General features: G+C 51.9%; 2 protein-coding genes and 1 long non-coding RNA gene across 8 annotated transcripts; 1 reads left to right on the forward strand and 2 right to left on the reverse strand.

Annotated features, from left to right (window-relative positions):
* Positions 1-17,532: 17,532 nt before the first annotated feature.
* Positions 17,533-18,997, reverse strand: ASCL2 (achaete-scute family bHLH transcription factor 2). 3 transcript variants are annotated; one of them, XM_056354175.1, is made up of 2 exons: positions 18,329-18,997; positions 17,533-18,191 (listed from the first exon to the last, which is right to left on the reverse strand). In XM_056354175.1, the coding sequence occupies exon 1, from the start codon at positions 18,850-18,852 to the stop codon at positions 18,340-18,342; it is 513 nt and encodes a 170-aa protein (XP_056210150.1). In that variant the 5' UTR covers positions 18,853-18,997; the 3' UTR covers positions 17,533-18,191; positions 18,329-18,339. The 3 variants fall into 3 exon arrangements, with proteins under 3 accessions (XP_056210150.1, XP_056210148.1, XP_056210147.1); XM_056354173.1 differs by having other exon boundaries at positions 17,533-18,219; XM_056354172.1 differs by having other exon boundaries at positions 17,533-18,209; positions 18,329-18,995.
* A 4,894-nt stretch (positions 18,998-23,891) lies between these two features.
* Positions 23,892-60,673, forward strand: TSPAN32 (tetraspanin 32). 4 transcript variants are annotated; one of them, XR_008824340.1, is made up of 11 exons: positions 23,892-24,173; positions 26,655-26,943; positions 28,993-29,107; positions 30,436-30,533; positions 37,443-37,517; positions 49,596-49,697; positions 51,930-52,022; positions 53,617-53,700; positions 55,957-56,080; positions 59,758-59,839; positions 60,579-60,673. XR_008824340.1 is itself a non-coding variant. In XM_056354433.1 (10 exons), the coding sequence occupies exons 2-9, from the start codon at positions 26,878-26,880 to the stop codon at positions 56,050-56,052; spliced, it is 729 nt and encodes a 242-aa protein (XP_056210408.1). In that variant the 5' UTR covers positions 23,898-24,173; positions 26,655-26,877; the 3' UTR covers positions 56,053-56,080; positions 56,826-57,869. The 4 variants fall into 4 exon arrangements, 3 of the variants coding, with proteins under 3 accessions (XP_056210408.1, XP_056210407.1, XP_056210406.1); XM_056354433.1 differs by lacking the exons at positions 59,758-59,839; positions 60,579-60,673 and adding an exon at positions 56,826-57,869 and having other exon boundaries at positions 23,898-24,173; XM_056354432.1 differs by lacking the exons at positions 59,758-59,839; positions 60,579-60,673 and having other exon boundaries at positions 23,903-24,173; positions 24,457-26,943; positions 55,957-57,869.
* LOC130156158 (uncharacterized) lies at positions 40,465-48,922 on the reverse strand. Its single transcript, XR_008824341.1, has 3 exons — positions 47,875-48,922; positions 44,542-44,780; positions 40,465-41,668 (listed from the first exon to the last, which is right to left on the reverse strand). It is a non-coding gene; the product is annotated as an uncharacterized LOC130156158 (long non-coding RNA).
* Positions 60,674-60,948: the final 275 nt, after the last annotated feature.

Here is a 60,948-nt window from a genome sequence, read left to right on the forward strand (position 1 = left end):
TGCCGAAACAAAAACATTCTCCTCATTTAATTAACGTCATTCTTCAGCAGCTTTATCTTGGGATGAGTGGCTACTTTGTTGGTGCTCTGCCTTTGCGCCCTGCCTTGCCCTCTGTGGCTGGGGCGGGCAAGGCTTCACCGTGCAAACGGGAACGGGTCCTTTGCGCTCCAGCTCCTACCGAATGACTTTGAACCAGCATTTTGCAGGCTGCCTCCCACCTGGGAGAAAGGCTGCAGCAAGGGAAATAGCACCCTGGTAGCTATCTTGCCCTTGCTGGGAATAGAGGCTGAGTACATCCAGGGACAAACATTAGAGCCAAAGAAAAACAAGAAGTGGAAAGCTTTTGGGTGAGCAGGCTTCAAAAGAGGGTCATAGACTAACGCATGGTTTAAAGTCAGAAGCTGGCAGTCCCCTGGAGCAAGGGACATGTTTCTATGCCAAATGTAATTCCCCTAAGGAGCACGGCGCTGTGGGGGGCTGCTGCAGGGGGGCACTGCAGGTTCAGGAACTGGGGTGGTTACCTGTGGGCTGCATAATGTCCCCAGCATAAACCAGGGAGTCCAAAAAAACTTCAGGTGTAGGTGGGGAGCCACAGGCAATAGGTGTTGAGTCCTCACCCCTCACCCTGAGGCGGCAGCCCGTTTTCTGAGGGGTGCTGAGCAGCACTTAGCTAAAGTCTCTGGAGCAAGACCTGCCACCCTGTCACCCTGTGCAAATGTGTTCCCAGCCAGGGACATGGCACTGGCCACACTGAGCGCCAAGCTAAGGCAGCTGGAAGCAGGCAGCGAGCTCCAGCCTTGCTCGTGGCTCCCTCCCACCCCACTTATCGGGGGGCTGAAGGCTCAGCCCTTGACCCCTCACAGGCAGATGGGGTGGGAAGGCATTCCCGTGGGCTTGCATGGCCCCGGCATGAGCAAGCCAGGCGTTCGCCTGCCCCGCACTCCAATCTCTGCCGCTTTGAAGAAGGGCATCTGTAATCTTTACGAGGCCTTGGAGATAGGAGCAGCCTGGGTACATGCAAAACCTCGCCAGCCATCTGCTCCCCTCTCCCTCTGCTTTCCCCCCAAATCCCTCCCCGCTGACCCAATCCAAGCTGCAGCCATCACCGTCACAGTGAAGATTTATAGGGCTGTACCTGCCGACAGAGAGCCAGGTAAATTCAAGGTCCCAGGCTCCTTCCAAAGGCGATTAGGAAGGAAGCAACAAAGGGGAGGAGAGCAGAGGGACAGCCGTGCTGGGAGCCCAGGCAGCATCCATGGCTGAAAGGGTGGCGGGAGAAATGGGTGAGGGAGGCCACCGCTCGGGTGTCTCCTGCTTGGCCTCAGTCTGCCGTCACCCTGGTGCTCTGCACCTCCAAGAAATGCCCTGCTCTGCCGTGGGGCTGTTGGGGAAGCAGGGACCGGAGGGACCATCAGAGCTGGCACCAGGCTCTGGGCCAGGGTGCAGCTCCCAGGGTCGTGCTGCTGCCTGTTCAAAAAGGGCTGTAAAACATGGGCAGTTGTTTGCGTTGTAGAGGGCAACATGGGGAATGTAAGGGAAAACAGAGGGGTCTTGACAGCTGAGCTGCCTGGCTGCGATGGGCTCTCAGTCCAAGCTGGACACTGTGTTGGCTCCAGAGCTCACCCTGGGCAACATGAAGGGTTTGGGCTTGCCAAAATGGGTCCGGGCTGGGGGTGCTGCGGACCAGTGTGGTGTGGGCAGGCTCCACCGGTCCGCCAGCCGTGCCGTCTCACTCCACTGAGATGCAGCCGATAGGGCTGTGGCTTGCCCGGCTGCCTGGGTACACCAGGGATGCAGATGTACATGCAGGCTCTTGCAGGCTCAGGCTTCCTGATGGGGATCTGCTGTCCTCCTGGGTTTTTTAATGAGAACTTCTTGTAATCTCCCCTGTAAAACTCAGGGTGGGGAGCTGTTACTTATTAACGTCTCTTGTCTCCAGGGAAAGTGGAACAGGGGATCTGCTAGCAAAATCAGTGTCATATGGGCTGCAGCACGCCATAGTATGGCAGAGAAGTACACCCACCCACACGTGTGTGTACCCACGCACACGTTTGTCCTCTGGCTGTCTGGGGTGAGATGCCATCACCAGCCCACCTCTGCCACCACATCCCTAGGTCTCTGCGAGTCCTCAAAGTTCCTTGCAGCAGCCTGCAAAGCGGGAATGATCGCAGAGGTGCAAAAGTCCTTTCTGGTGATTAATACATCATGTGTACAAAGAAGGTCTGTGGCGAACGGAGGCTGGAGCCGGGATTAATTGCATACCTTGAAGTGGAGAGATTTATGTAAGGAAACAGACTTGGCGAGCTGCCCTGCTCCAGGCTGTGTTTACCTGCCTGCGCCTCCACACCTGTCGTGCTGCAGCAGCAAAATATTATTTAATAACATTTGAAGAGAGATCTTAATAGCCGTGCACCCTCCCCGCCTCGCCCCACCTCCCCGGGTGCCTTGGCAAAGCTCGGCCTCGTTTTTGCAGCCTCTTTGGCAGGCTCCTTGGGCAGCAAGTCAGCCCACTGCCCCCCAGCACTCACCTGTAAGGGGGTGCCCCGTGCACCCTTCAAGCACCCACCCACCATCCAGGGCGAGGAGGGATGGGGTAGCCAGAGAAGATGATGGAACAGGCTAACGCTGGAGGCCGACCCCCGAACTGATGCTAAGCCAAGGGGCTACCCCAAAATCGATGAGCAAAGCGAGCTTTCCTCCTCCTGAGCTTGAAAACACCGACTGGACACACAAACATTTGCATGCACGCAGGACTGCATGTGTCTGCGTGTGTATATACACGTATGAACAACACAGTTCAAAATGTTCATAATGCCCATTCAAATAAGAGACAAATATTGGGTAAAACCCCGTTCAGAAATGCTCGAGTGTAAGGCTGTTTCTTGAAAGGGATTTGGCTATTAATTGCAGTTCGTTTGTTAATTTGCATACTTATCAGCAAAGGACAAGACCAAAAAGGGCTCCATGGGCCTCTAATGGGAGCATGTGCAGCTTTATTTCTTACCAACAAAGCCTCTTAGTGATTATAAGCAAATGAGGCAGCGCTTAAGGACTGTTGGAGGAGGGAAAGGACAAGCGCATCCCACCTGCTGGAGCATGATCTGTCCCACCAGAGCTTCCCTTCTGGGGTGACAAGCCCTGGGCTGGTGCCTACCAAGGGTGCTGGCTGTCTCACACGCTCCCCTGGTGCCACAGCCGGTGTGTGACCCATCGGATGCTCGCCCAGACCAACAGCCTTGCCTGCCTGAGAAACGCCAACCCAGCAATGAGCCACCGCCACGCAGGCAGGCAGGCGAGCAAGCCCTCTCACCCAGGGGTATAAACTTTGGCCTTGAACACCTTCAGGTAGAAAATACCCTGCATTAACACAGAGCGTGGCAGCAAAATGCCGGGTGTGAAGTGCCGGTGTAGTTCAAACGGTCTCGTCGGCTTTTCCTCCTCAGCCTGCCTCAGCGTGCCAAACCGCAGCGCCTGGGAGCCCCACGCACCCTGCCGAGGCTGGGCCGGGCGCAGGGCAGCGGCTCCATGTTAACCAGAAACCCGAAAAACATCACAGGAGACTTGGTTTCATGTAGGTACAGCACTTCTTTCCCAGTGGCACGCACAGTGCACCGTGCCCCACCGGGGCAAGCTGCGCTGATGCCGGCAAGGACATCGGTCTGGGTTCAGCTGAGAAACCCTGAATATAAGCACTTGGCATAGGCAGAAACAGGAGCACCTTCCCTTTCCATACCGCTCCAGTGGCAGGGCTGAACAGCTCCGGCTGAAGCCATGAAATGATGTTGTAACACACTATGAACTCAAGGCTATCACTTCTTGAAAGCGAGGGCTGTATTTCATGCAGTGTTGGTACCACACTAGCAGAGCCGGGGCTGCCTGGTGCTACCCAGACAGGAGGGAGAGGCCAAGTGACACTCCGTGCCTGAGACAATCACCCCATGGTTTTACACTTTCTCTTCTTGCACAAGGCAGGCAAGCCAACTCCTGTCAGCACCGCTGATGCTGCTAACCCCAGCTGTCCCGATCCTGGTTCCCTCCTGCATTATTGAAGGAAAACACTGGGGTTTGGGGGTTTTGTCACCCCTGCAGAAAAAAATTCAAAGGAGCGACTGAGACCTTGCCATTTCAATACGAAAAGACGAGGAGACCTGTTCTCCAGCACACACACACAGAGCTGCCCCTACATACACATCCCGCCTCATTTCACCCGATAACCTCAGCGGGGGGCTCCAGAGGGGGATGGCCAGGGGGAGCAGGGGACAAGGTTCCCCAAGGTTAATCGCAAACTGCCTGCCGCATTCATTGCAGCGGTGCCTGATTGATGGGCACCATTAATCACTGCCCGGAGAGGCTGGAGGTAAGGCAGGAGCACCGGGGGGGCTGCGAGGACAGGGGAAGGGTGCCAGGCCGGGAGCAGTGACACCCAGCTCCTGTAGGTTAGGGGACATACAGCTGCCACATCTGCTCGCCTACAGAAAATATATACGACAGGGCTTCCTTAAAGGCAGAGAAGTGTATCTGTCCCTTCGCTTGCTGCGTTGCACACGTGTGCCCTCCTGCAATGCAAAGCGCAGAAGTGGAGGCAGAGCAGAGAAGGTCTCTCCAGCCCTTTGAAATTGCCTGTGGCTTCCAGTGGGGCATAAGGATTTGAGATTCTGGCAAGGAGGAGGGCTCAGGGCAAGGCAGGGGTGGGCTTGTCTCGCAGCCGTAAGACAATTAATAGAGTTTCCATCTTCTTTATGGACTGAAATCCATGTGAAGTTTTCATAGGAAAAATGAAGGCACTAAAAGCCACCCAAGTGAGGTTGGATGAGGAGCTCATGTGGGCAAATGACTCCATTTAGAAACAGGGTAGCTGCATGTGCATATTCTACCACTCCTGACAATTTAATATACTTTTTCTTTCATACTGGTCCTAGCTGATGCTCATGTTTCTAGTCACGCCGAGGCTCTGCCTCTAACGAAATCTGCATCAGTGTTCACTACTCGCTGCAGATGATACTTGCAGCAGGGCTCACCACGCTGCAGCGGAACCTGCTGCCCTACGGAAGCGAGCCGTGCTTTCCACTGCAGAGGTATAAGCCACGCTCAGGCAGCTGTGCCGGGGGACTTGGGGTGATCTGCTTGCCCTCCTGCAATTGCTTCTGACAGAGGCTGCAGAGCAACTCATGTCGCTAAATGATCTGACATTTCGCAGTTGTCTTCTTCATCCCACCCCTTGATGTCCCTTGTGCTGGCCACAGGAGTTGGTGCCTCAGGAACATGTGCGCACACCCGGCCTTCTTCTAAGCCTCTTGTCCAAAGCAACAAGAAGGAAAATGTGGTTTCTAATCGAAACATCTTGCACGTTCACTTTTTTAAATTGTTTCGCATTAAACAGCTGTGTGACATTTTCAGATTTTGTTCTTGCAATGTCAAAGGCAGTAGCATTTGAATCCCAGGTGCCTGCTAGGACATGAAAAACATATTACCCAGCTTCTGCTGGATGCATTTAGTGTCATTTAAAGATGAAGGCTTGATGGCCAGCGGATGAGGCTGGGGGCTTTTTCAATCGGACCCGTGTTGTAGATTGTGTATGGAGACCACCAGCAATAAAGCAGGGTCCGTTTCTGATACTGCCTCAGATAGTACAGACGTGATGGAAAGGCCACTGGAAGCTGCGGGACTGAAACGCCAGAACCTGGACTTCAGTGAACTTTGCGGTAAAGACGTGTTATTTTAAAGATGACTATTTGGATGGGGGAAGTTCTTCAGCCTCCATGAGCACTCAGGCACATAGGGCAGGAGGCAACTCATCTACCCATGACCACGCGACTGATGCATCCACTCACCAGCTGTAGAACCCACCTACAGGCATCAGGAGGGACAGGCATCCCCCAGGGGCGGTTGGTCCCATGTCAAATAGTCATCCTACAGCGAGCAGAATTAATTGCTCTCAGAAAATGCCTCTGTCTTCGTCAGCTATTAAAGTAGATGACTAGTCAAATGACTAACTTAGACACCACGCTCTGAGATGGCCGAAGGGAGATATTTAGGCTGGATTTTTATCCTCTCCCATTGCAGCACCCAAGAGCACCTCTTGCACTAGAGGCCGTTGACTTTCAAATGGAGTTTCTGCAACATCCATTGACAGAGAAGAAATCGTCAGAATATGTGGTTTTCTTTGATTTTACGATACTCTTTCCACAACTAAGGCTGTCAGGCTTGTGGACATAGTCCTTTTTAAGTATAGCCATCTCTGATCCCCAGGTAAGGCTCTGTAATTCAGGAATTATGCTGAATTAACTTACTTTACATCAGTTATCTCCTCCCAGCAGTACTTCTTCCTTTCTGTTGGCTCCTGGCCATAACTGCATTTAGTTCTTCCACAAAGAGCATCTTTTAGCGTAACACTTTTCCCCCAGAGAGTTAATCATCAATAGCTACCTTACTTTAACCCCCTGTTTTAAACTGAATTACATTCCCTGTGTAGACCAGCATTAAAAAGGGGCAAGAGCTACAAGTCCTTGTTAAAGTGAGTGCCATCATTGCCCAGTTGGGTAATGGGGGGCCTGGGCACTTCCAGCGTGCTCCACGGCTCTTGGGGGTCTACGGGAAAATTCAGCTTCATTGGGAACCTGCGCTTAGGCTTGCTCACTGGCTTGGGCAGCCTGGGTGAATTGATATACCATCACCCCCTCACTTTTGCTTCTGGATCTTACTCCTGCCTTACGAAATCTGCCTGTTGAACTGCATCAACAGGGATGAAGGTGGGCTGGGCATCTTGGGGCGGGCGGCTTCTTTGTGTGAAGGGAGGCATGGTCCTTGGGCCTGGAAACATCTCTAAGTCAGGGTTGTTTTGCCATCCTGGGTGCATGTTTCAACGGCAACATTATTGTAAAACAGCTTTGTGTTTACTTTGTGTACAGAAAAGATAAAATCAGCATTTATATGCAAACATGAACCAACAAGGAATTTCAAAATCCTGCCATTTCACTCCTCTGAGAAGGAGAGCCAGGGTTATTGTGTAACCAGAAACATCTGAAAGCTGGGGATTTTCTGGGTCTAAATTCAATTTAGATTATAAGAGGCTAATTTAGGATCTGACTGTATCACCTTGGGCAGCCAAAATAGGATCTGAAACACACAGAGACAAGGACTTTGGGGTGGAGAGTTCTCTGTTTCGGACAACCTGGAGCACCGTGAGGGTCTGAGCTCTGCCTTTTACAAATAAAGACAGTGAAGGAACACAGGCCAGATGTGTAGCTGGAGTGAGCTGCCCCGAGCCCACTCTGGTGTCCTCATCTACGGGGGGTGTCCTTGCGCCCACCCCAGCCCTGCCTCTCCAAGGCAGCCCGTGTGCAGAGCTGGAGCAGAGCTCAGCAGAGGTGCAGCTACTCGAATGTCAAGGCCTGAAAGCATCAAATATGCAGAATAAGGGCTGTGACTGGGATCTCATAGCTGGAGCACTGTGTCATGCCTCCACCTGTTTGTGATTGCTCAGGGACACATGCCAGGCATGGGGCAGGGGGGGCTGGGAAATACAGGATTCACAGCAGAAAGCTGCTCATGGTTTTCTAAGAGAAAATACTCAGTGTAAAAATTTCAGGGTACAGGTGTTTAGCCATCTCTTAGAGGACCTGGTGTCTGCTAAGTACCCTGGAGAAGAAGGCTGACTGCATTTAAGGCAGAGCTTTGGCATGGCCCTGCCTCTGGCTGATCAGAGCCATGTGCCTCGCTCCTCCAGCACAGCTACACCAGGCACAGGGCATCATTCCTAAATACCTTCACTAGCTTTAAAAATGACATGCAAGGAGAGCGCAGCATGAGAGATGCTTGCTTTCAGGGAGAAAAATAAGCAAACATGGCAAACACTCGTGAACAAGACCACCTTCCTCACCACGTCCAATGCCATGCCACCGGTCCCACCGGTGGGTTCAGCCTCCCGTGGGCAGATGCATCCCAGCCTGGTAAGTGGGAGGGCAAGGTGCCCCGCAGTGCCTCACTGCCTGCCTGCCCGTGGGGAAGCAAGGGGCTGGAAGGACATGGAGGTTCTTCTCAGGTGACCTGAGGAAGAAAAAGAGGAGTGGTGGGGCTGTTTGTGGTGCTTGCTGAAGGGACCCCCATTGCACCAGCAGTAGCGAAGACCCCACACAGGGCCACAGCCCTGGGACGTGTCTGAGCTCTCCCAAAGCAAGCAGAGACTAATAAAGATTGATAAACCACCAGGAACCAAAGGGAAACAAATGCCAGGGGGAGAAAAGCCAGGAGGGAAACGTGCAGCCCACAGGCACAACAGGCTGAGCTGTGGGCAGGCTTTTGCTATGCCCAGTCCAGCAAATGGGCTGGACAAATTTTTTCCTCCCCCAGCCAACACCCCTGGTGCAGGCTGTAGCTGGATATTCGCTCCTCAAATGCCAAAATGCCCACGAGTGAGTCCCCTCAGCCACCCCCACCAGACGCGGCTCTGCCCCCTCCCATGGGCATTTGTGTAAGGTGGAAAAGGGGACGTCTTGTGGGGGTAAATCTGCAAAAGCTCTCTGCAGCACTTACCTCACTGCGGGGTGCTGGGCAGGTCGATCCACCCCTGGGCACATGCCACCCCCCAGTACCCAGCCCATGCTCCTGGCCCTGCCTCTGGGGGTTAGTGGGGGTGCAAAAGGGAGGATCTGCCCCAGGGCCAGCACTCTCCTTCCCAGCTTCCACCCTCCCCTTGCTCCAGGGTTTATTTACTGGGGGTGCAGGAATAAATGGGAGTAAGGAGGTAGAAAAGGTCACCTGGGTGGTGGCCACAAAAGGGGACATTGTGCCTCCAGGGAGGGGACGGAAAGGCCCGTGGAGACAGGGGGACTTTGATGCAGTCTGGATGAAAGCACGGTGAGGGGGAGTAAACAGTGGGAGGGGATGACACCAAAACGTGAAAGGCAACAAAACCTCTCCCAGCTGGGACACAAGTCAGGATGGTCCCTTTATTTAGATGGATAGAGCTGGGCACAATGCAGGGCGGCCAGGCCAGCCTGACACTGTCCCCCACCAGCCCTTTCAAGCCCTTCCTTCCCCCTCCTCCCCTCCATCCTCAGCCTCTCACTTTCTTCCATTTTTCCCATTTTCTTTTTTTCTTTCACTCTCCCTACTCCACCTCCCGCTTCCAGCTTTCTCCTGCAGTGAAGGTGCTGAGAAAGAGGGGTGATATATGACGCAACGTTAATTTTAAGTAGAGGTGGAGAAAAACGGGCTCGGGGACATCCCCTCCATACACACAAGCCATGACGTCTGCGTTTCAGCATGGGGTGGGGTTTTTTGTCCCCAGTGCAAGCTGTGCGCTGCAAATCCTATGGAGGGCTGACTCCTGGGCAGAGAGCGCTGGGGGCTGTTACGCCATGCAGACCCCTGCCCTCTGAGGTGCTTTAGGAGCATAAAGCTGGAGCATCAAGTCTTCCCCCGTGGCTGGAGGAGTCTGGGGACAAGCTGTCCCACACATCCACACCTCTACAAATGCCCCCAGCTGCTCTTACAGGGTTTGCTGGGGATAATTTCTTGCCACTGGGGTGGCTGCAGCCTGGGCATTGCCCCCCACCTGCCTGGGCTCACGCCTCGCTTGAATCTCCTCTGTGTTTCCAGCCCCTCAGCAAGGAAGGAGATCCAAAATCCTACTGCCTGAAGTCAAGACACAAGGGGAGCAAACAAAATCAAAACCCCATCATGTGCTATTTTTCAGCTGGCCGCCTGACTTTTTCTAACACTTTTGCTGGCACTTTAAGACCGAGACACAGCCCAGGATTTTTCAGATAGCTCAAGTGTCATTGCTGTACTTTGATGCTGTAACACAGAGGTGCTTCACAGTCTCCAGAAAACTGAAATTTTGACATTTTGACATGACCCAAAGCAAAGTCCTTGCTTCAGTAAATGATCTGTTGCACATTTTGACCATGCAGAACTTTGGGGATTTCAATCAAGCATTTAACATCTTGAAATTTAAAGTCATCCCGTTAAACAGCTCCTGAAATGAACCATTTTGTAACCCAACTGCTGCACTTCTAAAATCCTTCTTACTCACTGCATCTGCTTTTTTACTGAAGAAAAAAAGCTATATGGAAAAAGTCTCCACTCAGACAATACATTATCAGGGGAAAGAAAGCAGCAACAAATTCTCCACTTAGTTTATTTTCAATAAATATCTTCGCTGTGGCAAAATAACAGCTTCCATAATGCTCAGCTCAGAACTTAGCTGGAAGTTCATTACTTGCTTTGTTGCACGCTAACAAGCAATGCTTGAAGTGAATTATTTTAACTCTCTAACGGAAGTCTCAACTCACTTATTAAAATCGAACAAAACAAATCCAAACGGGTGCAAATAAATTAGCACAAGAAATTTACTTTGCCCTTATCTCAACTCTTCTGGCTTAGGACAATTTGCTAGAAAGGAGCTACACAGCTGTTCAGATTGCTTGCGTTCAAGCAGGCGTGCATTGTGACCCCTGCTCAGCTGCAGGGAAGCTCGCTCTGGGGCCAGGGCTAATCCAGCCGTGCCATGTGGCTTTCTAGCAGGATGAAGTAGGCTACGTGGAGCTCCCTCCGTGACACCTGAGCTGCTCCTCGCTGCCTCCGTACCGAGTGCCCTCCGCGGTGGCTGGAGAGAGCAGCCGCCAGGCCTGGTTACAGTAGCCTGTACAGGGATGCAGTGGTGCATGGCGCACCGATGCGATGGTGATGCCAAGGCTGACGCTGGTGAGAAGCTGGGATGGGGAGGTGGCAGCACAATGTAGGTGGCTGTTCGGTTCACCCACAAGGAGTGGTGTCCAGTCCTGTCCCTCCAAACGCAGCAGAAGCAAACAGCTTGCAGACACCTCCCGCCCCAGTCTGTGTCCCCAGCAGCCCGACAAGCCCCCTTCTGCAGCTCCCCGTCCAGCGCTCTGCTCCTTCCCTGGGGGATTTCTGCCACGCACACACCAAGCACAGCCCCCGTCCTAAACAACAGCTCCCACCAAGGGTCCTGTCCATGTAGCTCAGGCCCAGCCTGCCATGGCATGTGCAAGACACAGACACTGCCTTTGCTTTCTCCAGCAGGTTTCACGGCAGGGAGGGCCTTGTTTAAGATTTCTGCTGGGCCTGACAGAGTGCTCAGAGGTCCCTTGAACAACTTGTGTGCTTCTCTTTAATGGCAAGACTTGCCTGCTGGCAACTATTAGCTCTCTTCAGCGTCATAAACAGAGTTAAATTCAGCTCACACCACATTTGAACTTGGCTTAGGCACTAGTGCTTCTGCCAGTACATCGCTGTTTTCAACTCTAGTCATCACTGGTTTGAAGTTATTACTGTCTGGTGGTTGGGGTTTTTTGGTGGTGTGTGCATCCTAAATGAGCTCTGTGGTCTCCCCACTTCAAAAGCCTCTCTGCTCTCACCCCTCTTTACTGACCAAAGACCGAAGGGTATAAACTATCTCAGCAGCATCCCAGGTCTGTGCAGCCCACGGGACACAGCCTGTGGGACAGTCACACGTGCTGCTGGAGGGGGACTGGGGGGAGTCAGTCAAGGAGACGGTGCCGAGCTGTGCCGGGGTGCACCCAGCCCTGCTCCCCATCCTCACTGCCGTTAAACCAGACCCAATACAGTGCGCACCGCAGACTTCAAGCTGCTTAAAGCACGTTTCACCCTCTTTGTTGCCCAGTTTGCTCTGGTGCCAGGTGCCTCCTGGGTTAGGAGAAGCAGTGGTGGGGGCCGGCTGGCACAGAGCCCCCTCGGCAGGGAATTGCGTGCAGGTGCTTCACCAAGGCGAGCAGCTGCTTCCACTGACACCAACTGGCTCCCCCTCGCTATAAGTAAACCCGTGCTGAGGGCTGGCTGGCAGTCTGTGAGGGTTTTGGGTTTTTTTGCAGGTACTGCTCTGGTAAGAGGGTGATGGTATTTACTAATATTCTAAACTAGAATTTAGTTTACCCAGTGGGTTTCACCTGCTTCTCTCTCTGTATGGTTCTGCTTGAGGGACTGTGGCTCTTCTGTGGAGCCTTGAAGGAATTGTGTGTGTGAAAGTGGGAAACACAGAGAAAGGGAAAATGTGTTACAGTATTGCAACACTTCCTCCTAGTATTTAATATCCTGTCAAAATCCATCTTTTCTTTATATATCTTGAAGTGCTTCACTCAAGGGAAAGATATTTGCTATGTTATAGAAGTGTCAACATTTCACTTACAAATTGGTCATTCTTTTGGCAGTGACTTTAACAGAAAAATCCCCTTGGGGCTACCATGCCACTCTCTGTTGGCTTTTCTTCCCCTTTTAAAAAAAACAAAAACAAACAACTTAAAAAGCAAGCACAATTTACTGGGTCTGGTGACTCGATTGTGAGTGTACTGCAGGCTTTAAATGGTGGGGCTGAGGCCAGGAGATGAAAGAAGATCAAGAGGCAAGAGAACTGAGTCTTCTCCAGGAGCAAGGTGGATGCTTGTAGGTCAAAGCTTGAAGAGCTGCCCTAGTTCCTGCAGCCAAACAGTCTCCCTTACCAGAAGTTTCTCCCCTTCTGCTGTTTATACCTCTGATCTCACTAACATCTACCAATAAACGGAACCATGTATACAGTTGAGGTGAGGGAGGGTGTCACAGCCCAATAATTGAAGTCATTTGTCTGTGCTGCTTGCTCTGAGTTAATGCACTATGCCTTCCACTGCTGACCACTTTCTTGCACTTTTCATTTCCGTGTTGCCCTACATGACTGTTTATTTCTCCTCTATCGTAAAACAACACCGATAGCTTGGGCAGATACTAAACGTCTGTCTTGTCTTGGGTTTTTCCTGCTCATCGTGTGTGGCTGCTGGTGTTGAAGTCTGCTGGCTGGCTGGGGTTTCTCAGAGCATCTCTCTGGCCTCACCTGTATGTAGCACAGCCACGTTAGGACTTCTGTGGGTCACTTCACTTATTCTTTTGCCACCTTGTTGTGCCCTGGGACAAAAAAAAAAAAGGTGTCAGCAGGAGTGAGGGGGCAGGCAGCACTCTGCAGAAAATGAGAACTTAATCAATCTGAACAGTGATGTCTGTCCAATTGTAGGCTCTCAAGAACAGGGGAGAATCTCCATTTAAAATACAGCAGAAATCCCAGTCTCTGATGGTTTTGCCATGCTTTCCCTAAGCTGAAGGTGCTGATATTCCCCTCTTGATGATGGTGATGGCAGAGGTGCAAAACAGCCACTCTCCCTGGCAAGTGCCTTGGCTACGCTACTTCTCCCATTCCTGTGCTAGCTTTAGCCTCTTTCTTGGTTGATTTTATTACGGGAAAAAAACAGATGAAAGAAATTACTTGGATATAGTAAAAAGACTGAGTACTAGTAAGTGTAAAACCTCTCTGTGTCCTCACTCAGCTACAGGAGCATCTGCTCCTTTCTCCAAAGAGCAAGCCCCAGGGACCGGCTTGAGAAGACCTGTGGTGAGGCTCCAAGGGATGCTCTGAAAGCACCTGGCAGAGCTCTCTCTGCTCGTGTCTGCCAGGGCATGCACAGAGCTCAGAAGGAGCCAGGGCTTCATGGTGTCCCCAGGTTTTTAAGTCATTCACTAGGCTGCCTGATAACCTCTTAAGGGTGCAACACTAACTCGTCATTATGGCTGGTGCTGCTTTAATACAGCTAGCCCCACTACTCCCAGGTATATATCACGGGTAACGCCCTGTTGATGGTAGTTTCTGGGACGAAAGCCGAACCCTGGCTGGCCGATGCCCAAGCTGGGCAAAGCCAGGCCAGCTCTGCTGCTGCTGACAGCGCAAGGGCTGCCTCTCTCTGAACTACGCACGCTCCTGGGCTCCTGGCCCGCATCCAATCCAGATAAGAAATGACTGAAAATTGTTACTGTTAGCCGGCTCTTCTGCGCCCGGCATGAGAAGAGCGAAATGACCTCAGGACTAGTCTTAGCACACAGCCGTCTGCCCACAACCCGTGGCAGTGCAGAGCCTTGCTACGCCCAGCAAAGCCTGGCAGGACAAGCATCTTCCTGGCGGCTGCTCCCCAGGGATGGAAGGGGAGGCAGCAGGAAGCTGATACGCAGACGCTCACCTTGCCGCCTGCTGCGCCCAGTCTGTAACAAGATCTTTACGAGGTGTTAACGTAAAAGTGAGTTGTTATAAATTAAAACCAACCGCTGGCTGTTCTCTGCAGGAGGATCTGTGGTAAAGCTGATGTTTGCTGGTGATACCGTGTGGCGGTAGGAACGGAAGAAAGCCCTCTTCCCTCGGACTCTTGCTGTGCTCCGAGGCGGTGCTCTCCTGAGGATCCCTGCAGTGCTGGGGCTCTGCTGCAGCCGCTGACCCTGCAAGAAGGACCAGCGATGCTGTCCTGCCCTGGAGATGCTGCAGGGCACCCGTGTGCCCGCTTCCTAGCGCTTCTCACGGTGTGCAAGCCTTCAGGCAGGCTGCGTAGCCCCTTTCTACAAAATTACTCTGTTTTAATAATAACGTGAAGAAATTTGGAATGAGTGTAGCCATGGAGCTGAACCTGAGGTTGCCCATGAGGGGTGACAGCATCACTCCAGTGCAATAACGCGTGGTTCATTGCAAGGAACTATTTTTACCATGTGCTGGGCTTTGTGTGCTTTGGGTAACAAGAAAAGTTTCAGCCTGAGCCATTCAACACGCCAAAGAAAGGGACCACAGTTGAAAACTCTCGGGTTCTTTCAGCCCACGGAGGGGGTCAGCTAATCCTGACGCCACCCTGCAACTTGTTTCTGCTTCATTAGAGATGTCTGTGACCTCTAAAATGCTGCTCAGGAAAACGGGAACCTGTCGGTGGATGCAGATATGAGAGGTTTACAGAAGTGTGTTTCATAGCAGCATGTTGACAGGCCTGTGCCTCCTGGTACCCTCAGCTTGCTACTGCCTCTTTTTTTCTTCTTTTCTTTTTCTTTTTTGTCCTTAATTCTCAGAATTCCTTGGCATATTTCTTCTGCCTGAATCTGACTGCCCTGCAGCCCTGTACCTTGGGGCTGGGTTTGTGTCCTCCTGGAGAGCTGGGGTTTCCATTTTAGGCACTGCATTTCCACTTACACATCTAAAGAGAAACGATGGGCTCGTCAGACTTTCCCCAGCCCTGCCACAAGTATTTTGGGCATTTGTCTGTGCTGCAGGTCCTGTCCAGGCAGGTACCTGGGCTTCCTGGAAGCCCCTGTGGTAGCCCTTGGCTGGTGATAGCTAACCCAGACATTCACAGTCTCACCATCACGTGGAGGTACCCCCTCCAGGCAGGGTAAGCATGTGGGTGAGAAGGCAGAGCTGTTGTTACTCCTGCTGCTTACAAGTGACACTCACGGTCTCAGGGCTTTCATCTCCAAGTCTTTGCCCTGGCACTATTTTGCACAAATGGAGCAAAGAGGTCTAGGTGTGAGCACTGAGAGTTGGGAGTCTTCTCAACACAGTCCAAGCAGTCTCCAAAGTGGCTGCCTGAAGGTACCTGCTGCCTCTACAACTGCCAAAGAACCTACCTTGCGTCCTTCTTAACGCTTGCTTAAAAGGGCAGAACAATTCAATACCCTTCTCTCTGGTGTAGCCTCTTTAGCATCTTGATCTGAGAATCTGCTAATGACTTGTGGTCATCATGGTTGGGGAAAGAAGTCCCTCTGTCCATCTTGTGTTTCTAAACCAAGCATATTTCCTTCTCCCTGCACCTTCTTTCCCCTCAAGTGTTTGCAAGGGTCATGACCACCTTGGGGGGGGGGGGGTTTAAGTAAATTGTACATTCCTGATTTCCCCCTTTTTAGTTTCTCCTGAAACACTGGCTGACAGCACTAATATAACTTGTGATGCTAAGCTCTTTTTTTTTTTTCTTCCTAATATTAATATTGCTTAAGTGAAAACTGTTCACAGCTCACTTCTTGCCAATACAGTTACAGTTGATGCTGCTTTGATGTTGCTGCAACAGTATCTTGGGTGATCTGATGAACCTAGTAACAATACTGGGAGTTACTTGACTGAGAGCCAGATACTGTTTTTGGAAATACAAAAATGATCAGCACTCCTAAGGAAGGAAAACAAACACCCTGCCAAGCAGTAGTAAAACTCTCTAAACAAATGCATTCTGCCATAATGGGACACTTGCACAGATAAACGTGGCAGTCCTGATTTCTAAATTGCTTGGAAAAGGTGGCACGCTGTTTCAGGCTGAGGATAAGTATGTGGGAGTCAGCATGGGTTTATGCCCGACTAAATTTTTGGAGGTCATCTGTGAGGATGAAGACCCTAAACCCCCACTGGGGAAAAGTACCGTGTCATACATGCACACACACCCCCCAGCCCTGTCTGCTGCTGCCAAGCAGGTCACTTGACAGCCAGGTCAGCCCACAACTCGCACTCATACCTGTGGGGCTGCTGAAGAGCCATACAGGACAAAACCTTTGCAAACAATTTATTAAGCACTTGAATTCCCAGGGCCTCTCAAAGGGACTGTTTATTAGAGCAACTTTGATTAGGGAATGAACTTGAAGCACAGTAACTATTGTTCTTTCTTGCAGGCTCCTCATTGCTGCTTGCTGTTAGAGCTTGCATTTTCCCATGGGTCAATTTTTTTGCTCTTCACACGGAGCCACCTATGTGGAATACTCCTATAGATCTGGATGACAAAGCACCAACTGCAATTACTGAATTTGGGACTGCTGAGTGATCATACTCCTGAAGACTTCTACATCTCCTGTACTAACGCAGCAGAGAGATTATACACACAGCCCTTGTAAAGTAGGTCAATTTTAATAACCCTTTCTGCTTTGTGTTCACTCAGCATATTCTATAGGCCAGCCCATTTTGCTCTGTTAACTGCTAACAGTAACTAGCGCTGTGTAAGGGAAGTTAACAGCCTCTGCTGTACTCTCCCCAGGCCATCATCACTGTGTTTTGTTTCACAGTGATCTGCTTACCTCTGGCTCACCTCCACTGAAGCAGGTCTTTCAGCGTGAGCCCAAAGGTAACGGACGGAGCTTAGGAGTCTGTAGCAGTGGCAACAGTTTCTAAGGTGCAATTCACCTTTGCTTATTGCCTTTAGGTAAAGTGTATGTATGTGCAGCTGAAGTTAGAGTAGGTCAGAGTGGGATGCTGCTGGTCACGTGTGGTTTTTGAATGACAACACTGTTCTCAGAGATGCTGCTCCGCTGAATAAAGGCACCCCAACCTAACTCCTGAGAGTAGCTGCCAGGACAAACAAACTTCAGATACCCACTCCCTCCTTACCTTTCCATGGCTCTCCCATCGCTGCAGGCAGGGGTGGCACAGCCTGCAGCACCTTCTGCATGGCCAGGAAAGGAGTTATCGGCACTGAACCTGCCTCCTCTCCTATACACATCTGCATCTCTCCATACATCATCTCTGCAGTCTTTGCACCAAGTGCTTGAGTTCACAGAACTTGAATGGGGAGAAGAAAAAGCAAGCCTGGAGGTTACGCCGTGCTGTTCCTTATTCCCCTCCACATATAAAACCTGCTGCAGGAGAGCTGCCTCTCGGCTCATTTCACTCCTTGCTCCCCTTTCCCACTCCCTCAGGCAGAAGTTACCTTGGGCGCTTCTGGCAAACACATGTGTCTTACAGCTCTGAAGCCATTTATAAATAGATTTTTATTTATAAAGTCAATTTACATAAAATATGATACTCTTTTAAAAACTGCATATGTACAACTTAAGAAATCCTAGCAAGTGCATACAAAAATGCCTTCAATACATTTTTTTTTAAAAAAGAAAACTTCAGTTTTCAGAGAAGTGGACCTTCACACCAGACAAACTCAGACACCACGTTAAGACACAACAGAACTTTACAGTCTTTTACTAAAGTGTTTGGAGAGGATAAAACCCCACCTGTTTATCTAAACAGAGTATGTTCCCCAAACGTGCTGGCAGCGTCGGGGAGCGGGGGAACCGGGCTTACTAAAAATAGAACCGTCTCCTCACCCCTTTCTCTAAGGTTTCTTGTACAAAAATAAGTCTTCATACACCAGTGTTCCTGTAGTCAGTTCAAGTTACATATAAAATAGAATCCGGCACGATAAAAAAGCCCCTCCCCCTCCAGAAACAAGGAAGCATCAGGTGGTTGGACTTTCTCTTCTTCCCCCAGGCGCCCGGGCCGGGTCCCCTCCGCTCGGGCACCCATCGCCCACCGGGCACCCATCGCCTCCCCGCCGGCGGGCGAGCCCGGCGAGCCAAGTGGCCAGCGGGGGGGCAGGAGGGTGTTCGGGTTTCTTTTTGCGGGGGGATGGTGACGGCTGCGGAGGGACTGCGGGCTGAGCGCGGCTGCGGAGAGATGCGGAGAGCGCCGGTGGGTCCGTGCCCGCTCCCCCAGCGCAGGGGCACGGGGGGGAACGGTGCCCACCCCCCGCCCCCACCCCCGCAGCCCCCTCACCTCCCGCCGGGTCAGATGCTCCCGAGCCAGCTGGTGAAGTCCAGCAGCTCCCGCTCCTCGGGGCTGAGCGCCGCGTCGTAGCCGCTCTCCTCGGAGGAGCACGGCGAGCCGGGCACGGAGGAGGCGAAGGAGGGCGACGCCGAGGAGTAGCCGCCGCCGCCGCCGCCTTCCCCGCCGGCAGCCCGCCCGCGGCCGTCGGGGAAGGCGGCGTCGTGCTCGTCGAGGAGCCGTTGCAGGGCGCGGATGTACTCGACGGCGGAGCGGAGGGTCTCCACCTTGCTCAGCTTCTTGCTGGCGGCGCCGTGCGGGACGTGCTGCCGCAGCGCCGCGAAGCCCAGGTTCACCAGCCGCACGCGGTTGCGCTCCCGCTCGTTCCGCCGGGCCACGGCCGCCGCCGCCGCGCCGGTGCCGGGCAGGGCGGCCAGGGCCAGGCGGCGCTTGCAGCGCAGCAGCTCGGGGGAGGCGGGCCGCCGGCGGCCGCGGGGGGCGGCGGGGGGCAGCGGCGGCAGGGCCCCGCCGTTCATCGCCGGGCGGCCACGGCGGCGGGTGGAGAGCGCGCGCGAAAAACAGTAAGGCTTTTCTAAACCCAAAAAGAATTTAAAACAATTTTAGGAAAACTGAACTTAACGCGGGGAGAGTAAAAAAAAAGGGGGGGGGGGGGAGGGGGGCGAGCAGCGCGGGGGCGCTCGGTCAGCCGGTCGCTCGCCCTCCCGCCCGCCGCCGCTCTGCGCCCGCCGCCGCCGCCCGGCCCTTATCAACGCGCCGCGCGCGAGCCCCCGCCGGCAGCACGCGCCGCGCACGCCGCGCCACGCGCGCAAACCCCCCCGCCCCCGCGCGCGCCCCCGCCCCCGCGCGCGCCCGGCGCGTGGCGCAGCCAAACAACCCCCCCCTCGCGCCCCCCTTTTCCAGCCCCCCCCCCCTCCCCCCCCTCCCCGGGAGCGGCCCCGCTGCCCGGCCGCCCCTCGCAACTTTTGTCCGGAAACCCCCGCTTCTCCTTCTCTGGGCTTAATTTTTAATTTTAATTTAATTTTCATTATTAGCGGGGGGAGGGGCCGCCCTCCGGCCCCGCCCCCGCCCAGCGGCGCTGTGCCAGCCCCCGGCCCGGCCCGGGCACCCCGTGGGGGCGGCCGGCAGGAGCGGCGCGGGCCCGCGGGCTCTGCCGGCGGGGGGGCAGCCCCGGCCCGTGGCGGGGCGGTGCGGGGCGGTGCGGGCCGGAGTGGTGCGAGGCGCGGTGCGGGGCGCGGTGCGGGGTGCGGGGCGCCGTGCGGACCTGAGCGAAGCGGTGCGGTGCGGGGTGCGCAAACCCCCTGGTACCCAAAGTGCACGGCGGCGGGGTCCACGCTGTCAGGGCGGCTGCGCGTATAAAGGCGACTGCCGAGGGTAACGGCGCCGAGAGAAGAATGCAAAATGTGTGTGGCTGCGGGCTGCACCCGGGGTCGCCTGCGCCGTCGCCAGCCGTGCCTCTCGGGGGTCCCAGCCGTGCCTCTCGGGGGTCCCAGCCGCGCCTCTCGGGGTCCCCTCGGCAGGCCTGGCATCCCGTTGGGCGGGGGGCAGCGGCGCGGGAAGGTGCTTTCAGGAGCTGCTGCTCGGTACCTCGGGCGCTTGGGATGAGAAACAGCTCCCGCCGTGTTTTGCTAATTAAACAGGGGGGATGCGGGGGGGTGCGACATGCACCCACCGCCCAGGGCTGTGGTGCCCTCTTGGCTTCAGCACGGCTTGCAAGGTGTGCTGTCCCTGGGGCTTTGCTCCTGCCCAGCCAATAAAAACCCCAGCAAAACAACAACCCCTCCAAACCCCCAGTGTGATACTAAAACGTCTCTGCCAGGCCCTTTCACTGCCTCGGTCGGCTCAGGTCCTTGCCGCCTTCCCCCCGGTGCCACCTTCCCAGCTGGTGCCCGTGTGGCCCCTCGGTGTCACTGTCAGAAGGTGGTGGAGGCCGCTCGCCCACCTGAAGGTTTGCAGCAGCTGTTAATTACAGAAGTGCTAATTGCCTTCTGCGGGCTCTGCCCTCACCCAGAGGTGCGCGGGCAGAGGGGTTTGAGGCAGCTCAGTTACGGAGCCCCATTTGTGGGCAGGGAACACAACCCCTTCTTAGGAGGATGCTCAAAGCTGGTGCCTCTGGCAGCAACTCAATGGCGGGGACGTGTTCGGCAGAGCCGGCACCGCACGGATGCCAGCAAGGCTCTGTGGCACGGTTTGGGTCTCTCAGTAAGGATCTGCATCCCCTTGGCTCCCCTGAGCTGCTCTGGTGCTGCTCCCAGGGTGTTACCTAAGCCAAAAGTAATGACACAAAGAGCCATCCGCCAGTTCTAGATGTGACATGGCAGAGGCTTTTTTCTACTCGCACAGGGTCTTTAGGGAGCAGCAAGGCTTCAGAAGAGAAATGTTTTTCCCAGCAATGGGTTGCAACAGCAGCAGGTTGAAGGAGCAAGCCCACCGCAACATCACAGGCAGCCAGGCTGGAATTCCTGGAAGTGATGGGAAGGAGCCTGCGAGCACTCTGCAGGTCTGGCAATCCCACTCAGGCATGCATCAGGCTCAGTGCCCAAATTCAGCAGTTTGGAGACTCTCTTGACTGTGGCGTAGGCCTGGGGTGTAAACAGTGAGTAGCCCCTGAAGGGTTGGGCCCAAGAGGAGCGGCTCGAGGCACGTGGCATTCCCGGTGGGTTCCTGGGAAGTGCAGGGAGCTGCTGGCACGTACCACACACTGGCGTGTGCCGGCCGGCACAGGCGGCTCGCTCGGCACAAGCCATGCAATGCTGGCACCTGTCCAGCACCGGCGAGGCTGGCACGGGGGGCTTCCCTCACCATCACCCTCACAGTGGCTTAGGCAGAAAGGGCATGACTGCAACAGAGTAATACCGATGTTCTTTTATTACCCCATCTTTAATTTCTGGTGCAAGCCTTTCTCACAGGAAAGAGGAAGCTGCCGTCTTTGAAGCTTTTCAAGAGAAAACCTCCCATATCGAAGAGCCATGCTCAAGAGTAATAACTGGATTCTTATTGTACAAAAATAACGACAGGGATTTTTTTGTCATTAGTAACCCACAGTTCAAACACCAGTAAATCCAGTCTCGAGGGAGAGCGTGCAGCCTCCAGACCCAGTGGTTGCACACTCAGCTCGGGGACCAGCTTGACTTGCCCAGGTTGGCTGCCGGGCTGCTGGTCGCGACGCGTGTTTCCAGCCAGATGTGACCGTCCAGGCCAGGCCTGAGCACGGCACAAAGCAACTACTTACGTTTCCTTAACCACGCAGCTGGCTTCCCGATGGTCTGAAGGAAGGCGGGTATACCTCGTACTCTGAGAAATGTAATCTTATTTGAAATCTCTTTGTAAAGTTCATGCCTATGTAAGATCCAGTAGAACAAGACATCATTAAACACATTCTGTGTTCACAACCAACTTCCTGATCGTAATCTGGGGAGAGAGAGCATCCAGCGATGTGCTACCCGTCCCCAGGGGGTGGGGAGAAGAAATTCTTCTCTCCTGGCACAGGTAAGGCAAAAGCCGTAAGTGCTTGGTTGGCGTGGGCACCTCACAGCCCTGCCTGGCTTTGGCCAGTGTGGTGCAAGGTGGGCAAACTCTGCTCGGAGAGAGGGGAGCTCTACGCTGAAGGGCCCCCCAGCCCCGACACTATATGTTATTTCTTGCATCTGCCAAAGGTGAGAGCAAAACGGTGCCACCTGCTCCGGCACGTGTGTCAGCGGGAACGTGGCAGGCGAGGTGCTGGGTCAGTCCCACCATCACCCATGTGTCACAGGGGGCCGACGGGAGCTCTTTAAAATTTTTTGCCAAAACTTTCTGGAGCTCAGTGGAAAGCAATAGAGGTCCCGTTGCAATAAGGCTCAGGAGGGCGAATGCAGAAACAAACAGCGATGGGCAGTTGAGCAGCACCGTTCCTGGCGAGCTTGTGAATCCCCATTTGCCGGGCTGGGCTCTGCTTGCACAGCTTTTGTGTGGAGCGGGCAAGAGGGAGCAGGGCTGGAGCTGTGGCTTAGGTCCCTTGCTTGCACAGCTAGCGCCCAGGGAGTTATGGTTTGCCATTAGATACCATGGGGAAAAGAAAAAAGAATTTAAGGGGGTGTCTGTGTGTGCGCATGCTTTAGAGCTAGGAGTACAGTTGTTTCGCTTTCTGGGGGGAAAGATGTTTACTTGAGTTTATTCTTTGAAGGAAACTCCCTGTCTTCAGCTTACGCTCTTTTCAAATGTAGTCTTCCTTGAGCTTGATGAACCTTTTTTAATGACTCTTCTGACTTTTATTTGCTCACCTATAATTAATTTCAAAATGTGTGGGAATCACTGGAGGATTTCTGAGACACACTTTGGAAATAATAGTAAATAACAGAGTCCTTTGGAGACCTTATGATTTCTCCCTCCAGTTTTGTTTCTTCCAAGGCAGCCTCCGGCCAGCCTTGTTTCCATTCACAGTGGAGCTGTATGGAGCATCTGAAGCCTGGCAAAGCCCAGCACCTCCCCCTTTTCTCCTCTCCTTCCCTTCTTGAAAAGAGACAGCCCTGGGTTTAAAAGTTGATTTTTAGCTTTGATGGTGCGTATGTGCTATATGAATGCTAAGCAGCCTTTACAATGCATCCTAGTGATGCGCCCCGGAAGGCAGGCGCGGGCTGTGAGGTTTCCCTGGCTTCCCGTCATTCCTACAGCTTCAGTGCAGTTTGATACGGGCATGTTTTATTTACGAGCAAGCTCTGGAGGGAATATAGCCGTGTTACGGGCTGAGGGACCGAGTGGGCTCAGCCAGTGACACTTGTAAATCTGACACATTTGGAGCTATTTTCTACTGTGGAGGAGAGGTATTTTCCCTAACCATGGTGTGGGCTGGCAAAGGAGGAGGCTCCCGAGAGGTGGCAGGCACCTGGCACGGATGTGTCCTGCCTGGATGGTGGGTGTAGTTTTGCCTCCCAGGGCAATGTCATCTTTCCTGGCCTCCAGCCCATCCTTTCAGGGGAGTGTGAGTAGCAGCGCAGCAAAGCCGAGGAGGAGGTCTCTCTTACCTGCTGCCTGGCCAGAGCTGAAGCCACTGGGGCTGGGGTGCTGCTGTGGCATCGTTGGAAGCTGCACCGATGGAGCAAGAGCCAGAAAAGTGGTCAGCAAGAAAACACTTGCATGAATTCAGCATCTTCTCCTCCATTTATATTTAGCCTCCCAAGTTCCCCCCATGCTGCATTAACACATCAAATCCCCCAGCTTTTAGGACACCCATCTGGCAGTATGGGCAGCATTTCCCTCCAGATCGGAAGAGGGCTGGAGGTTTTTAGCTCTGCAAAAACACATGATCTGGCTTTGTTCCCTTTTTCAAACCAATCTTTTCCTTCTGGATGAGGTGGCACATCCTTCCGACACCCATGCAGCTGGGGATGCTGGTATGTATTTTCGCAGCCTAATAGAAGGCTGCAAGCTGCCACAAGGCTAGAGGAAGAGGGCACCCGGGCTCCCCGGGTTATTTTCAGCCTCCCTACCCTCTTTCCATGCTCTGGCTGATAACCAGAGATAAGGGAGGAAGCCACAGGCAGCAGCTGTGGTCACCTGTGGTTTTTGCACCACGTTTGCGAGCGATAAGTTGTGCTCTTGCAAAGGGGACCAACTGATAAAACCTGGCAGGGCGGGCAGGAGGCCGAGTCACACCAGAAATGCCATGCTGCTGCCCAGCCCACCACCAGCCTTGCCTCTCTTCCCGCTGGGATGGGGCTGGGGAGACACCCTACTGCTCGCCAGGGCTCCCTGGGCAGAGAGCTGCTGAGGCGGGTGTGTGCCAGCGACAGGGTGCCCAGAGGAGGTTGAATCCCGTAGGAGGTGAGGTGCTGTGAAGCCTCCCTTCTGATGGCCACAGGTGAGATGGGTGTGCGTGCTCCCCCTGCGCTCGCTTCCGTAGCGCCCTTGGATGTGCCAGATGTGCCTCCCTCGAACAAAGCCCAACCTCTTCATGTCCCAGCTCTACTAACACTCCTAGTAGAGACTTTTTTTGCGGGGTGGAGTAACTTATTTTGCTCTTATTACTTTTTGACATTAGAAATTCTACCAATGCTCCTACTATTGACTCTTTTTTGGGGGGTGGAGTAGCTTCTTTTGCTCTTATTTTTTGATGTTAGAAATTCGTGTATGTTCTGCCCCAGACAGAAATCTTTCAAGCCATACCTGTGTGGGATAAAGAGTAAGACAGAGGAAAGGGAAACAGCAAAAACCCCTTCCACCTGCAAACCCGGCACAGTGCCCGAGCACAGAGGGAGCTGGTGCAGGCGCAGGGTGCTGAGCACTGGAGGCGGGAGAAGCATCAGAGGACGTGGGCAAACTACCCAGGAACAGGCGTCCCGCAGCCAGACAGGGGAATCCCGGGATTAAGTGCAGGTGTTCAAAGCTACCGAGCTGCTGTGGGAGCTCGGCGGGGCGGCGAAGGTGGGCAGGAGACACCAGGAGGTAGAGCATCTTTTGTGGAGCGGCTCGGAAGCCTTTCAAGGGGTGTAGCTGATGATCTGATGACCTCTCAGGTGGTCCTGTGGGAAGGTGCGAGACTCCTGCGGGGACCGAGGAGACCTTTGTGGAGCTGGGAGGGCACTGCCCACCTCTTCCCTTCGGAAAGCCCCTGGCGCCGGGCGGCCCGTGGGGAAGGGGTTCCGCTGGCCTGTGGGGACCCCTAGCGTGAGCTCTGCCTTCGCACAGGTCGCTTCGGTGGCACGTCTGTAGGGCTGGGGGCGACCTGGGGTCTAGGGGAAAGGGCTGCGTGGCTCTTCTCTTGCCCCCGCTGTGAAACGGGCTCCAGGCGTGCCCCAGGCAGGTGACACGGCTGTGTCCCGGCTGCTAACGCTCCGCCGCTCTCGGCCGGGCTCCCCCCGCCTGTTTACACACTGAGCCGTGCCCCAGACCCTCCTGCAACCCTTGCAGAGGTGGCCCGTAACTCCGCCTGTGCACCAGCCCTGCAGCCCTTACACCAGCGGGCACCCACCTTGAACCCGCAGGAGTGGAGTGGACACAACTGTCCGTCCGTCCCACAGCACCAGAAGAAATGATGGGAGCCAGCAGCTCCGCGTCCTGGGGCTGTCCGAGCCCCAGCGCCGTGTCTACAGGGCACTCTCCCCTCCTGGCCCGTCCCCAGGTGCCCAGCTGCTGGACTGGGGGGGGCTGGGCATCAGCGGCCTGGCCAGCCTGCTGCCCTCTGCGCAGTCCTCACGGCTCTCCTCCCCTGCTGCCCACTCGTTGGTTTTCCTTGGGTGGTTTCCAGCTGGCGGCTGGAGCAGGAAGGTCTCTGTGTGGGTACACCAGTGTCTTCCACTGGGCATCAGGGACCCACCAGCCACAGGGGATGCCTGTTCCCAGAAATGGCTGTGGCAGCTCCCACTAGTGCCTCGGGAGATTGCAACCAAGTCGTTTTGCAAGAAAGCTTGCAAGACAGCTAGCGATGTAGCCAGAAAATCATGACATGCTTTTTCACGTGCACATGGCTTTGTGCAACTCACTTTCTCTTGCTTCTCTTTGCTCTCTAAAATGCATCTTCCTTCCTTTTTTCACTCCCCTCCTCCTCCTCCTTTGTCATTTTCCTGTAGCTGGTTACTGACATGGGATGGTGTCAACTTTCCCCTCCTTTCTTTGCCACCTGGGGGGAGTGCAACCATTTTCCATTCTTCTGTTTCACCTCTTTTCCACTGCTCTAGCTCCGAAACTAAGGATGATTAAGGCACTCGCTCAGTCTCCCTTTGGCCAGGTTTTCCTTGAGGCTTCTTTGCGATTTACTTTGGGGAAATATGCATCCAGCAGGCAGCTGGTTTTGAAGACCAGAAGTCACCTGAGTCTTCTGTAGCCTTGGGTCTGTGGGGTCTTCAGTGCTAGGGGAGGGGAAAGGATGGAGTCAAAATGTCCATGGACAGTGAGGGTCTCCTGAGCAGGGGGTTGTATTTACATATAACCTTTTCCCTGAATAAAATATTGCCAAAGGGATTTTTTTCCCTGTTCTGCAAATGAAAGTTTTCATAGAGTCTCAGCCAAAGGTTATTGCCATGAGGTGGTTTTTAAATGGGGAGGGAAGACTCATATGCAGAGTTTTTTGGGGGAGTTGGTCTCTCTTTTAAACAACAAGTTATTTTTTTCTAAATCACATTTTCCTAAACTTTTCCCCAAGATACTATTTATGCAGTTCTTAAAAAAAAATATGGTTAGTGACAATGTTCATCAAGCAAAACTGCATCCCAGTGAAAGTGAAAACCAGAGTATTTTGATACTGACTCTTGACTGAATAGTTTGAAAATTCTTTTTTAAAAAAAGCTTTGCTCCAAACTCCGTGACAGGCTGGTTTTTCTGTCTGCCTTTCCCCCTTCCCCAGCCGGCTGTGTGTCGGAGCCGACGGCAGCGCACCAAGAACCAGGGCAGAAGGCGGCTGCTCTAAACAGGATTTAATAACGGGGCAGGAGGAGGTGCAACGGCACGTGGTGGGAACTCGGCTTCCCGAGAGGCCCCGCTGTGGCCATGCCTCCCTTTGGTGGAAACCCAGGCTTTATCAAGAGCTGGAAGGACCAGCTGCCGGCTCTCTCTGGGGACAAGCAGCCATGGGACTGAGGTGCGGGATGAGGAGCACCAAGTGCCAGCTGCTGGTGACCAGCCTCTGCGTCATGGTGAGCAGGCAGGTTTGGGGGGGGATCTCTGCAGAATCGTGGTGAACTGCTGCCTTTCCCAGCCCCGCTTGCAGAGGGTCAGGTTTTCCCACGTTGTTTTTCGCGGGTGGAGGGCAAGCAAAGCCAACTGCCCGAGATATCATTGCATGCTGGGCGGTTATCGCTGGCTGCCAGCATCGCCCCCCTGCTGCTGATAGACTTCTGGTTTCTCAGGGCTCTCACGCTGATGCAGCTCTTTCACAACCCAGTGGCCGCCTGAAAGGAGAAAAGAAAGGCTGCGGCGGCAGAGCGGGTGGTTTTCAGCAAAAAGATGGTTGCTCCCATCTACTGGAGCAAAAGAGGGAGGAGGGACCTGCTGCAGCCACGCTTGTTGCTGCGGGGGTGGTCGGCGGCAGGTGGGATCAGTGAGGACGTGAAACCACACGGCTTCGACAGAAGCATACAGCAGAGCCTGTGGATCTGCACTGCAAAGTGAAAGCAATGCTAGGGATCCTTTTTGCTGGCTTTTGAAGCAAATTCAAGGGGAGCTTCTTGGCACCTGATGGTAGAGCCAAGGTGAAATGGTGGAAACTGGGGAATGCTTCTCCTGGATGGTTTCAAGTTGTACGCGCTTGTTGCCTTTTGACTTTACCAAAACTTGCAAGCTTAAAAAATAATAATAATCTGTATTTAGTTCAAAGAGGGTTGGTGGCTTGGAAAGAGTGTAATTAAAAGGTAACCCCTTATTCTGAGCTGCAGGTGAAACTTACAGTTTGTCCAAATTTCAACATTTCAAGACCATTGGCTGTAGTGGCTGTCGGTTGTTCTCTCTTCCAAATAAAAATATACATTGTTTGGAGGAAATCAAAGGAGGATTGGTACCAAATATCTTTAGAGGAGGTGTTAAGGCACAGCTGCTGTGGGTGGCTAGAATCACGTTATTGCTGTTGGGAGGATTTTAGACTGATGTTTCTCAGAAATCAGAGCTAACTGGTGTTACACAGCATTTTGCTGGGTGTGGGTCGAGATACGCAGTAATGGGCAGCATGAAGGATCAGTAGTTGCCACAAATTAGGTTACTTATAAGGAGAAAATGCTCCAGTTTGGATGTATTTAGCCTCCAAAACTGTAAGTCTCCAGCAAAAGTTATTAGAAAATGTCATGAAGTGGGGATTATGTTGACACCAGACTGTCACATTTAACACAGGGATAGCTGCCTTGTGTTTCCTTATTGTAAAGGCATAAAATAATGAAACCTTACCTTAGGAGCTAGGAGTGGCCTCACATCTTGTATTTTCTGGGTTCATTACACTGGAGCTGCAGCTGTTTTTAACTGTCCCGCTCGCTGTTGGTGCCTCCGTCCCAGCTCTGCCACCGGCCATGCTGCAGGGAGCCCTGCCCTAGAGCCAGGTGCTCTCGGGAATGTTCCCACTCCACCGCCTGGACTAGCTCTGGGCAGCACGGAGGGTGGCGTGTCGGTAGTCATCCCATGCCTTAGGCATACCAGTGCTCTCAGGGATGGGGCAGAAACACGGGTGGCCCAGCAGCATGTTGCGGAGACAGAAGCCAGCATGAATTACTTAAGGGTAGTACAAGACTCAGCTCTTTGCACTCCACAATAGGAAACACAGCCAACAGCCAGCAATGGGACTAGCCTTGCAAAGCGCAAAGCAGACAACATCGTCCCTGCCCAAAACCACTACTGAAGTGGGCTGCACTCGTAACTGCACGTGTGTACTCTGCAGAGTGGGGGTGGGGCTGCATGGGTGTGCTGCATCATGTTTCCTTCACATGGTAGGAATTTCATCCACGGACATCGGCCAAGAGACCATGGGCTGCGTGGTGTCACGTGCGCTCATTATGGAAGGGAGAAAAAGATCCTTAGTATAGTTAAGTGTATGGGGTTTGTCCCTTCATTTGTGTTTTGGGGTGCATGCAGTGGTCTTCAGATGATCATGCTCTGTGCATGTGTGTGGGGCTCAGGAGTACCCACACACACCTCAAAGCTCTGTGTGTGCTCTGCAGGAGCTGCTGCCTGGTAAATCCCTTCCTAAAACGCTTCTTTTCCAGCTGCTGGGGTTGTCCGTCGCCACGCTGAGCACAGTCACCCACTACGGGCTCCATTTCACCATCATCAGCGACATCTCCCTGGACAGTAACTCCTACAGGGCCATCCACCATGCAGGTACGTCATGGGCACAGCCCAGTGAGACCTTTGGTGAACCCAGGAGCTGCACAATCCCCTAAAGCAACTGAAAAAAATGCAGAGGTAATGCAGGAGGAGGCAGGGTCTGGTTTTTGGAGGATGGATTAGGACTAACAGTCCCACGGGCACTTTATTTCTGTATCAGATCCACGCGCCTGGCACCGAAGGGTGCTGTGGGAGCACTGGGTGCTCAGGCACTGCTGTGTTCATTCCTGTCCCTCTGTTCGCTGTCTCTCCATCCTTTCCCTGCGCTGTGGTGACAGCTCAGGGGGGCGCAGCCGCAGACAGACCTAACAGTACCGTGGGGCTGGCTGGGCCCTGGGAGCGTGGGGAGAGGGACATTTACAGGAGTTGAAGAAGAGCACAAAAATTGAGGCTGGGGGGAAAAATGTGTGGAAATACCTGGGTCTGGAGGAAATGTAGGGGTTTTTTCCCTACACAAGGAAGAAATATAAACTGAGTTTCAGGTACAAAGCTAGAGCAAAGAGATGAGAACAGCCCAGCTACTAAAATACTCTGCTTGCCTCTGCTGCACATGCCCCTGCTGCTTCTCCTGAGTATTCTCTGGACTTAAACACTCTCATACCCCTGTCTAAATCCTGGTTCTGAATTTCAATTGAACAAGGCAGATGTAAAAGCCACGTTAGTCCAAAGCTCGGGTGCAGCCCTGCCCCTTTCCTGCACACCCCAGGGGTTCTATAGACTGGCCCTTTGCGAAGCCCTGCAGGCTCTCCGGTGGCAGCTGCCCCTCCAGCGATGCTCCCACTTTGTTTGCTCACCAGCGTTTACCCTGCACAGCTGGCCCCGAGCGAGGGCTGCAAGGCCCTTGGCAGTGCTGTGGTCCCTGAGCCCTGCCCCAGGGTGCTGGCTGTGGCCCTGCCTCAGCCAGGAGGAAACCAGAGGGCAAGTGTTGCACCAGATTAGCAGCGCACAAAGTCGCGATAGGGGCCGTGGGACAGCTGCCGCGCATCAGCTCCCCCCCCCACACACCCCAACGCTGGGAGATCCTTATCAGACTGCTGCAATAATTGACAGCTTACGGTCTGCCAGGTGGACTGTCACCCTTTTTGAGTGCTTTGCTCTGCTGGAGCCGTGGGAACCACTCAGAGGTTTACAGCCAAGCATACACAGAGGGGGAGTAATGAATAAATTATAAACCAATTTCAGTTCTGCAACCTGGCCTTCTTGGACCAGCTCCCCAAAATGCACTTTTTGGTCCCAGTCTGGGTGAAAACATCAGACCAGGCCTCTGTTAGCCCTGAAGTCTTGGTGTCTGACCACAGCTCCCATGTCCAACTTCCTTCCAGCTTTCTACGTTGGGATCTGCCTCAGCATGACCCTGATCCTCGCCGCCCTGCTGAGCTCAGCCGCCACGGTGCGGGAGTCGCAGTGCCTCACCGCCATGGTGCGTATCGGGAGGGACTGGCCCGGAGGGGCTTTTTGTAGCCTTGGGCTGGCACTCTGAAAATGTGGTGCTGGGGAGCCCAGGAGCATGCATGCCTGGGGAAGGACATCCTGTTGCTCCACCCGGTGCTGCAAGGGGACATTTTTGTAAGAGGCATGACCTTACAGAGTTCCTCCAGCTGAGGATTGCATCCTCCTGTACCTTGTTTCTTTTGCCAAGGTGCTGTGTATGCAGCTTTTGGAGCAGGGTCAGGGGGAGATAGGTACTTATCTGCCAGAGCAATTGCAGTGATAACTCCCAGCGTATTTCTTTTTCTTACCAAGTCAACATGCAGTTTGTGTGGGGAAACCTTAGCAGTGTGAGGTTGAGTCCCACATTGTTCCTCTGACTTGTGACAGTAAAGTTAGCTCCCCTCCTTCCCGTCTCACTGCAAACGTGCACCATGGTGGTGGTGCGAGGCATACAAAGCACGGCAGCAGGCACAGGGGCTTTGGCCGTCACCCTCTAAGAAGGAGGTGGAGGGGAGCCACAAGAGCTGAGATGCCACCTGCCTCCGACCCGTCCCCTGCAATGCAGCACCTGCTTGGGCCCAGGCCATGCCAGCATCAGCAAACTGGACCGTGAGCTCAGCTCCATTTAAAACCGCTGCCTGCACCCAGGGTCCGGATGGTGCTGTGCTGGAGGGACAGGTGGAAAGCACCGCTCCCTGGGGGGTCACCCCCACTGTGCGAGGGGCAGGAGTTCACAGGTAGGGTGCTGCTGTGCTTAGCAGAAGATAATTGCATTGCTGTTGTACATAAACTAGCTTTAAAGAGATTAATCTATACGATTAGAGAAAACGTTATGATGGCAGAAATGAGAAGCTGACACCTTAACACTTAGTGCAAGGCAGCAACTGAAGTTAACGTCTTCACCTTGTCGGTACAGTCTTCCTCTTTCTGAGATGCTCCGAGGGGCCCGAGTGAGATGGTTCGCCTGGGTACCACTAGCAGAGAACCGGGAATTCCCCCCTCGTTTCCTGAAGGATCCTTTAACGTCTGCCTGCAGCTTCTGCACCCGCGGCAGACGGGACGAGGGGGCTGGTGCGGAGCGGCCCGGCCCGGCTGCCGGCACTCAGGGCCGGACCCCGCGGGAACCCCTGCGCTGCCCGGGCGCGGGCCGTGCCGCTGGGCGACAGAGGCTGGTAACGTTCCAGCCGCTTCCTGAAGGGATGGTTGAAGAACATCCCAGCGGGCTGCAGAGCTGCCGTTCTCCTCCGAGGGGCCCCCGCTGCTGCCCTCCCCCCCTCCCCCTGCCGGGGGCTCCCCCAGCCCCCATCGGCGCCCCCAGCCCCTTGGGGGTCGGCTGGCACAGCCCGGCTCTGCCCACCAAAGGACCCTCCGGCCGGCAGAAACGCCAGGCGGGCTGCCCCCCCCGCCGTGGCTGCCAGCCTGCCCTGCGCGCTCGCCAGCCACGGCGCGGGACCCCGGGGGCGCTGGCGGAGGCGCTGCCCCGGCACCGGGGGCGGGGCGGCTCCCGCGCGCTGCGCGGCGGCGGGGGATAACGGGGCGCCCCCTGCTGGGCGGGGCCGGGGGCCGGGGGCAGGGCCGGGGGGCGGGGCCGCGGCAGCTCTACCCGTGCCAGGGGCGGCTCCTCCTCCGCCCTTCCCCGCCCGCGGCCGGCCCGGCAGCGCTCCGCCGCTGGGGGGCGCCGTGCTGCCTGCGCTGCCTGCTGCTGCCCTCTGCTGCCCTCCGCCTACTGCTGCCCTCTGCCTACTGCTGTCTGCTGCTGCCTGCTCCCTGCCTGCTGCTGCCCTCTGACTGCTTTCCACTGCCTGCTGCTTTCCACTGCCTGCTGCCTGTCCCCTGCCTGCTGCCTGCTCGCTGACCTCTGCCCACTGCGTGCCCCACCAGGCTGTGGCACTCCGCCCCAGGAGGTCCAGGGGAAATGTGCTGGGTAAGGCAGCTGCCACCGTAACCGCTGCGGGGCTGGCAGCCTTCAGAAATTAACGGGGAAGCCCTGGGAAATACCCAGGAGCTGGTCACCAGCAACCACCTTCTCTGCTCCTCTTCGTTCAAGCAGCTCATCATCTTTAGTGGCACAGGGGAGCTTTGCTTGCTCCTGTAAGTTGTCCCTGCTTTATAACCGTCAGTATCTTACAGCAAGGGCCAGCCCGCTGCTTGTTGTCCCACCAGTTCCTACCCCCTCCCAAGGCTTTTATTTAATTTCTGATCTGCAAGCAAGAGGTCCAGGCAGGGAGAGCCAGCCCCTGATGGCTGTAGTTGCAGTGTAGTTGCGATGTAGGTGCAGGAGTGGGGCTCAGCCCTGTGGGGCTCTGGAACTTGTGGCTGTCGCATCCCACCCTGCTGATCCTCACTGGGCTGTAGCTTGCAGCAACCGGCCCCCCCAGCTTGTGGCTTTTTTCCTACTCGTTAATAGAGAGGATTTTTCACTTTCTCCCGCTATTGATTTTAAAGGACTTTTCCTCTCCTGCAAAGCATGTGTCTTGTTTAGAAGATCATTTAATTCACTATTTAATCAAAGAGGGAACACACCAGAGTATTGGTGCCTGACATCTGTGGCTGTATAGGAAACCAGGCCACGCTCGAGGGATGTCTGCATTGATGTGGCTAATCCACCGCAATGACCCTTGGTAAACCAGCTACCCTGGGGAGAAGCTAGCCGGGATGCAGACAGGCTTAGAGAAGCATTGCCCTGGTCACTGACCTGTTTGGTGGATCCCATCTCCTTCTTGTCTCTTGGTTTCCCTAGTGGCTTTTTTTTTTGGTTGGGTTGTTGTTGGGTTTTTTGGTCTATTGAAATTGTAAATGCTCACCCTGCCTGGCTATCTGGAGTTTTGTGTATACAGAGGAGCGATCTCAGTCTTTGCAGGCCTTACTGGTGCTGTCCTGATAATGATAGTGGGTGCACAGTGGTTAGAAACCAGAACAGGTCAGATTGGTTAAAGCACTTGTATCTCAGGAGCCTGTCGCGTTGCTGCACTTGTTACCAGCATTACCAACGAGACAGACGCCGCTGTGCATCCACTGATGCTTGCGAGGAGGCTGTTTTCTAGAGAGTAACTGAGACCTTAAGGATAAAAAAAATATGTTCTAAAATCCTGGACTATTATCCCCAAAGCTCCTCTTAAACAGGGAGAGTAGTGGCAGGTTTATTGACTGTCCTCCAGTCCTGGCACACGCTGCTTTTTGGTAATCCGCAGTCTGTCACGCAGTCAGTCCTGAATGTAAACATCCTGCAGCTCTCGCAGCTGCAGAAGGCCGTGTTGCTGTTGAAGGGGAGGAGAAGGAAGGAAAACTGCAGTTGCTGGTACTGCTTGTGCAAAGGAAGGACTGGCTCTGGTGGGGTTTAAGGTACCGTGTACTGTTATTGGGTCAGATGGAGGGAGGGGAGGGGGGAAAAAGTGAGGAGCAACATGTCAACCAGAATATCACAGCTGAAATTCTTACACTTGAATGCTCCAGACTAAAAAACACTCATGTAGGGCAAAATTTATATTCAGGATGGAGCAGCTGTTCCAAGCACTGCTTGCAAACAATTTCTGTGGTAAAAAAGTCTTAGTGAATGCCTGATATAACCCAGTTTTTCACCGAGTGGTGTGCCAGTGGGGCCAGCACACAGCACAGGCTGTTTGCTTTACTGCTCCCAGGTGTGTCATGGTAGGCAGGTGTGTAGAGGGTCCTTAATAACATGGCAGCGCACTTCAGCATCCTGCTTTTGCAATGAATCCGTCTCTGGTAGCACTCCTGAGCGAGGCATCCAGTGGTTCCCGAGGAGCAGGCGGGCAGGGCCAATGTGCGCAGCTGGAGCGGGGGATGGATTCCTCTTCTGGGCTGAGAACACTGGCTCATGTTTGCTATGTGGAAATGCAGAAGCATCGTGTGCTTTTAGATGAACTGGGTCAGGGAGGGAAGGATGCAACCTGATGGATTCAATCTGAAATCAGCTTCCCCCTTCCCCACCCCTGGGCTGCAAAGTCTCGCAGGGAGCTGGCCTTGCCATGGCCAGGGCAGCACCCAAAGGCAGCCAGAGCCGAGCAGGGCAAGGTCGGCTTCCTCCCTGGGAATGCAGGGGTTTGGCAGAGCTACCGAACCCAGTCTGAGCTAAAGGACCCCTCCCTGTCCGAAGCAGACCACCTTAACTAAAGGGGAAATATCAGAAACGTGAATTAAAAGACACAGGGCAACAGAAAAGATGCAGTTTCTGCGGGTTCTGCCAAGCTTCTTGAAGACAAATGGTTCCTTGCAGCAAGGATGGAAACAAGGTCATTCATAAAAGAGTAATTGATGTCTGGCCGGTGACAGCCCTCTGCGGGGCTGGTGGACCTGCGTCTTGCAAAGGGAGCAGGCAGTAGCCAGCAGCCAGCTCCGAGTAGCTCCAAAGGTCCAGGACATGGTGAAGCAGCCTCGACCCTTCCACATTTTGTATGCAAAATCCACGTTGCCTTTTCCTTTTTTCCTCCAAATGTCTTCTAATGTAATTAGAAAGTTGCTCTTCCAAAAGCCTTTTGGCTGGGAAGGGGAAAAGCAGCCTATAATTGATTTATAAGATGTTCTTGGAGCCATGTAATTGCTCTGCACCGGCTGGATGGAGGGGGAGCTTCCCGAGGGGCCGTGTCTCAGTATTCCCCGAGAAGCTAGGCAGAAATAAAGGGGGAGCTGATGCTGGAGGTGAAGGACTGAGGTGTGGGGTGAGGCTGAGGAAGGGAAGATGAGAAAGAGGATTTTAATCTGCTGGGGTTTCTGGCCCCAGAGAGATGTTGGAAGTGCTGGAGCGAGTGGGGGAAGGGAGAGTGCAGAGGGAGAAGCCGGGGTGGTGCCACCGGCATGCTGTTGTTCTCACTCTCCAGGTCTGTGGTAGGTCCTCCCAATTAAACTACTGCAACAATGTGCAGAAGAGCTTTCACATTGCTATCAGCGCTGGGGTTTTCATCTGCCATAGTTTTCTCTTTTTTTTTTTTTTTTTTCTTGACTTTGAGCTTGGTTTTTTGTGAAAATGTTGACTTTGTTACGCTGTTTGTTTGGGGGGGGAAGTTGTTGGAAGAGGTGCAAAATGCAGGGTCCGGTCCTAGTGAGGAGCAACCTGAAACGCCCATGTAACCTCACCTCATCCTCCTCCAGTTTGTGCCGTTCCAGCCACATCCAGGCTTGGCTACGCTGTACTTTGGTCCGCAGCATCTCGCCCTGCGCGCCCTTCCCCATCTTTGCTGCTTGTATCCCCCTTGTCATGTCAGCGTTTGATCAGACTTTCCTCTCATCTCCTTTAGGGTCTTCTGTTATCTCGTTTCAGCTCCTGGCAAGGCAGTGAGTGATCTCACCACCTATACAGCCAGGCAGCTGCCAGAAAAATAAAAGAGGAGAGACTGGACATACATAATTTAAGGTTTTTCGTAAGAGCTGTACCAGGATTTTCCCCAGCGTCTGATGCAGAGCCTAAAAGAAGGCAGCCCCAAAAAAAGTGGTATAATGCCAATGGCAGGATTGTTCCTGGAGCAGATCCCCCAGGCAGGGCATCGTCCTGCCACGCGCAGAGAAACAGAGCAGGCAGCAGACGGACAAGAACCAGCAAAAGGCAGTTTATTGGCATGTTCACTTTCATTTCCAGGATTTGAAGTAACACATTTTCCTTTCTTGCTGCATATGGAGAAGTCTGGGGCTTTTTTCTTTTCTTTTCTTTTTTTTTTTTTAAACCATACCTTTCAAGCAAAAGTTTTTTGGTGAAGCAGAATTGGTAGCAGCAAAACTCTTCTTCCTCTCCTTAAGCTTGAATTTAGTAAACTTTCATGAAAGATTTAATCTTTTTGAAGTGATTTCAGCTACATCATACTATTAAAACACTCACAGAAAAAAATTAGAAACCAAAATAAGCTGCAGTCAGTTGGGTAATTTTCCCCTGCTGCATAACTTCGTGTTGGAAGAGGGACAGTTTCACGGAAAAAGGGCAATAATTTTCGACTGGTGCTTATTCATCATCTTTCGCCATTCCAAGACTAAGCTGTGAATTCATATTTGATGAGCCCATTTGGCCTTCAAACGCTTTACAGGCACTTTTTTTTTCCTTTTTTTATTTTTTTTTTTTAATGCGAACAAGATCCTTTGGTCCAGCTGTCACAACAGGCAAGCGCTGTTTACATCAGGTTTTGTTCTTTTTTTTTTTTTGACCAGATTTATTCAAATAAAGAGACAATGCATGTAACTTCCAGCTCTGCTAGCCTAGGGAAGAAAAGAAGAGTCAAGCCACCTCCTGCATCGTTGCCGTTATTGTTTAGACACTTCAGGGTCAGTTGTTGGCCTTGACTGTATTTCTGTCGTCCTTTTGTCTTAACTCGCTGGAGCTGATGGCAGGAGGGCTTGGCGTGCAGCTGCCACCCTTCTAACAGAGTGGGGTCCAGCTCCCGTTCCACAGCAGGTTGCTCTGACTCCTGGTTACTCACTTCTTCATGGGCTGTTCGTGTGGGTTTTCCCCTCTTTGAAGCCGATAGCCAAGTTTTACATGCAGGGGATGGAATCCTGTGAGTAAGGACGTGCTATCTGGGGCGCGGTCCTGCTGCAGAAGAGGAGCATACTGTAAATATAATGGTTTTCTCACCTTCCCCTCCCACCTCCCCCCCAAGGGGAATTTGGGCAGAACAGGTTAACTGTTCTGCAGGAAGCTAGGTGCTTTTTTGGTCAACCTCTTCGAATAGCCACAGTGTAATCAGAGGGCTCCCAGTGGAGAATCACATTGTTATCCATCTAATTTCTTTTAAGTAACCAGCATTATGAAGGATATTAAAAGAAGGTGATGTTTAGCCCTAACTTCAACTAAACTTGCACAAACGAGTATATTAAATACATCTCAACGATGTTGTCAAATGGTTATTTTTCTCCCCATACTGTAACTGATGCCCTTTTTTCTCTTTATCCTCAGGGATTTTTCTGTTTTGCTCTGGCCTTCTGCGGATTGATCCCAGCTGCCTGCTGGAGATACACGCACAGCACGGAGGTAAGCGGTGGCTGCTAGGAAATACCACCAGCATCTCGTCAGATAGGGATCTTTCCTGTAGCAACTATTTCCCCCCTAAAAGGGACATCTGGTGGTAATTAAGCCATCCGTGCTGAGGTCTATCAGATGCATGCTCTGTCGAGTCCACTCTTTGCAAGAACGGGGCTGCCTTCCTCTGCTGCCTCCCTGATGAGGTCATCTGGAGGGAGAAGCCATGGAAACCCTCATGCAGGGCAAACGCTTTGTCCTGAAGGCTAAACAAAATGCAAGTCTTGTTTTAAATAGCTTTGGGATTTTTTTGCAGGGGGTGTTGTGTTGTTTTGTTTTGTTTTAAATGAGATGCTTGACTTTCGAAAAGTTATTTCCAGCCAGCTCTAATTCCTGTTAACGTCAGTTCAGAGCCTCTATTCAGAGGCCGTGGCAGGTTGGGACTGTGCAGGTTTTCCCTGGCGATGGCCAGGAGAAACACCCAGGAGATAAAGAAGTTTAGACATTTTTTTTAACCCATTCCTAATCTAATATAATTTGCATTTCATATATTTATTCCTCTTCCCGTTCAGAGGAATTTGCTGCTGCTTGGTCTTAATTCCCCTTCCTGCATCCCTGCACTCCAAAAAAAAAAAAAAAAAAATCTAAGAGACTTAGGAGTGCAAAGGAATCCAGACCTCTTTGTTTTGAAAGCAGAACACTGATATTTTAGGCAAGTGTCCAAATTATCTAACAGTAATTCAGATAAGCATTTGAGACTTTGATGGATGTTTCATGCAGTGGGTTGGTCCCCATCTCCATTTCGTTCCTCCCCAGCCCCAGGCATCTGCCACAGCCTGCGATGCTCTGCCCAGCAATGGGGATGTGAACAACGTGAAACATCATCCCGGTGGATTAGGGACACGTTGATGCTGCCATCTCACCTCTTTAAGGTTACAGATGTTGTGGGGGATCAAAGAGCAGTGTGTCAGAAGGCTGGCCAGATTTTGCTCTGTGCTGGAGGAGCACAACTCCATCAAAACCCCGGAGGCTCAATCCATGCTGGCACTGTGGCAATTGCACTTCTCAGGGACAAGAAGCCCTGTCCCATTATGGTTCAGTATCTTGTACAAAAATTAAAACCCAGTCCTTCTGGAAGCAGAAGTCAAAAGGCAAAGTCCAGGTTAAGGTAAGGGGTAAGGTCCCGCTTCCCTAGAGAGTTTGTCCAGAGCTGACCAGTGGCCACAGCAGCTGAAAATCCTCTGGCGCGTGCCGATGGCTCCACTGGATCGGGCTGAGGCACCTGCTCTCAGACAGGCACCCGCTGCCGGCCACGCTAGGAGCACCAACAGCCACGAGCCCAAAGCGATGCTTTTCCAGACGCCAAACAGCCTGTGGCTCGGGTGCCTGCGGGTGGCACCCGCTGGTGCCTTTGCCATTAATGCTCAGTGGACTTTTCCTCTGTGGATTTGTCCAGCTGCTTTGGAAACGTTAGGGCCAGTGCTGGCGGCACAGCGGCATCTTTTGTCCCTACGCTTACCTGGCTGAAGCGAAGTCAATCAGAGCTGAGACATCCGTGAAAGGGTCTTTCCACAGCCTCTGTATATATTTTCCCTGATTTCAGGCAAAACTATCAAAATCTATTGTATTCCCACTAACAACTTAATATGGAAATAGTTTTGTTTTCATGACCAACACGGCAGGGAGGCTGTGAGCACGATTTCCTCCTCCTTCCGCAGAAGTTTATGGTGAGAAAGTAAAGGAGTAATGGCACCAGAAGCTGGGTCTAGTTGGTCTTATGAAATTGCATTATCCAAATAGATAATTTAGTTACACTTTTTAATCTTCACACATGGAGTGGGGTGTGAAAAGGCTGCAAGAAAATGTTGTATATTGGGTGATGTGCCATTCAAAAAAACATTTTGCTGAGAATATTTAAAGAATTACTTTATCTGTATATCTCAATGTCTAGATCTGTTTTTACTTCAAATTATTTTCCTGTTTTTTTTGGTTTTGAGTGCCACCCCCCACCCCACCCACCCCCATAGATGCACCCATGTGTTACGGTTTCTTCAAGCAAAAGAGCTTCCACTAGGCAGAGTGTGGGTTTTTTTGTAAAATGTTTACTTCTTGGGTAAAGAAAACCAGCAGTGTTTCTGATGGGAGAAAAGTTAGAATACCATTAGATCATCTTGGTTTTCTCTGCTTCCTAAAATGCAAAAAGAAACAGGGAATGTAAATGAGGAAAGATTTAATTAGGAGTGTCACTTACAAAACATATGGAAATTCAGTTTTGCTTGAAAGGTCCCATCTCACCAGTGGAGAAATGCAGATGTGAGCGCCCCTCCCATCCCAGACAGAAAGACGGGTAGTGCAGTGGTACAGAAGACTGAGTGGAGCCAGGGAAGACTCCTGAATTCCCGTTATAGAGCCCTTTATTTTTCTGACTTGCCCAAAGTATGGAGCAAAAGCAAGGCAGGTGTCCTCCCCCAGCCTGCTGCGTCAGGACCGTCAGGAATAGTTAATTGTCATAATACAGGGGGAAAATCAAACTCAGCCTATCTGACGGGTGTCTCATAAGCCTGATGGGATGTACACCAGCTATCAAGAAAGGAAGAGAACCTGGGGACGTAAAACTGGGTACAGATGAATATGCCCATTACACATGCCTGAATCAGTGCCCCTGACAGCACCAAGGGGCTACTGTCCCACGTGCATGGCTAAACCAAAAATTTCTATTTTTCCTATGCAAAATACATTGACCTTCCAATGCCAGACAGAAAATCAGGTTGTTCAGTTTGGAAATTCCGTAGATCCCATCCTCTCCCTCCCTACGGGTGAGGTGCTGAACGCACAGCGCTGGAAACAGCCCTCCCCTCCCTCTGCAAGCCAGGGGGTGCGAGGCCTCTCCTGCACAAACCACAGCAGATGCTCTCAGTGGTTTGCTCCTCAAGATCAAAATAATAATAATAATAATAACAACAACAACAATAACAACAATAACAATAATAATAATATCTACATTTCCTTCATAAAGCAGACACCTCTTGCAGAAAATGATCTGAAATGGAAAAGTCCAATGTTCAGTTGAAAAATTGTTTTGATGGTTATTTTCCAGAGGCAGTAGACAGAACTGTGGTTTGAACATGGTGAAAGCAAGGTGCCCTTTTTGCCTTCGTGACTCCTTCAGAGCCCTGTTTACAGCCCTTCTTACAAAGAAGCTACGCAGGACAGGGAAAAAAGAAGAGTTATTTGTAAATTTGATATTCCCAGACCTGGGCATTGTAAACAATATGTGAATCTTCTCATTTCCCATTCTGTTCTGCTTTCGTGACCTTCTGTAGCTCCTGAACGAATCCTATCAGACAGATGCCACATACTTTAATTTCAAGTTACCTGCATGCCAGATAGACTTGGTGTTACTATAGTCTTTATTCTTAACATAACGTATACCAGCCATGCTAAAGTCATGGTTCTAAGATTGATTGTGCTTGATCCCTTTGTTCAGCATCGTAATTACTCCTGCTCTATTGACCCATCTATGAGCTAGTGAATGGCTTCTGTGAGGTCCAGGCCTCCTCCGTACTGTCTTCTCAGGCTGCTTTGCATCCCTGTCTGTGTTAAAGTTCTTTTAATGAGGAACTAATAACCTACCCGTTCCCAAAGTGTTTCCCTGACAAGTTCTGCAAAAATAGGTTTGGGGTTTCATTCTCGACCCCACTGTGAAAAAGGATGGAGGAGTTTCAAAGTCACATCACCTTCTGCTGTTCCCCTTCCCTGCAGCAGCTGAGAAGGTCCTTGCAGCAGCCCTGCAACACCAGCCCCGAAAGCCAGTCAGGATGCATGAAAATAAAATCGCTGCAACGCGAAAGGAGTTTTGCAACAGAACAAGCTTTTTAATTACAGAGATTTGTTCACACATAGACTTAAAATAACATTAAAAAAAATCCATAACTTAGAACAAATTGAATTATTATCTCCCAGCTCAGGGGAAAATTTGAAACTGGTACAAATACTTGCCCGTACTTCTGGCATAAATGCCCCATTTCCCATGTCCTGTGGATGAAGGGTTTACTTGGATTTGCATTGGCTGCAGTGATATGGCAATCGCTTAATTATCAAATGGTTTCTGAGGTCCCTGGGTGATTTCAAGAGCAGGTTTCACCAGCAGCTTTCGGCTCCACCTGTGTAGGAAGGCATGACATTAGTTTCTTTGCATTGCACTGCTGGTACTTGGAGAATAAATGTAAAGACTGTGCTTTTTACAGGCAGGGAACACACGGCACCCATGCATGCTCCCACTCTCCAGTCTTGCTCTGCTTGAAACTTTCTTCAGAGGAGCCTGTTTGCTCTCCCATCCTCAGCTGGGAAGAGGAAACGAGGTTTTTTACATTTTTTTAGTAAGCAAGGTGGTACCTTTTAAGATGCTGATATTCTAACAGGGTGCAAAGATGGAATAAATAGCTGCAGCTGTTAAATAACAAACATTGCTACATCTAGGGCCTGTTCTTGAAAAGAGCAGCTTCCATGCTCCCTTCCTTGCCTATGGGATGGGCACGGGTCTTCTCTTGCCTGTAAGTCTTCTTCCCAGCCAGCACCTTTGCAAAGGCAGGCACGGCTTTGCCGGGCTCTCCAGGACGCAAAGCTGCCTTCACGTGCCCAGAGCCAGCACGTGCCTCTCCAGTTCCTGCGGGTTTGTGAGGAGGGACCTGGTGCTCCCAGGTAATTCCTGAAGTGGGATTGTGGGGCTCCTTCCCATGGCAAACCAAGCCGCTGGGTTTCCCAGGGTGTGTTTGTCACCGCTGGTGAGTGTTGGGACAAACCCGTACAGGGTCTGCCCGCCCCACCTGAAGGTAATTACTTACACGCAGGCTTAAGCCCTAGAGATTTTAATGGGACTCAAACACAGGCTGAAGGTGTTTTCAGGTGCCTTCTGAAACCAGACCAGAAGCATACAGGGTTTTGGTTTTTGGTTCAGTGGGGCTGGGTCAGGGCTGTAGCCACTCACGGGGGTCTTTCAAGAGCCTTTTCAAACAGCAGTGATTTGGTTGTGACGACACTGAATAACTTGATGTCCTCCTTGCTCTTGCCGTTGTTCTACCAGGCACAATCACTTTAAGATGTGCACAGAGCTTTTCCCAGCCTCTGAAGTCCATGGGGAAAAACATAAAAGGGGGAAAACCCCTCCCCCTTCCTTAGTGTTCTTAATATGGTGACTCTTCCCCAGTGTTTATGTTCTCATCGCACAGTAACGGCCCGGCCCGCTCCCCCAGCGAGACACTGCTCTCCTTTGTCTGGGGCACCACGCAGGCATTCATGCTCATGGGGTTTATAATTTATTGCTGCCCTGACGCTGAACCCGCACGGCCTCATTTCTGCCGCTCTCCATGGCACAGCATTAGCTGGAGCTCCTGTCTCCAGCAGCGTCAGCTGCGATACCTGAGGCCACTCAGATGGTCACCGTTGCTGGGGCACATCCAGCCTTCACGTGGCTGTAGGATGCTCAGCACAGCAGGGCAGCCACCGCCAGCTCGGAAGTGTCAGCGCTGCCCCGGGGCTAGCTCTGGTACTGATATTCTTAAGCTAAAACTATTTTTAATGTTTTTCAATGGTTTCTGTTGGGAGGCAGTCTCACCTGGCACTGATTTCAAGCAGTATGGGTGAGAGCAGGATGACCGAGGTAACTCAGCCACGATGCTGGCAGGTTCATGAATTGCTGGGTTGTGTGTCTGGAGTGATGGGGTCACAATGGGTCGGTGTGGGCCCTTGGCAGCATGTTGGTTTTGCAGTTCTGTTACAAAATGGAGTGAAAATCTTTAAATTTGTTTTAAAAAAACCCCAACAAATGCAACCAGAAAGCAAACAAAAAAACCAACCCAACCCAAAAAATCAAGAGGACCTTGACATGCTGATGCTGGTGTCACTCACAACAGTGATGCTTCCAGATCTGGAGAATTTAGGGGAAAAAGACTTGTTGATGTGGATTAACTGCCCTAACAGGGTTTTCAGCACTTCCCTGTAAAGCACCTGGTACCTGCCAGGGTCACAAAGCGATGCTCCTGGCCGTGCCCTCAGCCACAGCCAGCCTCAGGGTCCCGTGGCTAGGCTGAGCTGGGGCGCTGGTGCCCCCCTGCCCGCTGGCTGAGCGGGATGTGTCATGGCCATGCAGCGAAGGCTTTTGCTGTTCTTGAGATGTGGAGATGGGAAATGAGGAGGAGGTGAACAGTATAACAGCTCTGCGCTTTCTCCTTGTTCTAAACATTTTGTGCAAAGACCTGGTGGAAGCACTGGGACTGGAGAGAGAGGCAGCTTTGTAAGCCTGGCTTTTTCTGAATTTTTTGTTCCACAATGGGTTTTGTGCTCTCAGTGACAGACCAAAAGATGGTCATGGTTTGCCTGGTCCTCTTGCAATACCAGAAAGTGGGGAGAAGTGCATATATTTTTTTTTTTTTTCCAATATCTATCAAATCTATATCTATATATAGATAGTGGAAAGAAAAGGTGAAAACATTTAGCTGAAAGCCTCATCTGGATCATCTACCATCAGTGGTCTGCAGTGACCACTGGCAGTTGGGGGAGCAGCACCCTGTCTCGTGCAGTGTTCCCGGGGGGGGCTCGGGGGCCGCTCTGGTTTGCAGACCTGGCTGAGTTTCTGCAGCTGGGACTGAGTCGCTTGAGGAAAGCTGGAGAGGAGGGGAGGTGATGTGCTATGAAGGAGATGCTGTGTTAGGTACAGTGGTGACAGTCTGGCTGAGCAGGGGGTGGGGGGAGCCTGTCTTAGCTCCCTCCACGTGTTGGGAGTTGATCTGCAATGTGGCTAAAGCACCCGGAGCAGTTTTCCCTCCTCTGTTTCACTGCATTTGCACCATTGTTTTATTTAAAACCAAGCAATTGCATCTGCCCCCACTCTTTCTGACATGCTGCAAACGCGTGCATTGCTGCACGCTGGGGATGAAAGGGAGAAGATGGAGATGGCAAAATGAAACAGTGCTTTTTGTACTGGAACAAGGAAGGATTTTGAGTGAGTCGACCACGTTATTCCAGTCTCACATCTTACCTGACCAACTTGCAGTTTATTGCTAAGTGAGGGAGTCTGTGGTAGCTGCTGCTGAAGGGATATTTCTGAGTGATGCTCTGGGTATGTCCTTCTTGGCGACGCTGAAAGAACATGAAGTGCTGAGGCTGCAGCACATGCGCTCGGCTTCGTATCTCGAAGGCATGAAGAGCCACAGGAGAGGAGGGTCCTCCTTCTGCTTGCCATGCTTCTCTTCCTCTTCTGCCATGTCAAGAGCATTCCTGTTAAGCAGAAAAGAGAAAGTTGGGCTCGTCTTTGAGACAATCCTGATACCTCCTTTCACTATATTCTCCTTGAGCTCCAGCTTTGCAAAGGGATTTTTGGGGAATAGCTGTTGCAAAGATGGTTCGCTAAGTCCCAGACCGTCGTTCTTGGTACAAGTCTACATTAGTTTTCCAGTGTACACCTATGCGACTAGCTCAGGTTGCCTAGGCACAGGTATTGACTGGCGGCAGGAGGGGGATTCATCAACACCTCTGGCTTGCAAAGGGATCAGGAACTGGAGGCTGACCTCTTTACCCGTGACTGGATTTGGAACAGAAAGATCAGATAAAAATTGTCCTTGATAAATAACCAAAGTAAAAAATGTCAATTTTCCCCTTGAAGGAGGTAAGACTGAAATTTGCTTTAGTTTCTAACAGCCAAGGGCAAGAACACGAATGGCTTAGAGTAAAGGCCTTAAATGACTTAGGCCTTCCTGTAGTCATAAGTTCTGCTTCTTGGGGGATAAAGAATTTAGAGGATGATAAACAATCTCAAAATCCCTTCTTTCTTTTACTTTAAGTGAAAAAGGCTACTCTACTGAGTCAGCCACATCAATCTCAGTGGTGATTTTCCATTTGTTGTATCCAGCAAAACATCAATATCATCCCCAAATGAATTTTTCATTAAGGAATGCAGACAGAAATGGGAGGCAGCAATTATTTGACTAATTTAGAGCTGGAACATTTCACCCAGCTTCTTCCAGGAAAGGAATTTCTGTGAGGTGTGACCTCCATATCACTTAACCTGGAGATTTTTCTTAAGCCAAAACCCAGCTGATGCTTCATCTTCAGCTCTTGGTGTTCCTTACTGACAAGTATCGTAGGTGCAGTCTCCTTCCACGCAAGAGCTTCATCCAGAGCTGCCCTTCCAGCAGCGAGTCACAGCACATCACTGGGATCATGAAAACCTGCTTGACTATATGGGGGGAAGAGTGTAAAACCTTTTGAAAAGAAGCCCAGACAGACTTTTTCTTATCCGGCTGTATCACGTTCCTTCCATGCTAACTACTGTCTGAGTTAAGGGATGGGCACAGCTGTGGTTTTCTTAAGGTACATTATTAACAGTACCAGCATAACCAGTTGCTTAACGGTGAGAGAAAGCACCCTGATTATTGTTAATATTTTTCTTCTCCAACACCTGGTGTAAGAAACTAAAAAAAAATAATTGTTTTGAGGCAGTAGACTCAAAGCTGTCCATCAGTGGAGTGGGCGATGGGAATCTGTTAAGGGTGGCAATTGAGTATGAAGCAGTGCTGCAGTCCACTGTTGTGGACTCGTCGCTGTGTATCAGCTCGTCGCTGTGTTGTGTCCCAGGTCAAAGGAAAATATAGGGATGAACCTGCCTCTGCTGGGTAAAATAACGTTGCAAATAAGGTTAGGTCATGAAACCACCTGGTGACTGTCTGGTGCTTTCAGATTTTATTTTTTATATCGTTAGGCATGCATGAGTTAGCATGACATTTTGGGCTGGATAGATGCTGCCATGTGTGACTGATGCTTCAGAGCTCGGCTGCAGCTCCAAGTATAAATATAACCCAGGCTGAAAAGTTGCTATGATGATCGTTCATTAGTGCGCTCTTTTGCTCTTGTATGTCTCCACTTATTAAACCAGACCTGTATGCTCTGTGGTAGTCTCCTGCACAGAAGAAAACAGCCAGTGATAAATAGTGAGATTTAGTACTTCTGAAATATGTAAATGAGAAAGCTCTCTGTAGCAGTCTTTGAAAACAGACCGCCACATTGTATGAAGACAGCAATTTTCTCCTCTGGAATCAAATGATCCTAGCAACAATCAGAAAGATGATGTGGAGAAACTACAGTCAGTTTACTCCCTAAACAATGGTTTTGTAGTTTGATATTCCCTTACTGGGATCTGAATAGCATATTCGGATGATGGCTGGATATGAATGCTAGATAAAATTGCTAGACAGAAAAGCTGAGAATGACTGATCAGCAAATTGTACCCTTAGGCTTGCCCAGGCACACATTCTAAAACAAAATCAACGCTAAAAAACATTTTCCATTTAATCCCTTGTGCCCTCAGTTCTCAGAGGCTGCTTGACAAAATGAAAAAAATAATCAGTAAATAACTGAGAAGCAAGCTCAGAAACAGGGCGCAGTTGAAGCCTTTAGTAGCCATTACGTAGCTGGAGATGGCTCTCGTCATCACCATCACTGTAGCAGAGCTGGCTGTGAAGCGGCGACTGCTCGTGGCTTCTTCCCTTACTGTTTCCAACGCTTGGAATATTTTTCGGCCATAGCTTTGTTATGGGAATCTAGTTCCTTCATTTCTTTCCCGTCTTACCCTTCAAAGAGCCTCGATCCCAGTGTTTCACGTCATTGCATGGTACCTAAAATAACGAGGAAGGTGCACACATGCACCGCTGCATCAGGCAGGACCTCTCCAGACCAAACTGATCCTCTCATGGTTTCATGCCAGCAGCTGTCAACATCTGGGCAGCCCATCTGCTCTCCTCACAGGTTGCTTAGTGCAGCACGACCACTGGAGAAGATGCTGAGGAGGACATCAGCCTCAGCTGGGGCCTGAGGTTTATTATCAGCACAAGCCACTAATGAGTGGTGACTTTCCTGCACAGGGACTCGGTGGTGGTGGCGTGGCCAGAGCTGCTTTGCTAGGGAGCCTGTGGTGGCCTTCGCAGGTGAAACATCCCTGGAGAAAGTCTCATCTTACCTGGGTTTAAGTTGAACACAACTGTACAGTAAGCAGCCAGACCCAACCCAAAACCCACTGCAGTCAAAGGAGCATTTTTGCTGGTTTTCATGAGGTTTGGGGGAATGTGCCCAGCCAAGGCAGGGGGCTTAAAACTACCCAGCCCAACATGCCCCAGCCTGGAGGTCAGCAGAGCTTCAGAAGCAGTTAAACTTCTGGGTTGCTTTGAACCTTTGAACCTTTGCTTGAACCTAGTAACTTTCTGGAGCCCTTTCCTAATTTATTAAGTCATCCGAATTTAGACCTTTTGGAGGAAGGCTCAGCATCCTGAGCCTAATGATAAATATGAAAAAACAAAAATTGCACATGCAGCACCATTACCTTAGCGAGACCCATATGTACGTTGTCACAACACAGAACAGCTTTTAAGCCTGCATCTTCAGCTGGGGTTGGGACATTCAAAAGGCAGTCGTCTCTTGGAAGTCAGCTGCTCTGCTCTTCCTTCCTTCCGCAGCAACACAAGGCCACAAGAGGAGGTCAAGAGATCATTCTTTTTTCGTTATTCTTAATACAGCTCTTCAGTGGAATTGAATGCTCTTTTTATCGAATATGTATTTAATTGCTGCTGCTGGAAAGCAATTTCGTGGCCCACAAGAAGTTAGAAAAGCTTGGATGTTTTTTATTGGGGTCTAAGGTTTGCCTGGGGGAAGGACGGTGCACAAGTCTGCTGGAGATCTTGTCTCACTGCTGTGCCCATCCTGTTCGATGCACTGATACACGGGGGTGACAAAATGAGCATCCTCCCTCCTGACCTGTGTGGGACAGCTCAGTGTCACATGACTTGCTATGGAGGATTTTTTTTTTTTTTTTTTTTTTTTGCCTTGCCTTGGCTTGGAGCATCTGTGCCCCATCTATCATCAGACCTCTCTCGTTAAAGCTGGGTTGCTCCTGCCTCACCCGCTGCTTGCTCCAGGATGGGTGATGGAGGGGCCTGGGGTGATAGCAGCTGTGCTGCAGATAAATGCAGAGAGACCCCCAAGTCCCTTTGCCGCTATGCCATGTTGAAAGCCGTGGAAAGTCTTCAGATGTGAGCCTTTAAACTCTATTCCTGGTGGCCCAGAGGCGAGTCAGATACAAGTAATCTTCTCAACCTCCCTCTCTCCCCTCCCTGGTTATCAGTGTCCGTTGGTTGCATTTTGGACAGCTGGGCAGGGCACAACATTGCAGTAACGGCTGTAATCCCCTCAGATAACCCTGGTTTCACCCCTGAGCAGACAGTGTTGGGGGTGGTTCTTCCCCTAACTTCCAAGCATGTCCCCTCAGGACAGAGCCAAGAAGCCCCACCGGGGGATGCTGCGCTCCGGCGGTGCTGCCCCCACCACGGCCACCCACTCAGGCTCTCTCTCACCAATTGATTTTTTTTCCCTCCTGAAAGCCAAGCGCTGCCTGCAGGCCCGCTCGGATTGATGCCGCTGAGGAAGCGAGGGAAAATGAAAGGAAGAAATAAGGTTTTGACTCCAGGCACTGAAGGCAATTGTCATATTTTTTCCCTGCGAAACCCGAGTGGGAGTTGGCTGGGATCTGTCAGGCTGCGCGTTCTCACACATTTGGTAAATATTTAGGGTCTGATTCACCACTGAATCACTCCGTTATTTTTTTGGCTCTGTTCAGAGGAACTGCTCCACCACTAGGAGAACACCAGTCCTCTGAGGTCCTTTCACCTTTGTATTTCAGCATCTCATAGCCACCCGCGCCTGCCCCCGCAGGCCCCGTCAGGATGGGGAGACGGTGCCGTCCCTGCCTGGCAGAGGGTCTCAGGGGCACCCGAGTTCTTCTCTGGGCCAAATCCAAAAGTGGCAAAAAGCTCCAGCTGGTGAGACCCAGGAATGATGGCAAAGGGTCCGTGGTAGCAGGTGGTGGTACACGTGCCGTGTTGCAGCCTCTCTCGTGGGACGTGGCAGGTTGTACACAAGCTCCTGCTGCTGCATGGGGGTCGCTTCATAGCTGCACTACTTGGCTTGCCCCACCTGGGAGAGCTTCTGGGGGGGTGCGAGAGGTTCGCTGTGGTCAGTGTCACGTACAGATCTCTGCTTTCATCACAGGTGGAAGACAGCATGATGGATGTGTACGATCTTGTGTACGAGGAGGTGAGGAGGAATGCTTCCAGCTTCAGGAGGCATGAGCTGACCGCCATCCACGAAGCAGTAAGTTGTCTCTCAGCCTTAGCAGAAAACCCTGCCCTGGGGTATATTCCTGATGGTTTTGCAGGCTGGGGCTGCTGCCTGTGCTCTGCCTCCTGGGTGCTGCGATGCCCTTTTCTCTTGGGAGCCAAGTCCTCCAGCTGCTGTGAAGTCTGTTCCTCCTTCCTACTCTTCCTTTGCTGGGCTTGACAAGCCATATTATCAGCAGGAGGAAAAGGCCACCTACCTGAGCATCGCTCTGGTGCAAGGTCTTCAAAGCTTCCACGCTGCAGCTGGTATACATTGTCTGTCTCAGCAGGCCCTGCGCCGTGCTCCCTGTCTGTAGTACGAGACAGTGGATATACACCCTGGTGTCCCAGGTCAGGCAGAGAGAGGGGGGAATTCCACATCATCCAGCAGAAGTATTTGGACTTGGTTGTTTCTCTTTACCCTTGAGCTATGACTGAGGAGTCCTGGAGGCTCCATGGCAATACTGGACACTGCTGGCAAGCCCCCCAGATCCACCACTTGGGATGCTGTTGGCACAGGGCACTTCTCTGTCACCCAGTAAGTGGGCAAGGGTGGCTGCCCAGAGGGAGGATGCTTGCCCTCAAAGCCACCAGAGATGAGTGAGGATGTCCACCACGGTGAGAAACTCCTGAGTCCCCGCTGAGTAAAGGAGATGCCGCTGTCTCCTTGTGCAGCAGGACCTGGTTGGGTCCAGGGAGCTGATGGCACACGGCAGGGCTGGACGGGAAGGTCAGCTCTGCTCGCCTGTTTTCACACACCTCCCACACAACTCCCGTTATCCTTCTGTGTTTTCTTAAATCATCCTAACAAGTACTTGCTGAAGCTGCTTTCATCTGTGCTTCTCAAAACTGAGAAAAGAGCAAACGTTTCTCATTGCAGCGGTGGTGGTGGCCCGCAGAGCCGAGACTGGGCACAGAGCTGCTTGTCTGCAGGACAGTTGAGCAGCACACCCAGAGTCCTGCTCGGCCAGGACAGCCAGGCACAATACCCAGCTTCACCAGTTGCTTATTTTAGCCTCTTTAACTGACGCAGAAACAGAAAGTCCTTCTACTATCTTTTTTTCTTTTCCTTTCCCCTCCCTTTTGCTAAAGCTCCAAGCTGGCCAGCTCACCCTGGCTGTAGGAAACCACCTCCACAGCGGGTGTTGCTGGGGATCCCCCGCAGCCCATAGCAAGCACTGGAAATATCAGTCTGTGCATCCCTGGGTTTTCCAGAGCAGCCGCTGTGGAAGCTCCCATGGAGGGAGGGCCTGGCCCTAGGCAGCACTCCTGGAGGAGCACAAGCAAGTCTGGGGCTAGATCCCTCCACCTCCTCCAGATTTAACCTCCGTCGCTGCAGTTGGCAATTGTGTATCTCTGTGCTTTGCTCCTTGCAGTCCTGTCTGGGGTTCAAATCAGAAAAAAACCCACCCTCCCCTCACCTCTCCCCTGTTCCTGGGCTTAACAATTCCCAACTTCTCTTTCTCTCCTGCCCCTGAGTGGTGCAGGGGGAGGGGGATGGGGCTGTGGTCAGTCCATTACACCTTATCTCTGCTGTTCCAGCGTGGGGTCCCTCCCACAGGGTGCAGCCCCTCAGGCACAGCCTGCCCCAGTGTGGGTCCCTGGGGGTCCCAAACCCTGCCTGAAGCTCTGCCCCAGCCTGGGCCCCTCTCCCCACAGGGCCACAGGCCAGGAGCTGCTCCGCCTGGGGCTGCCCACGGGTCACAGCCTCCTTCAGGCATCCCCCTGCCCCGGCGTGGGGTCCTGCCCAGGCTGCAGGTGGGGATCGGCTCCCCCTGGACCTCCATGTGCTGATGGGACAGCCTGCCTCACCAGGGTCTTCATCACCAGAGGAATCTCTGCTCCGGTGCCTGGAGCTCCTCCTGCCCTCCTTCTGCACGGACCTGGGTCTCTGCAGGGCTGTTGCTCTCACACAGTCTCACTCCTCTTCTGCTGGCACAGATATTTTTTCCCCCCTTTCTTAACATGCTATCCCAGAGGTGCTACTGCCATCGCTGATGGGCTCAGCCAGCAGTGGGTCTGTCTTGGATCTGGCTGGTATTGGCTCCATTGGACACGGGGGAAGTTTCTGGCAGCTTCTCACAGAAGCCACGACTGTAGCCCGCTGCTACCAAAACCTTGCCATGCAAGCCCAGCGCAGTGGCCCATTGCCGGCACCTCCTGCCGCAGCAGCGGGTGGCAGGGGGAGCCGTGGCGGGTGGCTGGCAGACCTCTCCCTCTCTTCCAGTACCGGTGCTGTGGGAAGCACTCTCCGTTTGGGGACACGACCAACGTCGAGCACAAGACGTGCCCACCTGGCCAGGTGCACAATGCGGGGCAGGTAAGGGAAAGGTTTCTTCCACTCCACAGTGCCTCTACTAGTTAACTGTTAAAACCTCACTGATGTTCAAGTGTTAATGAGAATTGTGGTTTTTTTGTGGTTTGGGGTTGCTATGGGTTGGGGTTTGTTCTGCTGGGGTTGTGTTGTTTCAGTAAGGAGGTGTCTCGCCCGCTGGAGGAGCCCCCGTGGGTTAGCAGGTCTCAGACCTGTGGATGCAGTTGCCTTTGCACCTCTAGACAGCTTTCAAAATCTTTGTGTTTGCAGTCTGTCGCTTTCCTCCAGCTTCCTCCTCACCTCCGGCGTGGGCAGAGAGTGCGAGGTATCACAGGCGTGTGTATGAGCTCAAAAAAACCTGTTGGACTTGCCCACATGATGCTAGTTGCTGAGGCTTAAGAAGCATCCCACTAACAGCAAATGTGGAATCTGCTGCAATTCCCTTTTCCCAGGGCATTAAATGGGTATTAAAATGAGAAACTCATGAAGCAGGATGATAATGCCCAGCAGCAGCTTCATCAAGTACCCTTTGTTCCTCCTCTTTGTAGTATCTCAGTGAGGCTGACAGAGAAGCCACCGGTATCAGACTGCCTCTGAAGCTGCGGCGCAGACTTCATACTCTCTAAGCAAATCTATTGCATGATTATTTTTCTTCCACTGGATTAGCCAAATCAGCTGAAGCAGCTAAAGCTGCCAGCACCAATATGTACGTTGTCCCTAGGCAAAACAAAGCTGTGTTGCTACAGCTGTACAAAACCATTGTTGTTAGGCAAAGATGTGGAGCGCTGACGGGATGCGGTGATGCGCAGGCACGCGTCAGCCCACGGGGCAGTGGTTCGAAGCGCTGCCTCCGATCTCGGGTCAGGGCAAGGAAGGGAGAGCGGAGCAAAGCCGGGCACCATGACTCCGCTTTCCCCCTCGCTAGTGGTTTGTGTTTCCTCCGGTTGTGTTCAGGGGAGGTGGTGGGAGGAAGCATTTTGCAGCAGTTTGGTAGTTGCACTACGTTCACTCCTGGCTTTGAGTGCTCTGACCTCACTCTGCAAGTCACTTCATCAAGGGCATGCTCTTGCAATGCTGAAATGGCTCTCCCGGTTAACACCACCTGGATTTTCACGGGGCCACTGGCACACATAAGGCCAATGTATGTTAATGCACGCAACACCTTGCATAACTGAGCTGTTTATTAACATTTTTAAGGAACATATTTAGCATTATAGTGTGCTCTGCTTTTCCGTTTTTACGTTTCCCTCTTTCCATTTTCTAGTGGGTGGAAAGAAAAAAGCTTTTGTGTGACCACGCTTACCTGTGTGCATGCACTTCCCACCCAGTCCAAAACACATCACATTAAGAAAATCATAGGCTCAGAGTAATAGAAAATACACCGCACGTATTTGCCTTCCCAAGTTGCAGCAAGCAGCCGAAAAAAAAGAGAGCTGGCCACAGAGCAGCACAACTGTGCAATGCTGCATCCCCCTCTTGCCTCCCTTTTTATCGGGGGCTGTGGCGAGTGCTGGGGGGGGGTGGGGGGATGGGGGTGGTGCGGGCTGAAGCCCCCTGCTGAGCTGTTTCCATGCTGCAAGGTGTGTGTCTCTCCTCCCAGGACTGCCTGCAGGAGATCCAGGACTTCCTGAAGAAGCATATGGACTTTGTCTCCACACTCTTGGCCATCACCATCGCCTTCACGGTAGCTATGTCTGTTCCTTTGCATTTTGGCCCCAGAGGCAGAGTCCCGTGGGGAAGGTGTATCTTAAATTAGTCCCCCCAAAAATAGGGTTTTGGGTGATTTTGGAGACCAGCAGCAGAGAAACAAGCAGCAGTGGACTCCAACTGTGGAAACTGGGAAAGGGCCAAAATCTGTCTCAGCCAGGCTGATGGATGGAGGGGTTTTCCTGCAGGAATAGGCTCGTGGCACAGTTTTTCTGCCCAAACTTAGGCACGGCAGCTGGGAGCGGGGGGAGCAGCGGGAGCAGGCTGTAGCAGCATTTACATTTCATCTGCTCTGGCTCCAGCACATCCTCTCCTGCAAGCGAGAGGCCGTGTTGCCTGGCACGGGGCTCGCGGAGCAGGTAGGAAGCCAGCAGCAATTGTGGAAAAGGAGATGCAGTAAAAGTTCTGTATCTTGGGAAACTTGCTGCTTCTCCTTGCCCAGTGCTCGCTGGCTGCCTCCCAGCTCAGCCTGGGATGTCGCTTTGTGCAGCCGGAGCTGGAAGATCTTGAAAGCTTCTGAGCACCAGCCTCGGAGCTGGAGAGCTGTGCAGAAAGGGAAGGTCTCATCAGATTAATGATCAGTAATGAACCCCATAAAGCACGTGTTAGGTGGTGGGTGGGTGAAGCACAGGCTCACAGGGAGCAGGCTGCAAAGGAGAGGAGCAGAGCATGTTGCTGGGGCTCCCAGGCACCATCTCTGAAGGAGGATCTTGCAGCGGAGGGGTAGGATCATCTTCAGTGGATGGCTTGGGTAGAAAGGCTCTGTACTGAATTTGTGAGTCTTGTTTGGGGAGGGACAAAAGAAGAAAAAAGGAAATGTTGTGAGAGGAGTGTGTCCTTCAGCAGTGAGGGGGCTTGGTGGCTGCGTGGGGATGGTCCCTTTGGAGCTGGAGGGTGCCACTAATTAAAACAAACCTGCTTGTATGCTCCCCCACTGCTTGGCAAAGGTGTATCACTGTAATTACCTCTACACAAGGGCCCTGTGCGTGTGATGAAGCACAGCAGAAAAGAATCCACGCCAGGAGACTCCTTCCTTCCCCTGAAGGGAGCTTCGGGCTGCTGTGATATCTCCATGTCCCTCCCCAGCTGGGGTGACCTTTCCTGACTCAGTGTGTATTTGGAGATTATTGCACTGTTTGTGTCTGCTTTGGCAAGATCATGGGTTAGAAGACTTTTTTTCTCCATCTAGATAAAACCCAGAGGAACAAACACTTACATGTTTTTATACTGCTAGTAGTAAAATAGGAAAACCATCAGGTATTGCTGCGGAGCTATGAATGTAGTCATGTGTGAATATTTGGTGTCACTTTTAAATTTTTCTAAGGTATAAGATGAGTTTCATTGTAGCTATATTCAGGCAAAAGTTGGGACTATTTTTAGTATATATATGTGGGGTTTTTTTTGCAGCTTGATGCTACAGCCAGAGAAGGCGGCTGACTTTGAAGCGTCTGCTAGAGGAAATCTCACTGCACAGTTCACTACTGTGATGGCAGGATACAAAGGAAGCATGTGATGAGAGCTATAGCTGCTCTGGTGTCACTGTCCCCCAGCCACCAAGGCTCATGTGTCCCCAGATCAAGCCGTGAGCAAAGCTGCTTGCACACTAAGGCAGACTTTTAGGAAAGAGCAGGTTGCTACAGCCCTCGGTATCCTTCCCACAGCAGCCGTACCTGTGATCCATTGCCGGTGTAAATCCTGACGTGTGATGTACCAGGCAGAGTATCAGATACAGGAGAAGCATGCTGTCCTCTGCATGCAGCGTCCATGTGCATGGGGTGGTGGTGGGTGGTGTTTGTTTTGTTGGGGTTTTTTTACTCCAAACAATATATAAGGCGTGCGGGGTTTCTCCCTACGTTATCTTTACAGAAGGCTATTATGAGAGAGACATGTTTGTTAGCATAAAGGAAGGTTTTGTGGCAGCCATTTGAAATCTGCATTTCCTGGTTTCGTCTCATTTCTTGGTATTTTTAGGACCTGGTTTGAGCCGTACTGTGCTGATTCCAGTCAGATGCTTTAACCACATGTTAGGGTTGTTTTCTTCCTCCCATGTCGGACTGGTTCACCGTTTTACTGGAAAACAGCATTCTCAAGAAAAATGTGACATCCTGACACACAAAGTCAGAAGTGACAAATGGACTAATAGGCAACATTTACAACTGCTTATTTGCACAGATGGAGCATCATAACCAGTTTGGTATTTAATCACGTGCCTGTCTCATCTATTTCCTTCTAGGTTTATGGGATGATCCTGACCTCATTCCTCTGGTTCTCCATCCACTTCAGCAGCAACCTGGACCGGAAAGGCAAATACATCCTGCGGGAGAGGTAGAAACCCACCACTCGGGCATCCCTACCAGGTAGAGCCAGCTTTTGGCGCCAGGAGATGTTTGGAGACACCCACAATATCCCATGGGAAGGCATCGCGCGGGGTCAGGCGGGGGACATGTCACGTGTCTCCCCTTCCTGCACCATTAGCGCACTTGCGAGCCCGTCAGAGCAGAGGATGCTCTGGGGAGGAGCAGGCCCACACCTCTGCTGGAAGAGGGCAAGGACTGAGACGTGCACCCGTGCTCAGAGATGCAGATCGCCTCACCGGAGGACGTACGGGCTGTAGCTTCGCAAGCAGGATGCACAGAGCCCCTTAGGACAAAAATGGAGAGAAAAGTCCAGCAAAAATCACGGCATTAAAACCAAACGTCTCTCGTGCTGCTCTCTGAGCAGCTCCCTGTGACCCCCAAAGATGCAGTGTTTCTTGGAAGATGGCTTTGGAGCACAGCCCAGGACTGGTCTTGTGCTATCAGCAAATACATGGACACAAAGTGTGTCCTTGCTGATAGGAAATGTGCTCTCCTAGCCTGGACACTTGCAGTGACTGACTTTGGGCATGTTTCTGATCATGCTCAAGCATGTAGGCGTCCCACGGCCACCAGCTGTTTTTTCCCTGTTTCCAATTATTGCCAGACTTACAGAGCTTTTGGTAGAGATCAGGAAAAAAAATCAGAAAGCAGTGCAGGAGCTTTGAAACGAATGACCAGCATAAGGACATATCCCTCTATTATTCTTTCTTGCTAATGCAATGTGCCATTATTTTTTAATTCTTAGGATTTAAGCAATCTCCTAGAGCTTGAAGCCACACTGATTTCACAGGGCCCTGTTCGACTTCCAGCCTCAGCTCTGTGTTTATCCAGCTTCGTGAGCCCACCACACTGCTGTGCAATGCAAAAGGACTTTGATATTACACATACACGCGGGACTGAAGTTTAAATTTGTAAGGGAACAGGACTGATCTCCAGCCAGGTCAAACAATACAATGTCCAGCTCATGTCCTCTTTACATCACCTTATCAATAATAAACAGAAATTTTAAAAGCCTCGATTGGCTCTCAGTCTAGCTCAAACAACGGCTCCCTGGCGTGCTTTGCCCTCGTTGCAAGGAAGCAGAGCCGCTTCTGAGCTGAAACCCAGATTTAGCACTTGCTGGAAAACCTGCTGTAAGCTACATGGCTGTGTGAAATGTCTGTTGAACCAACAGCTACTTTCACCCACCTCCTTTGTTGTGGCTTTTAGCCATGAAATACAGTAAGTAGCAACTGGTGATTGAGATAAAGGTGGTAACCCCAGTGCTCATTTTCAGGACAGGTCCTGGCCCCCAGGCAAGGGCTGCTACACGTGCAGGGACAGCAGTACAGACTCCAGCACCCGGTTAGCATGTCAACATGCCTGCAAATACCTTGTGTTGGAAATAACTGCTTTGAGGGGGTGGGGGGAAGGGCTATCTGTCCCCATCCTGCTCCCTTGGAACCAGTGGAGCTTCAGCATTGCCTTCACTGGAAGCAGGATCAAGTTCAAACTGCTCCAGGGTATTAATCAAGCTACCTCCTGGCAGTCACCAGCATGCCTTGATCTAGCAGGGATTGGGTGGTGATATGCATTTGCCAACATACCCACCTTCTAGTGGTGAGGAAAGGTTCACTTATACGTATATACGTGCTATTAAGTATATTGCTCTCTGGAGAGAGATGCTCTCCCTTGGGAGCTTCAGCTGCTGTTGTCCAGGCCACTGCTATTGTTATTCCTCAGGCCAGCTGGCAGCTCGTGTGACTCATGGTTGCTTCAATAAAGATGAATTTCTTGCAAAAAGCCATCATTCCTTCTCTTTTTGTGCCGTGCATGAGGCTGGCTGCATTGTCTGGGGGGTTGCGTCGTGGAGAGCCCTCAGTAATTCTCTCCGTGCTGGGAAGAGCTGTTCCTCCACTGCCGGTGCTCACCTGCCCCAGCAGCCTGCCTTCACCCCCCAGAGGGGAGGGTGGTGTTGGGCCTTTAGAGGAAAAGGAGCTGCTCATCGGCCCCATCCCACCCTCAGCCAGCTGCTGGGGCAGCAGCCAGGTACCTCATGAGGAGTAATGCAAGCAGGGGCAGGAAAAAAGCTTAAGGATGCATTGAAGCCATAACTACCGCAGTATTTATATGAAAAATTGCTACGGTTTCACTTTTTTCAAACACTAGGCAGTTGGGTCTTGCCCACCACTCTGCTGGACAACCAGTGATGTTCTGCAATGTCAAAAAACATTGGTGATCGAGCAAATCAGTGGAGCCTGTGTTATCGGTGTGGATTACCTGCTAATAGAACTGATAGAAAAGATCTCTGTTACAGCTTCACCACCAGGACTGCTAAAGCTTTAGGTTCTTCCCAGGCAAATTTTTAATGTTAAAGGGTCAGCTACGGACAGAAGTAGCATACATATGGTAAAGAAACCTGAAAGGCTACTGTATCCCCCTCCCCCAGCTCTTGTTTCCTTGGATCACTTGTAACTCCATCAGAAGCAGCAGGCACCTTTCCAGCACTGGCCGCGTAGGTGTGTGTGGGCTTAGCTGCTCTTCTCACACCTCTGTAATGCTTTCTCCTGCTTGTGGCAGGGATGAGACCATGACCCACACCAGACCATTGCACACAGGGATAACACACCTGGAGAGCTGTTTCTCCTTCCCAATAAGCAGTGGACTGGCAGCGTGCAATTTCTCATCCCAGGGAGCTCAAGTTCCCTTTCTTCCTCTGATAGCCAGCCATAAGGTTTAGGTAATCTTTTTTGGTACAAAATACTCCAACAAACTATAATAAAATTAAAGAAGTGCTATGTATGTGCTGACAATCTCGTGATCTTTATTCCTATTTCACCTGCTGCTGAAGTTCCCCTGCAAGGAGCAGCACCTTTAGCGAGCGGGTGGCAGAGCAGCACCCAGCTGGACACACTCTTCTCCCAGAGCTGTGCCCCGGGCAGCAGCAGGGGCTCCTGCCATGGCATCTCGCTGTCACCTTCAGGAGCAGGAAAGCAGATACCTTCGACTCCTCAGTTTTTAGAAACCTGTTGCAGAAAAATGCAGCATTAACCATTTTGTTTGCAGTCCTAGAAACGGCAGCACCCAGGGGTGGCTGGATGGAAGCTGCGAGGCAGGCGCATGTTAAGTAGGGGTTTTTTACACCTGTGCCAACAAAAACCCCTTCTCCTGCAGTCAATGTGCTTGCACTTACTGGTCCCCTAATTTGCTGCTTGCTACGTGTAAATTACAGCTCTTGTGCAAGCAGAGCAAAACCCCAGGAACTTATTCGTAAGTGCCGCTGAGATTTACCTGGTGTTGAAAAGGGCAAGACAGAGATTTTGTTGGGATAATAGCACGGAGCTGAGCAGCAGGGATGCAAAGCTGGCAGCAGGCTGGGAAACACCTGCAGAGCCAGAGAGCCTTCCCAGGGCTCGCACAAGCGGAACCTTGTAGTTATAAGCATGTCAACACTCCAGCTCAGGTTGGAAAGATATCCCTATTTATGTAGGCATACGCAGAAGGGGAAAAAAAAAAAGTTAAAGAGCCAAAGGTGGAAAGTTAAATATTTAATTGTGAATTGGCTCCAACTAATTGTCAATTAAGCTCCAGCAATGATCAATTAGTTCCACTAAGGTTCCCTGAGTAATTGCAGTTTGGCCTCTCTATGGGTAGGCAGTCGCTTGTGCTCATGAGTCACCATTTTCCTTTTATTTTAGACAAGCCCCCAGCTCTACCTGAGGGTGCGGGAAGAGGGAGCAGCCTGTGGCCAGGCAGCACCTGCGGGGCCGGTGAGCAGCGGTAAGAAGCCTTTTGTGCTGCACTCCATCCTCTGCTGCCCACCCACCGCGTCCTGTCCTGCTCTGCCTGCATGAGCATTACTTTCCCCTGAGGCTTTACATGGGGCTCACTGCTTGCCTGTGGGTGGCCCGGCCACAGCTTGCTTATGAGCCTTGGGTGCTTTCCCAGTGCCTGTTCTGATGGCAGCAGATGCTGCGTTTCCAAGGTCCTGCTCCTGCAGAATTGCAGGTGAGCGGGCCACAGCTTTGCACTGCAGCTGAGGATGCTCAGGGTTTCTGCAAATCGGGTTTTTCAGTACCCAGTAAAAACTGAGGAGCTCAGAGCACTTGTGAAAAGCACAGGTTAAGCATTTTACTGACTCTAGAGGGATTTGGTGGTGAGGGGACTGGGAATCTTTCAGCTTTGTGGCGCGCTGGCTTGGCTCCAAAATATTTTGCTATTTCCTACCTTGGTGACTGTGTGTCTGCCAATTTCTACCGCCATCAAAATGCTTCCTCATGCAACAGCCCCTTTGCTGTGCAGCTCTCATTCATGCCTGCAGCAAGCTCCTAAAGGAGATACTGCTGAGCATGTCCTTCCAAAGCCTTATAAGTTGGCAAATTTAGGTGGACCTTTGTAGCACTGGAGTGGTAAGGAAGCCATCTCCTGCCAAGATAAAGCTGCATTTCCGAGCTGCAGACACACAAAATGTTTTTTGAAGAAACAGTTGACAGACATATTTATTTTCTTTTTTTACCAGGTGCAGAAGCAATGCATTCCCAAAAGGAGCTGGCTGTAATTCTGTAGAAGAGCAGCCAGAGGTGGTGGATGCTGTATGCAGAGCTCTGCCGGCACAGCTGAAGGTGGGTAAGGTCAGGAGCTGCTCTGAGTACATGGCTGGGTCACACGAGCCCTGCAACTTCATCTGAAGTGTCATTGCAGGTCTCTCTTAGTAAAATGCTATGGGCGGGGGGGGGGGGGAGAGAAAGGAATTTTTTTCTTAACTGTGTAGTTGCTTTTCTGGGAGGCTGAGTAGCCAGCAGTGGGCATCGACCCTGTCTGCTGGGAGCCGTGATGCCGGGTGCCAGGGCGGGGAGCATGCGGGGGAGCCCCGGCACAGCCTTGGAGCC

This window comes from Falco biarmicus, chromosome 10 (assembly GCF_023638135.1).
Source record: "Falco biarmicus isolate bFalBia1 chromosome 10, bFalBia1.pri, whole genome shotgun sequence".
Lineage (NCBI taxonomy): Eukaryota > Metazoa > Chordata > Aves > Falconiformes > Falconidae > Falco > Falco biarmicus.

Excerpts from the sequence above, each read along its gene's own strand:
- ASCL2 (XM_056354175.1), bottom strand. The coding sequence starts at position 18,852 with ATGAACGGCGGGGCCCTGCCGCCGCTGCCCCCCGCCGCCCCCCGCGGC.
- TSPAN32 (XM_056354433.1), top strand. The coding sequence starts at position 26,878 with ATGGGACTGAGGTGCGGGATGAGGAGCACCAAGTGCCAGCTGCTGGTG. Across the intron at positions 30,534-37,442 it reads CGCAGTGCCTCACCGCCATG|GGATTTTTCTGTTTTGCTCT; the intron begins GTGCGTATCGGG and ends CTTTATCCTCAG. Across the intron at positions 49,698-51,929 it reads TGACCGCCATCCACGAAGCA|TACCGGTGCTGTGGGAAGCA; the intron begins GTAAGTTGTCTC and ends CCTCTCTTCCAG.